Here is a 60,948-nt window from a genome sequence, read left to right as displayed (position 1 = left end):
GGTGGTTAAATAGTTCTGCCACCACACGAGCAGCCCCTGCTCCCCCAAACCAGGCTTCCTGGAGCTGGTCTGCTCGGACAAGATCAGCCAGATATCACAGAATTTCCCATTTACCCATAAATTACCATTCCCCTTTACCCATAAATGTTTCTTGTTGCAGCCCTGGAGTGGGATTTTGGAAAGCCCTGTCCCCTGTCCACAGGGAGGCTTTTCACCAAAGAACCACTACGTTGTTTGACTCTGTCTTTGCTGTGATAACAACAATCTTTGGACATTTTCCTTTTTCCTCGGTTCAAAGTCCTGTGAAAAGCCCTTTCCCAGCCAATCCCACGTTTCCAGTGGCTCTGGGCCCAGAGCAGCACTGAGAGAAACACCAACCTGCTCTGACAAACTGAGCAGTGTTTTAATGATGTCTGATAAGGGACTAAGACAAGAGGAGTCAGTAATCTCACCGGGAACCCTTTAGACAGGCGTTAATCCTGCTGTCACTGAGCCCCTCAGGAAAACCATTTCACTGACTTGATCTTCTTCAGCTGTTCCTCCACATAATTTATATCTAGCTAATTGCCACAGTAGTGGCTTCGGATGTGAAGCAGATGCTGCTGAGAAAAAAAGCATGTTGCGTCCTTAAGCAATAGCTCTAATCTCTTTAGTTAGAGGCAAGGCAAGGCTACTTGCAGTTGTTGGGAGGTTATCTCCCCCTTTTCTTCTCCAGCTCCGTGAAGCCAGCTACAGTCATTCATATTTTGACACATCAGCCAAAGTGTTCATTTGTAGCATTTCTTGTTTCTAAGAACAGACAATATTTCTCCAGCTGGCCTTCCATGAGCTCACAACTGTCCCTGCCACCAGTAAGGAGACTTATTTACAACTGTCCATAAAATTCCTCCAGGATCTTTATCTTTAGGGTATTAGAAAGATTCTCTACTAGCAAGGGGAGTGTGAGACAAAGAGAAACAAATGATGTGAAAACAAAACAGTGAGTAGAATAAGACTGTAGAATGAGCATCTACAGCAGTAATTTCTCTGGAGCAGAGGGAGGGAAGACACCTCCTCTTCTGTCCTCATATGACAGCTGACAGGCAAACCATCACACCTCCCAGCAGATAAGGGCCAGAAAAAGCAGGGTCTAGGAGAAGGATCACAGGAGAAACGGGCAGATACCAAAGAGGAAATCCAGCTACTCACTCAAAGACCCCACTGTGACAAGGGCCAGCTGCTGGGCTGTTTGCAGATGTAGCAAGAAGCCTGATGTGTTTTTAAAGAAAAGATTTCTAAGAAACCTCTTAAAAGTTTTCTAGTCAGGAGTTGGTGCTACCAAGACCCTGTCACCAAATTCACGTCCTGTATGCCACTGACCTTTCTGAAGCTCCTCCCGCATAAAGGCCAAAATGGCTCTGCACACATCTGGCCACAGACAGGTCATCCACAGGAGCTTTGTTTAGAATAACAAGAGGATGAAGAACAGGGAGAGAGGGATGTCAAGCTACACTCAAGGCAGCGTGGAGCAGAGAAAGGCACGGTGGAAACAAAGATAATTTTAATTGGAAAAAAAAAATACCTACTCTCCCCCCAAAACACAAAATGGTCTCTTCCCCTGCACGTGTCCACATTTCCTCCAACACAGACTTCAAGTGCAAGGGCCAATGCTCCCTTCTGCTCTCCCAAGCAGCTCTGCCCTCTTAGAGAAAAAAATAGAAGGAGTGACAGCCACTGCTCTAAGACCCCGTGACAGGACTGGTCCCTGTTTGGCACAATATTCAGGAGATTTTTCTCCCACAGTAATGGCATCTCAGCCAGACAGTTCTGTCCTTGCCCGTTCTGATCTTCGGTCAGCACGCCCTCCTCTTCCAGCAGAGTCTGGCCTGCTACATCATCTGTGATCCTCCAGCACGTGGGATGAAATAAAGTGCCTTCTTACAGGGCCTCAATGCAGCTGATGAGTCCAGTTAAATTAATTCCTCTGGAAGCAGAGCTCCCAGAACCACGTGTTCATATCGTTGCCTCCATGTGCAGAACCTTCAAGGCCTCTGAAATTTGAGAGCTGGTGTCGATCTGGCCATACATCCCCACCAGGAAAGCCCTGTGCAGTAACACTGCAGCGTGCTCTGTGAAAGGGAGAGACACCATGAGGACTGAGAGCTCCAACATACGGAAAGAGCAATCCAGCAGTGAACACCTGGATGAACGTTTGTAGCTGTGCAAGAAGTTCTCTCCTTCTGTAAGAACGGGGCATAATCCACCACCATCTAGCAGCCCTGTGGATACGTGATTAGGTGAGGGATCACAACTCAGAGAGGAAAATCCCAAGGGAACAAATCGTCTTCAAGGAAGCCTTCCTTGTCTCTTTGGCAAATCTCTGTGATGCTCAGACCAAAGCTATTACTGATATAGAGCACCCGCACGTTTGATGGACTGGTCTAAGCAATGCTGACTCCTAGCAGCTTCCCAGAGAGGCTGCTTTCAGAACAGGAGCTCAGCCTTGACCCCTGCAAGGCCACTACGCAAATACCAAAGAGGGCAGATGCCAACATACCTTGGCAAAGGAGGGTATACTCAGGCAGGTTCCTCAACGCTGTCTGCACCACCTCAAAGTCTCGGCTGCCAAGGCAGTACATGAAGGTAGGAAGGAAGTCTGCAGCAATGCTGGGAATAAAACACCACAACGTCAGCACAGTCCAGATCGCCATTAACAGGCACGGAACAGGCAGCCAGTGCCCATCAGTGACTCAGGGTAGCCAAGTCCCCGCGGTCCTCACCTGGGGTTGTTCTGAATGGAGCGCAAAGCTAGGCTGAAGGCCAGATTTCGGCAGGACTCCTCCGATGAGCTCATCAGCTTCTGTAGGTTTGTCTGAGAGCAGGTGCACAAGTAAGGATTACAAAGCCATCCAGGGATCAAAACTGTGCAGACTTGTGTTACTGCCCCTTCAGCATCCACCCAACCCTACGCACATCCAGCAGGCACTAGCTGAGACAGGAAATCCCTCTGTGTAATAGGGATCATCTTGTTTTGAATGCTTTAGAACACCCTCCTGTAAACTTATGGCACATGGGACAGCTGAAATTTACCTATATTTCAGTATTTGTATTTTTTTTTTTGAACAGAGCTGTTCTGCTCTCTTCTTGCCCCATTACTGGGAAGGGGACAGAAGATTACTTCTTCCTCTGATATACAGAAAAGCTAAAGTGGATGATGATGGACCCAGCATGCAACAGAGAGAAGACAGTAGGGAGGTAAATATTGTCTGCTGTCAGAAAGCCCAGCTGAAGTTGCAGCATTTTCGGAGAAATGTAACAACCTCCCAAAAAGCAGAGAAAGGACAGCACTTAGGCTGGCCATGCAACACAGACCGTGGTGAAAAGAATCTTCTATTTCTAGTGGCAGTTTGTGACACCATACTCACAGAAAAAAAGGAGAGAATTTCTGGCCTCCGCCTGGACATCTCATCAATGTCTGTCAGCACCTCCAAGATGTCTGGTGGAAGACACAGATTGAGAGGGGTGACTGAAATTTACTGATCCAGCAAAAGAGCTATAAACCCACGTCTCTAATCAGTCAATTTTTACTACCTGCACACACAGCTAGAGTAATAAAGGCAGCTCTTCAAAAAGGATGAGAACAACCTGCCCAAGGTGGGGCCACCAAGCACTGTCATGGCATGGGCAGGGGAAGGAGTGGTGTGGGGTGTGACGTTTCAATTCCAGAGCACCTTCTTCTGTAACTGAAAGGTCTTTACAGAAAGCCTCTTTCAAGAACAGTGCCCAGACAGGATTTCTTCCCCCTGTTTCTAGGAAAACTGTCACCCCAATACCACAACTTAAGTCTGATATGAACACCGGACACCTGTGATTTCAGAAGACCTTTGGAGATGAAGCGTGTTGTTCCCACATGCCAGGTTAACATGATTTTCTTTCATGAAGGTCATTTGAGAAGTTTGTTAGAAATCCCATTTCTAATCAGTTTGGTATTTTTATGGCATAAAAAAATGGTGCTCCTAACAGCACTCCAGAGCTGGGTCACCATCCGTGCTGGCTGAACACGAACCGTAGCGTGTCCTGAATTACTCATATCACCTCCCAGAGTAAGATCCCTGAAAAGCTCCAAAGCAGAGGCAGTCGCAGTACTGCCACGCTAAGTGACAACAGCATCATGGGAAGCCTCTGTCACAGAATCCCAGAAGGTTATGGACAAGTCCATCCAAAACAAAACCCCAGCTTAACTGCTGGAGACTTCCAAACAAGACAAACTGGAAACTGGCCTGCAGCTGTCATTTAAGTAACAGGGCTGGCAGCTGTCTGCACGTGCCTTACGTTCTTGTGCAGCTCTGCAGGTCCTCACTTACCCTCAACTGTTTGGCCTCGAGACAGCCTCTTCATATACGGGGCCATTTCAGTCGGTGTGAGAGGAGTGAAGAGAGACACGTTGACAAGGGGGAGAGAGCCAGCTGCTGCTTCCTCTGGGGCAGAGAGAGAATAGTCACTTCTACGTAGTTTTAACAGGGAGACAGGTCCAGTGTTCCCTACCAGCCATCAGCTGATCAGCAATACCTTAATAGATTTCCTGTCTCTCGGCCTCTAGCCCCACTGCACCTTCTGGTACCCCTCTGCTGATGCAAAGAAAGCAAACCTTCCTGACCTGTCTTAATACTGGATAGTTCTCCCATGCAAGTTGTAAAGAGAAGAGTGGAGAAGTCAAGGTAACTTTAGGGTCTCCTGACAGGCTGACCCTGACGTGAGGCTGAGGAAGGTAAAATCCACAGGGAAGAAACTCACTCTAAGAGCTATTCCACACCAGCAGCAATACCAGTGATGGGGAAAACAATCTATCACCCGTCCCAGATACTGGCTTCAAACCGTTGAGTATACAAGTGCTATTCTCCATTCTAAATACCTTTTCACTGGAAGTAAGGACTCGATGAATCCCTGTGGGTCCCTTCCAATTTGGAATATTCTGTGATTTTTATGAAAAGCATCTGCACTTCAAAACGTACTGCATTTTCACTAGCTGGAATAGCTTTCCAACACTCAGACTCACCATCCTTCTCTTCTTCAGAGCCCCTGTCCAAGATACCGCACCTACTAGGTAGACTCAGCCCAGCCAGGAGGGACTTCAACATTGCGAGGTCACTGTTGTCTGATGACAGGTCACTAGAGGAACAGGTGGCATGTTTAACTTTAAATAACAATAAGGGTGTGAAGACAACTAACAGCACACATATGTACACTGAAATAGGATAGAAACAAATTTCTTAGAAGCAGGAACAAGATTTCTCCTTTCAGCATAATAAATTCAAACTCATTTGTACCTACATCTGCAGGTGGGATCCTGCACCCACTGCTCAGGGTATAGACCCTCCTACTGGCTCTCTGGAAGTGACTGCAGGGCACCGCAGCGCCTTCCAGGGGCATTAAGGCATTATGTGAGTTGGAATTGTCACCTGACTTCCTTGGGCTTAGCTTTCACCTATAAAAAGGGAGACTGCTCATCTTAACAGACATTTAAGTGACCTGAGGATGAAAAAGTGCCACATTAACAGCTATTGTTACATCCTCTTGCTGTCTCCTGTCCAATTATCTCATGGCAGCCTGCCTGACCAAGCCCTCCACTGGGCTAACCGGAGTAAGGAAGCTTACTGGAGTGGATCGGAGTGCTTCTGCAAGAAGGAAACCGCTGCTTGAGCATTGCATGTGATGTACTTCTGGATAAACTGGACAAACTTGCTGATGAAAGCAGCCAGGTGCCGTGAGGATTTCCTGTAGTTCTGAGAAAGGGCAGGGAAGATGAGAGTTAACAACAAAACAGCAGTGATGCGCTGCCCCATGCTGCACCTCTGGGCTCCGAGGATTAGATCCCCGATCTCAGGCCTCCCCTTTAAGCTCCCCCCAGTACTTGATACACATTTTAGCTCTAAATCATGCAAAGGCTCTCCCTCTAGCGGCTGGCAGCCCACACACGGATGCAGAGCGGGGACTTTTCCTACCAACAGCAGCCGGATAAAGGACAGCAGACAGTCCCATAGTGCCGCCTGGTGCTCGTTCTGGAAGACCTGTGGCTGAAGCAGCTCCAGGATCCCCAGGATGTGGATGAAGAAGGTCAAGTGGTTCTGTTGCCTGAACTCCTGGAAATTGAGGTGAACACGGCCATGCAGCAGAGCTGCAATCATTGGCAAGTGCCTGAAACACCAAACAGAACAACACTCAGCTCTAGCCTCTTCCTAGATACAGTTACAGGTTGTTACACCTCAGTTCTTGTTAGCATCCCTCATCCTCTCCCAGAGTTCCGGGTTTAATCCCTGTATCCATGGAATCAGCAAGCACCATTTCCCATTTTTGCTGCTCTTCTCTTAACTTTCACACATGAATGCAGATTCTGTCACAACCATCACGATTACTCCAAACTCGCTCCCCTTCTAGGGCAACGGTGGATGCTTTTCAGTGAACCCAGCCACACAGAGGGTGAAAGGGGAGAGTGGTACCTAAGAAGTAGGATAGGATGAGCCACAGCTAGCTTCCTGCAGGCCATGTTGGCATCCCACACACGGCTTTCAGACGACTTGGAGTCACTGGTGTCTGCAAGGAGGTTAATGAATCTGTGAACCAGGGCATCAAGCTAGAAAGAAAAGTAGTGAGTGAACAGTTAAGTTGAAAGCAAAAGCAAGCCCCTGGCTCTTCAGCAGTGTTTCCCAAATACATTCCAACTACAGATGAGGTTAACAGAAATTATTTTCAGCTAGAACCTGTGAGCAGATGCAGCGTTCCAGCTGGCACAGGATCTGAAGTCCACAGTCCCTACAGACATCAAAGCAGGATCAGACGCCTGCACACTTGTGCTTTACAGAAGCCTTTGGCACACAAAAATTTATATAAGCAGAGCTTCACATATTTTATAGTCAGTCATTGCAAAATAAACTACACCTCAACTCCCTGCTCCTGAGAGTGCGGGCAGGGAAGGGGCAACTGAAGAGCAAGGTAAAGAAACCAAAATGACCCAGCCAGCATTTGACAGTCCTCTCCTTTTAGTCCGGGCATCACGGTAGCGTTCAATCTGGGTGCGCAACTGGAGAGGGGCTTTCCTGTGTCTCTAAATTTACCTTGCAAGTGCTGCTGTCTCTGGCTCCTTCACTGCTCAGAAGCACCTCAGGCATAGACACAAGTTGCTCAGGGAGTTGCAGGTACATCTGAAGCAGAAGGTCCTGGCAGCATTTTCCCACAGAGCTAAAGAAAAAATGGGAAATGTCACCCTCTGGTTACTGTTTTAGTTCAACCAAAAAACATTCCAGACCTATCAGATTCAGAACAACTTTCTTGCATTCGGCAAAAAGCTCGTGTAAGAGTGCAGCCACCACTAATCTGAATCAGTGTTTTTTTTTTCAGTCTGAATTAGTGTTTTTTCAGTCTGTGCTTCTTTTAACTACTTTCAAATCATGCACAGTCCACAGGGATCCACATACAATCTACACGGATCTACACCACTATGGTACTTCCAATGCTGGAAAAAAAAAAGTTACATCAAGCATTTTATCCTGTATTCCTGAAAGCAAAAGTGCCTGCAATTTCATTTAAGGTCACCTTCCTGGTTCCAGTAGCACTTAAAATGGCATCTTATTTCCCCCAAATCTCTGGGAGAATATTGTGTGTAAGCAGTTGTCATATGGGCTGTGGAACACTATTATTAACGAAGATATACTGGCAAGTTTCCTCATTACCTGGCTGCCTGTGCCCAAATAACTACAATTAGAGTAGACAGTGCCCTCCATTTGCAACCCCACCTGCTTCCCCACTGCTGGATGCAGCTGGTCAAATACTCTGTTACTTTTTTGATGCTCTCAAGGTCCCCATGAGAACAACTGAGCAACAGAGGCAGTCGAGACTGGATGAGTGTGCAGGAGGCCTCTTCTGTGTTCTGGTATCTGGTTTCTGCTTCAGCCAGGATCAACTCCACCATGCTGATCAACTCTGATGCCTTTAGGTGGAGCACAAATTCCTCACGGCGCTTCTATAATGCAAGACAACATTCACAATGAATCCCTAGATCCTTAGTCCCTTCTGGTTATGCCTTCCCCGCATAGAAAGGAGCATCTCTTACGAGCAGACTTAAGAACAGCCCTGTATCCAAAGTCTGAAAGCACGTATCCCAACCCCCCAAAGAAACCTCTTTACCCCTCTACTATTTCTGAACTCATTTACTTCCAACCCAGCGTGCATGATGGGACAGAAGCCATAACTGAATCATCAAACCAAAAAAAATTCCTCTGTGGAGAAGAGATGCAGTCCCCTACTCTCGGTGCACTGGGAATTATCCCACACCGTGTTTTAGCTTGCTCACAGCTGTAGCCTTGTGACTAGATCTTTAATGGATATTCTGGCAACTCTGCAGAAGCTGCAGAGGAGATGTCAAGCGGGCAAACTTATGTGTGTTCATATGAGCTTTTTGGACCCCAAATTGCCACTGCAATATTTAGCAGAGCAGAGCAGCTCAGCAACCAGCTGAGGTACAGGCAGCAAACTTGGCATGCTGCACCCCTATCACTTCAGCCACCTCTTGGCCATGGAAAGCCAGGCAATGTGAAAACATCACCTCTCACCCCCTCTGGAGATGAATCTTGGAAGAACTGAGCCACTACCTGAGGAGTTCTTTGGTCCCTTCCCTGCCAGATCCGAGGGATATGAATACAGGCCCACAAGAAATCCAAGGATGCAGTTGGGTCAAACCTGCCAGAAGACAAAAGAAGACAGATTTGCCATTAGAGTCAAAGCAGCCCTCAGGCAGCACACAAACACATGGTATCGTCTCTAAACATCACAAATACTGTGAAGAAAAACATCTGCAAATGTAAAAATAGGATCCATTAAGTCCCAAGAAGGGGTTTGGTTCTGTTCCCAGATTGTGACTAAATATTTCTTGAAGTAAGCACAGCACAGGGTATGCAGCTGAACTAATGGCATTCACTAAGAGTACGGTGGCTACAGAATCTTGCACCACAAAGCCAGAAGTCTGTCATAAACATAAACAACTGGTACAAGCAGACCAGTGACCATACTGCCCCAGAGTCCAGAACATCCTACCTGTTATCCTGGATTGCAGAAATTACTGAAATTGTTAGTGAGCAGGAAATCAGTAATAAAATAGTGACAAACAAATACTGCCAGCTTTAGACACACTGCTAGTTAAATCATGGCCTGACTTGCTACTTGCTACCAGTGTTAGTGTTTCCTGGTCTGTAAGTTTAACAAATTTAAACATGGTACTACACAACTGCTGTAGAGCTTCATTGTTTGAGAGCAACATACAGGAGCTGAGAGCTGGGGCTGCTCCAGAGATCAGAACTGGGGGCCTGATGCCAGGAAGGGGGATAGAGAAAGACTGGTAACAGAGTTTAGTACAAGCAAAAGATCCAGCAGAGCCTGCCCAGGTACAGAGACTCCCATCAGTTCGCTATCCAAGCCATCTTTCAAACCCCATGTTCATAAAGATTATCAACAAGGGCAATGCTAGATAGATTACCCAGCGATTAGCACTTCCTGTTTAAAACACAGCCAAATCTTTACCTGCTGTTTGATGGAAGGAGCACATAATATTTATATCAAGGTACACAAATCAGCATGACTGAAATCAGCATCCCTCTCACAAAGCCTTTTTTTGGCTAGGTGACATCTCTTGGCAGACGCACCGTGGAACGCAGCAGCTCTTGCTCTCAGCTTCTGTTTGCTCTCTCAGACATAACGTTTTAAGTTGGGCGATTTGCTTGGCCCAAAAAACAACTCACCTCTGCTCCCGGTTTCTACACAGCAGAAGTCTGATGCACTGGTGCAGAGTGGTCCAGCTGGACTGGTGAGTGAGGAGAGCCAGGAGATATGGACGGAAGGAAGGCACCTGGGACCCTGCCTGAAAGTACAAAACGAGGAAGATTTGTATAAAGAGATCATTACTGTGAGGTGGATGTAGGAGATACCTTGTATTTTACAGAAGGATGACAATACAAGCAAGCAGATAGCAGAGAAGACAACAGATGGATTTAGGATATGAACTGCAGTACTGTCTAAAAGACCATGACAGAATCCATGAAATTCAGTTTTAGTCTTAGCTTTGGCATAGCACTTCTGGACAGGCTATTTGTCTGCCCGCAAAAATACCAATGAAAACACAGCTGGTTGATCTATTATGGGACTACGTTGTATCTGCAAGGCTCTGAAGTTCTGAAAAGAACAGGCCTGAAGAAATATAAAGATCAGATGAAACATGCCTTGATCTGATGTACCAGAATCCCCCTCTTAGTAAGCATGTATGGCTTTGGAACTGACATAGCAATGTGGAAAAACACAGAACTCTCCCTTGCCCTGTCTCCAGGTGCAGGTCAACACCCCAGAAATGCGGTTTCAGCACAGCGGTCCCTCTGCCCAACAACTCTTACTTTGTTCCAGGAGAACAGTAGCTTCTGCTGGAGATCCGGGCAGCTGCTTATCACCTCTGGGTCCAACATCTCCAGCCAGTCATTGAGAAGGCCAGAGGAGGGCCCCAGCCAAGCGGCTTCAGTGCTGAGGAGAAAAAGCCAGTATCAGTGGTGATGCCATGAAACCAGGCCTATCGGTGAGTTCCCAACATTGCCTGGGCTCACCTGCAACTGTCCAGCTCCTTCTTCACTGGTGTCTCTTCTTTGTCCTGGAGCAACAAGGAGCTCACCACAGCAATTGGTTTCATGGCAGGAAATCTGGCAGTGGTCTCAACAGTAGCTGAGAAGAGGACCGTCAGGAGCTCCTCCAAGTATGGAGAGTGAGTTTCAATCAGACCTTGAAGGGCTAGCAGAGGCAGAAACGTGTCAGTAACTACAAGATGTGGTGAAAGCTATGGAACATCATAAGGGTATCACAAAGGCAATGAGTCCCGAATTTCCCAGAGCATGGCTCAGTAAGGAGGACAGAAGAAGTATCTTGGACAGTAGGCTTCTATTTCTGATGGGGTTACTGGAAACCAGCAGTTTGCTGAAAGACTTAATCCCAGACACAGGTCGCAGTTTATAAACCCACATACCAGTGCAGGGGAAGGAGGTGATACAAGACAGGACCAAGTTCAGACCAGTTTGCATTTTCTGATCCAGGAAGAAGGCAGCTTCCCACTGCCTACACACAAAGCGCTCCCTTGAAGGGCTGGAAGTCCAGCCTGCTGCAGCTGTGGGGAAGAAGAGAGGACAGACACACCTTTGCTGACGAGCTCCGGCTCCACGTTACACTTCTCTCCTGATTTCAGTGTCGCAATGATGGCACGTACTGTGGAGCTGATCAAGTCAGGGTCGCGACGGAAAGTCAGAGCTTCTGTGAGGTGCAAGAAGCCACCTCGAACTGCAAAGAAATTACAGCATTGGCATCACAGGGACAAAGCCACATCAGGCTTCTCTTCTAGAGATGCACCAGGTGGTTGCAGGGCACAACTAATCAAACACACACACCTACTATGCTCTACTATCATTTCACTCCTAGTGTAGCTCTGGACAGCTCTTCTGCATGTTACAGGGACACATGGCTTAAGAGAATACTCTATAACCACAAACCCATTTCCATGCATAAGCTCTTGGTCTCCTCTCTACAGATGGCAGATGACAGTAACTCTACAAGTCATGATGTGACCTTGTTTCACGAGCATTCTTGTGTGCTTATCTTCCAGGACAACAGCAAGCACAGAATTCCTGGCCTGAGCAATTGGAATTTCTCCCTGAGATCCACTCTGCTTGGTGAGATGCTAGTAGGTGTCTACTCCAAACCCCTGGAGCCATATTACTTGTTTGCATCCTCATGGAGTTTTATAGCACAGTACAAAACTGATTTTTCCCTCTTTTCACTACTCAGCATACCTCTATAAAAAGCAGCCCACCCGACTTTCTGCTCTGGGTGCAGTTTCATTTGTTTCCCTTTCTTGTCCCACTTGGTCCACTCTGAATCCCACAATCTACCCAATGCCAGTACCGTCACTGATCCTGTGCCTTGAGGAGTACTGCACAGCAAAGGCCTTCAGCTGAGCACGGAGAGGACCATCTTCCACTGCGGGGTTCTCCAACCACTGCAGCATCTGCATGAGGACTTTGAAGAAGAGCGAGGAGAAGGCAGTGTCTTGTGGCATGCAGCGCTAGGGAGAGCAGCAAAAGAGACCTGCTTATACACACTTCAAGCATACAGCAAAGATAGCAGGAGAGGCAGACAGTGGCATGTACTGCCAAGAATACACAGAGCACACCTCCTTTATTGGATCATAGCTCACAGCAGCCTCTAATGTACAAAGCAGAAACCTCTGTCACACCCAGACTACATCTCCAAGCATAACTAAGGGTAACTTCGTGCCTTCCTCTATCATGATAAAAAGAATGAGATATTTCATTGGATAACTCTCAGCCTGCTCCAAAGCTCTCTAAGGAATTACAGACTTCGACTCTCAAATTGTCTGCAAATGCCTTGGCTTGCAAGACGTGTCCATGCTGCAAAACAGCACAAATTAGAACTTCCAAAACCAACAGTGACCCACAGCTGCCAACCCACAGTGCCACGGAGTTACCAGATCGGTTAATGTACACCTAACCCTGCACATAAGCTCTCAGCACTGCTAGACTAACGAGGCCAGCCTGTATCCATGTGTCCATGAGACAGCTTGAGTCCCTCTACACCATGCTCCCCAGGCTGTATGTCCAGCACTACACGGGTAGAGGGTCTGTGCGCAGCAGAGTGGATGCACTGCAGATTTTCCTTTCCTCCTCACCCCTCTTTGTTCAATGATACAAAGATTCTCGTCCTATGCTGCTCACCTGATACTGGTACAGCTGGCGCATCAGCGGGCAGGAGATGAAGTGGTTACGATGCATCGCCATCACCAGCGCTCCGCTGTGCGGTGAGTTTATCAGCGCAGCTACTGCCTGGAGAAGTCGCGCGGTGATCCCGGTCACTTGTGTGTTCCCCTGGCGGATACGAGCCAGTTCCTGCCCCAGGGCCTGCTGCAACGCCAGGGCAAGCGGGCGCAGGTTTGAGTTCTGCCACCGTGGGTCTGGATTTAGTGGGAAAAGCTGGAAGGATACAGAGAAGAGCGCATTTATGAGAAAACAAATGAAAGGACTTGCTATACCATAAACATCCCTGAGGCAGAGGATTGATTTACCTTGTACAATCATACTGACTGCGGACTAACTAGAACCTTCAAAGAGCTTTTTCAATTTTTTAGTGCCTGGTACAGGAAAAGGCACAGCATCTATGCAACGCCAATATAACTGTCAACACTAACACTGCGGGGGGATCACCACACTGCCCAAACACAAGCAACCAACTTGGCCAATTAGCTCCCCGTAGGTTTGTCCTGAAATCAACAGAGAGAGTGAGGCTCTGCTAGCAGACATGCCAGGGTACAAAAGCTGTTTACATATAGCTTTGCTGCCAAGGCCCTGTGAGCATTTCACAAATCCTCCATGCACTGCAGAGAAAAAAGGCACTATACACAGAACAAACAATGTGCAGAGATGGCAACAAGCTAGTAAGCACTGACAGCATTAGGCATGATCAAAAGCCACATCATGTTCAAATTACAAGAAAAAAAATCCATCCAGTATCAACTCCACCAGGCTGTAATGGTGCAGCCTTATTTTATGCAGGGTTTTCTTACTTGCTGCCTGCAAACGCTGAAGGAGGAACAGGGCAAAAAGATGCAAGTATAAGGGATATGGTTTGTGCAAAGGTGCCACAGGGAAGCAGCTGAGGGACAATCAGCTTGAGGTTACACCAGTACCTGCAGAAAGATGCCTGCTAGGTCATCTTCTGGGCCCAGAACCCGAACCTGGCTTAAAGTTCGGATCCGGCTCTGGCCTTGATTGTTCTCAGGGCTAGATTTTGACCTCGCAGTCTCAGCACTGTCTGTAATAACAATAAAAGAAAAGAAAGAAAAATGCTGTTATGCTGCCTAACATCTGGAACCCTAGCACTGGATCACCTTCAGCTTTACTGTCTCTACTGAGGAATTCAGTAGCTTTCTTTCAAGGCCAAGCAAGACCTCCTTTTCTGTAACTGCTCAGAACAAATCATTATAGTAAACTCCAAGAATACCGGAATTTCTCCCCTTAACAGGAGTGAAAAACTCTAGGAAGGACTAGTGTCTAGCTGTAGTTTGCTAATGCATTTCATCACAACCACTTCTGGAACAGTTTTTCCTGGTCCAAACATCTTTCCTCTGCAACCATTGAGAGCAAGAAGACTGACATTCAGAAGTTTAGGCTATGCTGGGCAGTACCTCGGCGGGCTGGTAAGGAGGCTGTGAGCAGGGAGTGGAAAGTCTGGCCTCCTGTCGCTCCTCTTTCATGCTGAACCTCCACCAGGTGAGCCATGTAGTCTGAAAAAGGACAAAATACAAACGTGTTGTCTCACCCTCTTTAGTAAAGCAGTACAGAATTGGTTGCTGTTGGTGTAGCTACCAGACGAAGAGATTTTGCTGTTACTATGAACGTTGTAAACATGTCGCAAGTCAGCCCTATTTCTTTTACAAGTTAGCCTCCAGATTATCTCTCTACTCTTTATAATCCCATCCAGAAAAATCCTTCTCTACTTCAAGAAATACGGCCAAGAGCCATCTAGACAAGCGCCAGGGAGAAACAACAGGCTGCAAAAGCAGAGTTTGCAGAACTAGTTTGGATTTTTTCAAGGAAGTCACAGGATGTGACTGTAAGAAAAATTAAAATGAGTAATCCCATATGGAGCTCTTACTCTTGTCCATGATGTTCTGCTCCAATGTCTGTGGGTCATGAGATACCGCCTGATCCAGGTACTGCAGAAGTTTGCTCATGCTGGAAACTGGGATTCCGAAGGACTGAACGAAGAGAAGTAGCTGCTGCGGCTCCAGGTCCTGCAGAGCTGAAATGCACAAACACCAAAGTCCTCAGACCTCCAAATTGCTTATACAGGGTCATCTTTATTACCTGGTATTTGTACTTTTGGCTGGACCAAGTGGCACATTAATGACAGGGACGCAGAGAGCCTAAAGCCAGAAGTCTGACAGCTGCCTACTATGTTTTCACTGCTCTGCAAATCGTTACCTTCTTATTGCATCTTTCAGTTAATTCACTCACTGACTAATTTGATCTTCCATTTAATTTGATCAAAACCTCAGGAACCCAATCATCCATATTAAAAAATAACTTCCACCCTATCTGTTAATGGCTCCAGGCAGGAATTATTGAATAATTCAATCACTGGCTATAGAGAGCTGTCATTTAATTAGTAAGAAAGGGACAAAGCTCTGAACACCAAGAAGACAGACAGCACTGACAAGCTGTGCAAGGATACAAGTAACTACAGATATAGCTCACAGCCTTCAGCCGCTGCTCTCCACATTGCAAGCATGCTACGTCCTATGGAAGCAGTGCTTTGTCTTTGACTGTGTAGCTTAATTCAATCTGAACTGTTGTAACAGAGATGGCATCCAATTCACAGTCCTTTATTTCCTTTAAATACACAGAAAGCACAGTAGTCATACAGACTCTCCCATGCTTTAAAAGTAATAGACACTGCTTATAAGAGCCACCGAGATTCAGCACTTCGATCAGAGTGGGAGGACCTGCCTTCAACACTGCAGTAAGGAGCTCTGTTATAGGCACTAACCTCCTCCTTCAGCCTCAGCTTTCACCGAGTTCTGCTCTTAACGCAGTGGGGATTAACCTGAGGGGCGTGGTAGTTCAGCAAGGTTGTAGTCATTCTCAAACCCATGGTACATGGGCTACAAATCATGGCTGAGGATGGAATAAACATCAGGACAACCCCTAACAGAACCAGAACCAACTCATATTCTGTGTATCTGTTTGACAGCCCTAAAGGACACAGTGAAGAATCTACTGCACGCTCAGACTGCAACTGTCACAAAATCCAGAGACAATGCCTTTTAAATCCCAGCTCTCTGTCCAGCTGCAGGATCTGCAGTGGCTGATGGCCGCGCCAAAGGCATCCAAGTAGGACAGCTGGGCACACAGAGGGCTTGAGCAGGGAAGACTCTCCCTTTCCTACGGGAGGGTCTGAAAGGCCAAACATCCCACAGGCTCACCTGCATCCACAAGACGTGGGACCTCGGAGCGGATCATGCGCAGCTTTAGCCAGTCAGGAAGCAGCAAAGCCTCCTCTGAGGTGTCAACCAGAAAAGCAGTAGGAAGAGGCTTTTTCTCCGGGAACCATATATCCAATAACGTGTAAAAATCACCATCCCCTGTTTAAAGGCAGACACAAAAATCTCTTATGTTCAGAAGCACTTAAAACATTCTACGCTTCTCTGTACAAGTCAATGCACCAGAATACCTTCTTGCTCAAAGGCTAGAAACAACTTGGGAATAAATACTACCAAATGGAAACATGATCTATATATCTGAGTGCCCAGTTCTCACCCTACAACAACCCTCTGCATCCTTCTTGTTCAGCAGGGAGGGACACACCATCATTTTAATATTTCCTGCTGTCTGCGCAAGGCAGCAAATAAGCCTGCAAATGCTTCACTCCGTGTAGCACTATTCTGACATTCCTACTGCTACAAGCAAACGTTGCGAAGGAGAAGCCTGTGAGCAGAAGAATTAACACCAGCCTAATTTATTATACAGACAGAGGAAAGGCTCTCTGTCCAGTCCACAACCCCTTGAACACATCTGAGCATACTTCACTCACCTTGAGGTGGCCCTAGTGTCAGGAGAATAACCATGGCATGAACCACGAGGATGTGCATAGTGGCTGTTTCACCACTAGTCCAACGAAGGAACACCTGATCCTGGGACTCCGACTGGAAAAAAAAAAGCAGAAGAAAACCACATGAACAATGGTGGGGAAAGAACAGAAAGTGAGATCTGTGAGAAGCAGGTGAAAGGACAACATGAGAACAGACAGGTTTGGTTTGGTCAGACTTTGACCTAGCCCCAGCATCTCAAACAATGGAAAAAGAAGATACAAAAGGAAAAGAAAATGCTTTCTATGTGTACACACACAGTTGGCTCTGACACTATGCCAACTCAAAATTATTTTCAGATCAGGGATCCTTGAACTAGACATGGTTTCTACATACTCAGTAACCCACAATGGGCATCTCTTGTATTAAACTCATCCTTCCTTCTTCTACCCGCTTAAGAAAGGCAGAGAGGCACTCACCCAGCTGTACACCTCCTCGCCTTCCTTACTCTGGCGCATGCGTTTGATGTAGCGAGAGAAGATGGAGAGGAGAGCTACAAGCACCGCATCCGACTCAGCGCAGTATGAGAGCTTGGAGAAGAGGTGAGACATGATGGTAGAGCGCTCCACTATGAGCCGGGCCACATCCTGCAAAGGAAAAATTTCCATGGGAGCTTTACTAAGCAACATACACGGGTCCTCCTGCCTTATTCCGCCACATCTTCCGCATCCTCAGCCCATTTAACACTGGAGATCAACATGTAAGAGTCAAGAGCGAAACTGTCAAATCGGGAAGAACTCAAGTGCTTTGCATGCATCTTGTGATACCTCACAGCGTCCCCAGTTGTAGTACAGCTGCATTCTGATGCATCCCGTTGCAAAGGGAACATTTGCCAGTATTTATGAAGTAAAAAGAGGCATTCCTCTGAAGAAACAGTATTATTTAGCAATCTCCACACACTTAAACAGATCTATGCAGACAGAAAGAACCTGTGAGCCTCTAGATCCATACAACTGAATCTCAAAGACTGTTACAAAGGATGTTGGTCAGTGAACTTAAAAGCAATGAAAAGAGCACCCAAGAGTGAGAACGATGAATAATCATCGCATATGAGCCAAACATCCAAAATCACCAAAGCCTTAAAAAAAAGAATCAGAAATCCAATTTTGGTTACAGAAGAATGCATATCCCACCACTAAGGTTCCTGGCCTCCCACCCTCACCCGATGTACGTGACTGCAGGTTTAGCACCTGCTTACTTGAGAAACACTACCAGATGGTGGCATTGCCTTCAAACCACTACGCAGTCCTGCATTCCCCATGCCATCTGAGATGGGCTGCTGGACTGGAAGTTGTTACTGATTTTCTGTTTGAATGATATGAAACCAAAGACACAGGTTGCCTTCCAACACATACCCAGAAACACGACCACGCAGTTATCAAATTCACATGCTCCTAAAAACCTCATCCGGCTGGTACAGCAAGTCACATGCCTACCACTGCCATGGGCAAGGAGTTCAACATGTCAGGTATCCCTCCTAACCTCTCTGCCCCTGCACCCCGCCTTCTCACCAGAGCAAGGTCGTTGTGCTGTCCCTGCTCCTCCACTGGGGCGTGCTGGGAGAGGTACACCAGGTAAGCACTGATGGTCTGCGGATCTGTCTCCATGTGGATGGCCTAGAAGGACAATTCCATTCATTAGGGATCAAGAGGTAATGAAAGCAAGCACCAGCAAAACATTCTTCTGTATGCACATAAACATGTCAATACCACCACCACATGCAGTTTGCTCAGATTTGTTTTAGCACGAATAAAACAAAGAATAATTTGCCCCACAGCTGGCTACTTATCCCTTCCAGCAAAGGCCTACCTGTTGCAAGGCAAGAGCTGTTGTTGCTCTAACACTATCAAACAGTGGCAGCCTCGGGAGGTCTCTCAGCAGCCACTGATACCCCTGCAGCAGTTCAGAATCCCCAGAGTCTTCTTCCATGGGGTGATCTTTCTCCTCTCCATCACGCAGTCCCCCTTCTGACAGCACCAAGGACAGGCCCTGCAGAAATCAAAGCCCATGCATATGAAGCCACAGTTGGACCACTCGTTTCATACCAGTGAATAGAACAGAATCAAGCTTCAAGTGTCACGGAGTGATGCAAATGCAGCGCACACAGCCTACAACAGGTCTCACAACATATAACTTGTTTGCTTGACAGCTACTGTGCTTAAAAGTTTCAGTCCTCTGTAAGCACAATCTTTTGAACTCTGCAATTCTGCCTGCCTTGACTATGCTCTAGAGCTCCAGGCATTTACTGATTTACATTCCCCACTGGCCACAGCTGCTGCCAATTACTCCTCATACTACATGATGTGCTGAGTCTACACCTGAACTTCACAGGAAACATAGCAGAATCCAGATCTATCTTAAGAAAAGTACTACTTGGCTGTTGAACAGAGAAGGCTTCTGAGCAGCAGGAAGCAGAAGTGCATTTGATGGGCCTTGGAGACTGAGATGAGTTACTAGAGAAAATTGACATGAAAATTTCACTGCACAGCAGTCACAAGAATATAGGAATCTGCCCTTAGCTTCTGATAAACCCTAGTCAAGATATTTATTTTACTCACCTTCATGGCCAGGACCCGTGAGGCCACCTGGGAGGAACTCAGGCGTCGTAGGAAATAGTCAAGCACCTCACAGGTTGTCTGTTCATCTGCTTTGGGACCCAACAGCAAGTCTTGCAACCGTCCAAGCAACTGCCTTTGTTTCTGTTGTCTCTGTGGAACAAGAAGTTGGCCTTTCCAGTGAAACCAAATCCAGGATGCACAGAAATTAGGTAACAGAACTGATCTCCAAGAGACCACTCACCTGGCGTTTCTTGGCACGCTGCTCTTTACTCTCACCCTCCTCCTCTTCTTCACCTGACGTTGACTCATCAGCAGCATCATGAAGCAGGAATTCACAAAGGCACTGCACGGGCAGGACGTCCAAGGAGCCCTCACTGGACTGAACCAGATCTGCCAGCCACGGCATTGACTGTGACGAGGCCTAAGAAACAGAAGAATGGCAATGCAGTATCAGCAGAACACAGACGCAGCACACTGATCATTTAACCCTTGACCAGTAAACCACCTTTCCCTGTCTCACTCAGCTCCCTTCTGTCCCTCGCTCTGCTCAAGTTTTAGAGATGAGGGATCAGATCCTAACTTAGCCAACCCATCAGGAGAGCCCACCTGTCTTTGAATGATGTTGAGAAGAAAGTCAGGATGACGGCTGCGACAAAGAAGGTGGCCCAAGCGAAGCGACTGGTTCAGGCTTTTCACCTGCTCCAGAACATGCGGCGGAGGTCTGCGTGGGGGCCCCCTGTCAACAAGAAGTGAAACTTCTTGTGAAACAAGAAGTTATTCACAGACAAGGCACACTTTCACTCCGGTATTGATGAGGACTAATCAGGTCAGCAGTGTGTGACAGCCACGTGCAGGTTACAACAGAAGGACAAGGACTAAATGCAACACACATCCCACATGCAACCAACTTTTGGGGCTCTTCTTGCCCACACCAACCACCCTATCAGCAGTAGAATTTCTTGACTAGCATTAACTGGGTTTTCCTGAGAGCACCAGACTGCAGAAGGCTACTTACTGAGGATCCAGACTTGTCAGCTGGGATAGCAAGAGGCTGCTACTCTCTGTAATAGTTTGTTTTGTGGATGCAGCAGCCAGATGACCCTCAAATGCAAGAATCTCCTGTTTTTCTCTCTGGGAGATTTGAAGCTCGCGGTTAATCATCTCTGTGCGCGTCTCCTCATCCGTCAAGGTACATTGAGGATAGGAATAATTGCTGAGAAAACAAGTCCAAAACAGTTATCTTGTCCTATTCAGAATTTATGAAAGTCATAATGCCTCTATGGCCTCATTTCCATTAGGGAACACAGAAAATGCAAGGCAGCTTCCCAACAGAGCCAGGAAGACTGAGACCTTCTCAGTAAATCTCATAACAATCATGCTCTGAGTTTTATTCCCATGTTAATAATATTTCTGTTGGGGGAAGGATTCTTTCCCACTCAAACCATAGTGTTGCTGCCAGCCTGCTTATTTTACATGTCCCACTAGAAAGGAAGGAGCCAACCGGCACAAACCTCATTCAGAAATACAAGCTCGGTGCCCTTATTTGATTTATGGGGGGATTTAGACAATACTAACTTGGTCATGACCATTTCCATGAGCATCTTTAGAGAGGGGTACTCCTCCCACGCAGCCAGACCTGCAGCACAGAAGAGAAGGGTAGTAAGGAATACTGGAAACAAGTCAGGGTGTTATTGAGATCCTATCGCAATCCACGACAGGAAGACACACACTCACTTTGGAACATCTTGCCACACTCAGGGCATGGAAACTGTAATCCCAGCCACATGCTGGTCCAAACCACCCCACTGTGCATTTTTGCACACACAAGGAATATGCATTACAGCACAGTGAGCTAACAGCAGTTATCTTGCCATCCCAGCATATGACTTCAACACAGGCAACTACACTTCAGCCAGCACCTTCGCCAATTTTTGCAGCAGAACCAGAATCCTGAGAAACGTCCACACTCACCGATGTTCTCAGGATTGAACGCAGCCACTACAAGCAGGAGAGGCCAGGCTTTCCAGTACAGGGTAGAAATAGCTAGGTTTGGAGGCTGGTACCTGCAAGAGACATCAACAGATACACGTGGTTGGATTTGGTTACTGGAGGGCATCCCAAGCCGCCTCTTCTTAATCATGCACTGAATCAGCCACACCAGCTCAGTGGTTTTCAGGAAGGAAAAAAAGAAAAAGTCTCTCACGGGTGGGACAACAGAGTTCAGTTGAAAATTTCTAAAGCAGAAAGGTCAGAGTTCTTGCAGAGGAAATTCCATTCCATGACTCAGAACTTTCTTGCCCTGGAGAAATTTCCACCAGAACATGACTTTGAAAAGGTTTCCTGGTGATTTTGTTATTAAAAATTCTAATGGGAAAAAGCATCCTGAAGTCTGTGAGCTAGTGCTGTTAGTCACAAGGTGAAAGTGAGTTAGGTCACAACAAGGTGAAAGTGAGCTACGTCACACAGCGATTATCTACTTGACAAGCCTTACCCTGGGGGCAGCTGGATATTCTCTGGATGGTGATAAGTGCACAAATTTAAGACAGCATCGATCAGCTGGATTCTCTCTACCCTCAGGACTTCAACATCTGGAATAGGAGAAAAGACTAAACAAGTTATTGACTGGCCCACCTGGCAGAAAGTCCTTCAAGAAAAGTAACACTAACAGAAATTCAACTTGAAGCGACTATGCTGTTGTGGTCTTCCTCTCACGATATTCCAGAATTAGAAACAACAACAACAAACCACCACTACACAACTCATAAAAAGCAGCAATATTAAAAAAAAAAAAGACTCAATATCCTTATGACTCGTGTTTTCAGCTGAAATTTGATTTAAATTCTTCATAAGGACTTTTTTTTTTCCCCCACAATGAATCCAACCTGCTATCCACATCTTTTTCAAAACTCAAGTGCATTCCGTCAGGTAAGCAGTGAGTCTGCTCAGAACTTCTGGGGCTCAGAAGATAAAAATCCATTTCAACTTTGTTGCAAGTTTTCTAACTCACTGTATCTTAACTCGGAGTCTGCAAAGGCTCTCTGGAACAGGGTAGGAGCTGTCTCAGCCCTGGGTGGCGACAAGTGGACACACTGGAGTTACCATTGGAGCTTTATGCAGTCTTACCATCGGCTTGCACAGCTGCAGCCCGCTTCACCAAGTGGTCAGCAAGCTCCATGGCATCCGCAGGGCCAAGAGGGAGGTCCCGTGACAAACCGATCACGAGGATCCGCATCAGCGTGTCTTCAAGGATGGGCACCTCAGAGCAGAGGCGAAGGAAGAAGCTGCATGAGAAAACAGACATCAATCATGCTTCCCTTGACAGCAGCACGAACACTGCCAAAACCCTCCACAGACCCTACAGCTCATCTGAGCAGAAAATAACCCACAGCTTAGTTTACAAACTTTTCCCTGGTCTGCAGCTCCGAGTGCAGCTGCTGGAAACAAATTGTTTGCATTGCTTTGTACCTCTGCACTTCAGCCTGCTTGAGTCAGAGTTCCCTAGCGTTACAGCAGTACAAACCATACAGCGCAGGCCTGCCCTTCTTGCAGTTACAGCATTAAAATATAGAGCAGCTTGCCACACGGAATGAGAATCAAGAATAGGAACTGAGAGAGACTGAAAGAACATTCACCAATTTTAAGGCACTGTAGCAGAGGATGAAAAAATCAGGCACAGTTCCAAGCTTTTCCAACAAAGAGCTACATAAAGAGCACCAGAAAACACTAATTCCTTTGCCTCCAGCTACAGCTCTGGTCCATGTTCCCAGCCATGGGTGGAGCACGCACTCACTTGCGGTCACTCTCGGGGGGCCAGTTGTCCCATTTGTAGTACGTCTCTGGCTGTTCTGTGAAGAGCACCTTGTGGAGGCTGTCAAGATGAAGAGAACAGTAAACGTTACCTGTGTAAAGCTCAGGAACACATTCAGCAGTCCACTCTGCCCAAACTCCTAACGCTACCCATTCTACACATGCAAGAGCCTCCTTAGATAAACTAACCTAATAAAACTGACAGTGCTACTCATAGCCAAGAGGACTATGTGGTACAGACATTGGACTTTTATACTTTCCAGTGAACACACCTCATATGCTGTTAGTTCTGGCTTGACCTGCCTCAGTAATGCCTGAACCACACCCTAAGATACAACCTCATCTCCAGAGGCAGGCAGAGAAGACAATATTATCTATGGGGCCCTCAACTATACAGACTGAAAAAGGATGTCAGGCAGGACAACAAGGGGTCCACAGGAATCATTCCTGACCAGGTAACTGGAAACTCCCTATTGAGCCAAAAGGGTGAACCCAAATAATACAAATCAGAAGTTTTCCATTATCGTGTATTTCCAGTGAGAGGATGCATTTGCAGGCATTCTTGAGGGGGAGACAGTCCCAACCTGAACCCTTCTAAAACATTATTTCTGCTCCCTGTCTGTTAAGGGGAAGAGAGATCTAACCAAACCCTGGCACATGCATGGGTCTTCCTAACGTGTTGTAAACCACTGGAAAACAGACTGGATAAATCAGCAGATGCCCAAGCATCTTACCAGTGCACGTAGTCCTTCGGAGCCAGCTTGCTGATAGATGGAACGACTGTATGAAGCCACCAGACAGCATCGCGTTGGATAGCGGCGATTTGGTTCTGGAAAGAGCGCAGAACTTCCAGGTCTGAAAGACAGTCAGGTTACAAACCACTCACGTATCAGAGCCTCATACAGAGCAAAGCAGGAGAAAGCAGTCATTTCAAGACCAGACGGTAACCAGGACTCTGAGCATAAAGAGTCAGTAAACTGGGGAGAGAAATCAGACAGCCTTTAGCAAGCCAGCACTGACAGAACATACAGATGTGTCAAAGTGAAGCACAACAAAACCCTGAGACGTAGCACAAATGAATTAGGGTTGTGAGAAGACATCTGGGCAGTCACTTCAATGCCCCCCAAAGCTCTGCCCTCTCAGCAATAAGTCCTTGGTAATCCTTACAGCTGCTCCTTCAAACATGACCCCGTCTTGAGTCCCCTCTCCCCAGTCTCTCATCCATGTTTTCCACAGATAAAAAAAGTGCCTGTATCCTCACCCAGCCACACAGATGCCACATCTCCCAACTCTGTTAGACTCAGGATAATAGCAAGCCACCCCATACCTTTACTTCGAATGGAGACTTACAGCCCCCTTTCTAATCCTAGCTGCAATGCTCCCTCAGTTCCAACACTGCCAGGAGATATTTAACAAGCTACCCATCTTCAAATGGAATCTAGGCTGTCTGCTTACTTTTTTTCTCTCCTTTGTCCCAGGCAATTCCAGCCTCCTTCACCTGGGCTGTGATACCAAGCATCATGGAGACAGCTAGCAGATCAGTTATGTGGATGACAAACCGCTCCTAAAAAACAGGAGTGAGTCAAATCAAAGCTGCCTTCTGGAAAAGTGTTTTGTCATCAAAACGGGATGTAGAAGAGCTGCGGTGAATTGTAAGACACAAATACCGAGTTACTCAGATAACAAGAGGTGTGGGGAGGGATAAGATCTGCCAGAAAAAGAGATATAGAAGAGTCTGGTACACCACTGGTACCATCCAGCAGGCACATGGGTCAAACAAAGTGGTACCTTGAATTCCATTTCTGCGTACTGGGCCTCCTTTCGTTCCTGCATAAGGCCCAGGCAGAAGGCCTGGAAGTTGATTTCATGTTTTGTCTGTTTAATGATCTCTCGCAGCAGTGCCCGTGAAGCCCGCAGGTAATCATCCTTAGTAGTCAACAGGTCCTGGAACACCATTGCTAGGTACTGAGACCACACAGAAAAAGAAAGCTTTCAGTGCACTGTACAATATCTGCGACCACAGAATGAAACGACACACGGAAACAATGCTGGTAATATGCTCGTCCTTCAGACCCCAGGGAACTATAACACGTTTCTCATGAAGTTTTGTTACCACAGGGCTGGTCACACTGAATGTGGGAGTTAGAAAATGCCCATCACGTTTATTCCTAACAAGTGCAACAATGTAATTCCAAACCAATATGACGCAGATCCCACAGCTGTCTAAGGGAAGATTTTATTTGAGCCTCGGTTCAGCTAAAACTCTCAAGCAGGGGTCTGGCCCCACCAGCAGTCACACCAGACACTACACCTACCTTTGGAGCTTGCTCTGAGCTGTGCTGAAGAACAGTGTACAGGATCTGCATGTTGTTGGGATTTCTTGCATTTGAAAGCTCATTGAAAATCACAAACTTAATTGTCGTGCCCAGGTTATCCCTGTGTGCATTCAGCAGCTCTCTGCAAGGGAAGACCAGAGGTATCAGAGCCAAGATTTCATTTCAGCTAGGTCCATTGTTCTGATTTTTCTCTAAAGTATTTAACACAAAAAGTGAAGATGGTGGGGCAGCACCTACATTCGGCAATGCCAAAGGATTACTGAAAGACTTCCAGACCAATGAAATTCATTTGAACGTGACACAGAACACCCCACGGCCACACCTGGTATTTAAAAACACTTCTTAGAGACAGAACCCCGAGTACATCTTCCAGAGTGCTCTCTTCCCATGACAGACCCAGTCGCTCACTCACCTGACACACAGCATGTAGTGGTTCAGAAGGACTTTTGGCTTGAGACGAATTTTGATCAGGTTAGAGATCACTTCCATGTCCTCTGAGCTGTGGGTGTTGCAGTTCATGCAGACTGACATCAGCAAGTCCTGAGCTGGCTTGGTCAGCTGCAGAGGAAGAACAGAACTACTGCAGCCACCTGCCATCACAGACCAGAGATGGAACTGGACCTCCAGACCAGGCCCAGAAAAGGCACGGTTCATTCTCTATCCTTACCTTGGGATTCTGCAACCACATCTCCAGCCGCTGCACAGCCATCTGTCGCACCTCTTTGTAGCCACAGGTTGCTGTCAGCAGACGGAGGAGGTTCCTGGAGACGTTATCCATGGGCTGGCGCCGGTTGAGCTGGTCCCGCAGCATGTCCAGGACGTACTCCTCCACACTCTCTGCAAGGTCATCGTACCTGGGCCACACAAACTGCATTTTATTCACTTCTGCACAAACTAACCTGGTCACGCTGTGTCCACAGCATTCTTTCTTATTTGTGATAAAGGTTACAAAAAAAACAACCAAATAATCGCTCTCTATTCATTTCTCCTGATGTTCAACATTCTCTAGCAGGTCCCACGGGACAGCTATTGCAAAGCTATTGCTGCAGCACTGCGAGGGGGGTGAGCACAGACAGACCTGCCATATGGCTACACCAGGAGAAGAACGCACTTTACCTGGGCATGAGCTGGCCCTCCTGCTCCGGGCTCATTTTCTCCTCTGCAATCAGCAGCTCGCTCTGACTGTCTTCCTCCTCTGTCATGGAAGGGTGGGGGCTACTCCCTACAAGAGACCAGCGTGCTTTGTGAGACAACTTCTCTTTCCAGAGATCACTCACTCACACCCTTACGCATTCAGCTTCTTTCAAGGACCCACGTCAGCAACACCGAAGGAGGCCACAACTGGTCACCTTCTCACATCAAAACGCACTCAGGCACTTTATTCAAGTCATTTTAACTGCTTGCCCTCAAACATCTACTAGAAATGAAGTGACACTAAAGAAGGGAAAAGCAATGCTGGAAACTCAAAGCCTAGTCTCCAAGACTTGGCTCCTGTTTCCTAAACACATTCTTACCGGCGCTAAGATCCCCACTGCTACGGCCAACTTCTCCATGCAAGAGCATGCTCTTAGGAGGCATCTTGGTGTTAAAAGCTGTCTGGATGTTATCCACAAAGGTCTTGCAGTGAGGGCTGTCCACCCAGATGCGCTCCCCAAGGGAGTCCTCAATGTAAACCTAAAGGAAAAAAAAGCCACAGAGAACACAAACTGTGCTCAAGCCTTTCTGTACTAGTTTAATCGCAGGAATATTTGAGTTTCCCAAGTTATCATTTATTTTCAACATGCAGCTGTGAAGCAGGAAACTACCATAACCATGCATAGATGAAAAAACTATCACCAGATGACTGCAGGCATGTCACATGAGAGCAGAGCAACAAACCACCGCATCCTAAGCTCTACGGGCACTATCCCGTTCCATCAGGGAATCAGATTAAGCTCTAACAAAGATCTAACCGTAACTCCTACCTCCAAGATACAGAATCTTGCCCTTCAAAAACCTTTATCCTTGCAGATAAACTAGAGAGCACAAAGTCTCTGAGACACTTATGTTATCAAACGCCGTCAACGGCATCCCAGAAGAGAGCAGAGAAAGGCAAACAAGACCACAGCACTTCAACAGCCTGTGGAGGTTTTCCTTGGTAAAAACAAGGACTGGGTTTTTCTTCCCTTGTCCATACAGCATCAGCCCAGTCCCCATTTACTGCTTCCTCCATGCTGAGGGATAGATCATGGGACACCCCCTTGCTGCGCAGCGATAATAAATCCTCTTGCCCCCAACACAAGCCACTTCCCAACCCTGGCTGGTTTTACCCGTGTGCCCACCACTGCCTCAGCCCTGCAGGAGCACCCTGGGTTCAACAACCTTGACGAAGATCTCTGGCCAGTTCTCGTCCTCTTCGTAAGCTGCCATGAGAAGGTTGCAGGCCAGGACAGACACAAGGCTATTCCCTTTGGCTTTGAAATTGATGGAGGCATCTCTTCGGAGCAGGCTGCATAGTGCCTGGAAGATTATAAAAAAAAATACAATAAAATTAAGCCAACTACCAAGAAAGAAATACAAGTCTCAGTAATTCCCACAGAGCTGTGGTATTTACAAATACATGCTGATTACGTTCTGGCTGGAGGGCAGCTGCAACTATGCTCACAACTGGCAGGAATTTCAGAAACGTACTTCAGAAACACACAGAAAGGTTCCTCAGAGAGCCCAGGAGTCCCCACACGGCACAGCCCTCACCTCAATAACCCCTTCGGTGGCAAAGATGTTCGGTTTGATTTTTGCCAGGTACATGAGGCTGAGATACAGAGTGGTGTCGGGCTTGGCTCTGTTCATTTTCAGCTGCTTCACCGCTCCGCACAGCACCCCCTCGATGCGGTCATCATTACCTTCTGCCTCTGCTGCCTCGATTTCCTCCAGCAGCACCGTGGGGCCAACTGCAACAACCAACACAGGCGTGAGTTTGTTACCACTGGGCAAAATATCCTGCCCCAGGATGCCGCCAGCACCAGCCACGTGGAAAGCAAAGAAAGGATCTGCTTACCTTGGTCCCCTGCAATGGCTTTTCCCCTATCCACACCCTATTAAAAATCCCTTTTTGCGCCTGACAACACCCCCTCGATTACTTTTCGGTTGGTCCATGCTAAAATGCTCCTCTGCAAACATATCTAACGCCAGACAATGGGATGACACTTCAAGAAACAAGCAGTGGGATCCACAGTCTGCAGGAGACAGATGTGAGTAAAACACCACAACGCGGCCAATGATCTTCTCAGTGAGTTTTCCACGTAGTGCCATCAAACAGGGTGAGCACAACCCCACTTAGCGAGGGAGGAAGAGGAGACAAAACCATGACATTCGCCACACAACCGGAGGAGGAAACCCTCGAGGACAGTGCACGAACGGCACTGCGGGGGCTTGCAGAAAGGCTGTCGGGCAGCCGGGCTTACAGCCCTGCCCCGACCGCCGCGGGAGGGGAACGCGGGCCTTACCTTCGATGGGGATGACGGAGGGCTCCTTGATGGAGGGCGAGATGGCCCGCTTCTCCGCCACCGCCGCCTCCGCCAGGCGGCCCAGGGCGCTGAGGGGCGGCGTGGAGGCGAGCTTGGGGCGCTTGGCCAGCCCGCCCAGCCCGGGGGGCCCCGCCAGCGCCGCGGCCGCGTCCCGCTTGCGCTCGGAGGGCAGCCCGGCGGGGGCCGGCTTCAGCAGCGAGCCGGCGGCCTTGCCCTCGCCGCCCTGCCCCTTGGAGCCCAGCGCGATGAAGTCCCCGGGCGGCGGGTGCGCTGCAACGGGAGGCACGGCCGTCAGGTGAGGGCAGCGCCCGCAGCACCGCCGCAACACCCCCCCCACCCCCCCCAACACCACCGCCGCCATCCCGCGGCCCCCAGCGCTCACCGGAGGGCTTGGGCACGGCTCCCGGCCGCCGCACGGCCGCCGCCTTCGGCCGGTTCATGGCGCCGCCGCCGCCGCCGCCTCCCCCTCAGCACGGCCGCCGCTGCCTGACGCGGGCCCCGGGAGGAAGCGGGGGGAGCGCGGCGGAACCAGCGAGAGGAGGCGGCGCCTCCCGAGGGCACAGCGCCACACAGCGCCCCCTGGCGGCGGGAGGGTGCGGGGAGAGGGGGAGAGGGGGTGCGGGGGGACACGGGGGGGTTCGGGGGGCAGGAGAGGGGGGTTGGGGGTGGGGTGGAATGGGGGTGCTTGGGGGGATAGGGGGATGAGGGGCTGGGATTGGGGGGCGGGAAGGGGGCGTTATGGGGGCGTTATGGGGGGACATCATGGGGGGACACTATGGGGGGTGTTACGGGGGGACATCATGGGGAGACATGGGGGGACATTATGGGGGGATGCTGTGGGGGGTGTTATGGGGAGACATCACAGGGGGACATCATGAGGAGCGTTATGGGGGGCATTACGGGGACATCATGGGGACATCATGAGGGACATCATGTGGGGACATTATGGGGGAACATCATGGGGGGACATTATGGGGGGACATTATATGGCGGCATCATGGGGGCACACCATGGTGGGACGTTATTAGTGCTGGCAGCAGGGTCAGGGTGGCTGAGCTCTGTCCGTGGTCACCCCACACACACCCCCCGGCCCCACATCACAGCCCCACACCGATCTTTCCTCACTCCTTTATTGCAGACGGGGCCGCCAGCACCCAGCCCTCACCCCACACCGACATCATGGCGTGGGGGCACCCGACAGCCATCCCCCCCCATGTCCCCATCCCAGTGCCCCCCATCCCCATCTGCGGCAGCAGGTGACAGTCCCCAGCGCCTCCACATGGCGACATCCACATCCCATCCCGGCCTTGGGACCACGGCCACGGACGGGTGGTCTCGGCGGGGTGGGGGCAGCCCCGGCCCCCCGTCACAGCCACTGCAGGGAGAAGGCCTGGTCCAACCCCAGGCCCAGCCCGCTCACGGTGAGGACCTGCGGGACAAGAGGGGACGTCCTGGGATGGCAGCGGGCAGAGATCCTTCCCTCACCGCCCCAAAAACCCTCCCTGAGCAGCACCCTCAGCCCCCTGCCAGGGCTGGGGACCCCCCCTCCTGGATGGGGCACCCCAAACGGGGCCACACCTGGTTGTCCAGGTAGGAGAAGGGCTTCTCCTGGCCGTTCAGGAGGACCTTGTGGGGAGGCTCCCGCACCCCGTAGATGCTCAGGGTGCCGATGGTGGCGGAGGCGGCCTCGGTGCTGGTGTGGAGAACGCTGGAGGTGAGGACGTTCTGTGGGAGGGGACAATGTGAGCACAAGGTGGCCAAGGCTCCCCCCATGCCCCCTCCCCACCATGTCCCACCTCCGTGGCGTTGAACACCAGGTAGGAGTAGCTGCCCCGCTCGAAGGTGTCCAGGCTCTCGCCGTCATCCCAGAAGAGGTCCCCCCAGGCGGTGGCACCCGGGGACAGGGCCACGATGAGGCGCAGGGGGTTCCCTCGGCTGGCCTCGCTGGTGGGCCCGGGTTTCTGGGGTTCAAACACATGTGCACTGTAGGGTTGGGACAGCCCAGAACAGGGCGGGGAGGGCTGCGACCTGCACGGGGGACCAGGACTTGAGGCACTGGGGGGCACACGCCGTGCAGTAGGTATCTCCCCGGGGACAGTCCCCGGCCCAGGGAGGCGGCGGGTGGGAGCTCACCTGGGTGGGCAGGATGGAGCCCTCGCGGAGATGCAGGTTGAGGTGCTCCAGGGGGGCCGGCAGCTTCAGCATCTCCCCGCTGCTGTTCACAGAGGAGCCCTGGGCAGGTGGTGAAAGCCGAGTGGGGTCAGAGATACCATGGGGGGCTCAGGAAAAGGGCCAGGAAGCAGCCACTTTGATGCCAAGCCCCATGGCCAGCACCGACACCGCAGTGTTCTAACCCTTCTGCAGCCTCCCGGAGCCTCCCCTGTGGAGCGGGGACCACCCAAAACCCGACCGAGCACCGTGGCGGCACTCCTCACCGTGTAGAAGTCGTACCACACGCCTCGGGGGAAATAGCCCGTCACCGAGTCCACCCCGGGCTCCAGCACCGGCGTCACCAGCAGGCTGCGGCCCCACAGGAACTGCCTGTCCAGCCCGTACGTGGCCGTGTCCCGGGGAAACCTGCGGTGGGACGGAGACAACGTGCGCATCGGCTGCTATCCACCATCCAGGTGAATCCAGCATCTCACCAGCTCCGTCGGGGATGCTCTTACTCAAAGAACAAGGGCCGGGCGACGGTTTCCCCGTGCAGGTGGGCACGGTGGAAAAGCGTGTAGAGGAAGGGCAGGAGGGAGTAGCGGGTCAGCAGCACATCCTTCATAGCTGTCCTTGCCGCGGGGCTGAACGCCGTCGGGTCCTGGGCCTGGGGGAGATGTGGGGAATCAGCGACTGCCCCAGCCCCAGCCCTGCCAGGCATCCCCCTGCATCCCCCATCCCGTACTCCACATCCCAAATCCCGCATCCCGCCCGTGACCTTCTCATTCTGGGAGTTGTGGTTGCGGGAGAAGGGGTAGAAGGCCCCGAGCTGCATCCAGCGGGTGCACAGCTCCTCCGAGGTGCTGCCGGAGAAGCCGCAGATGTCGGCCCCCACCAGCGGGATCCCGAAGAGGCTGAAGCTCAGCATCCCTGCGGACACGTGGGCAAGGATGCTCAGCAACATGCAGGGAGTTTTGGGGTCTCTGCCACCTCCCAAACGCAGGATGGGGTGGTGCTGGGGGTCTGCATGTGCTGTGGGGAAGGACAGGGCTGTAAGTCGGTGCTACCCACCGGGGATGGAGTAATACATGTCCTTCCACTGGCTGCGGTTGTCACCCAGCCAGTGCCCCGAGTACCGGCCCTGGCTGGGGAAGGTGGAGCGGGAGATGACGAAGGGGCGCTTCCCCCGGATCTGGATCAAGGCACTGGAAGGCAATGTGGAAACCCAGGGCAGCAGGTGAGAGCAGCCCCCTTAACCCTCAGAGGTGGAGGGACAGCTCTGGGGGTACAAGCAGCATGGTCCCCCTCTCCCTGGGCTCAACACCAGGACCAGCCTCACCCACCCAGCCCTCCCCGCAGCCACGCACACTCCCCTGCCCTGCTGGGTTACTTCTGTGCCCGAGGCTGTGAGCAGCCAGAGTGTCTCCCTTCGGGTCGGGCACTCAAACCCCAGTCCTTTTCCTACACCGTGCCAGCCCCGAGCAGCAGGATTTCACCCCGTCCCGTCCCCAGGGTGCTCGGGTACCTCGCCGTCGCTTCGGCCTCCATCAGCCCGTAGAGGTTGTGCAGGTTGTAGTGCACCGAGGCGCTCTGCTTCGCCGAGGCGCACACCGTCTTGGCAGACAGGGAATCGCCCAGCACGGCTGCCGGGAGGGACAGTCACCGTTGGCACGTGGCGGGGGGTGTGGGGACACGCAGCCCCCCGTGCTGAACGAAGTGCCCTGCTGCTGGTGCAAACTGAGCGCCGAAAGCTCCCACGGCCAGTCCCATCCCCGGTATGGCCACAAGCATGCAGTGCTCAGGTACCAGCACACGAAAGCAGGGATGGACACGTTCGGGGGTTGAAACGGAGATGTGATGTCTCTTAAAAATGGTTTTCACTCGGTTTTCAGCAGCTTGAGAGCGCGCAGTACCTACCAGCACAGCCTGCATTTCAGCGCCCTCCTTACCCGGCATGTACGGGGGGCTGTCGAGCTCTCCCGGTGGGCAGCCCTCCTCAGACCCATCCATGAAGTTGGACGGCTCGTTCATGTCCTAAGCGAAGAAAATCACGGAGCAGTTTGCAGGGGGAGTTTTTAGGGATCAGCAGCACCCAGCACTGACACCCAGGGGGTCGGGGCTCCCTCCCACACCAGAAGCACTGGCGGCAGCACCGAGCCCCTTTGCCCACTGCGTACAAGGGTAGGCACGGCGGTGGGGCAGGCGTCCTCCCAGCACCCAGTGCTTGCAAAACACAATAAAGCCGCAAAACCTTTAAAAGATGGACAGACAAAGCTCCAGGACCGGGCACCATCCAACAGGGAGCCACCCGGGGTGAGGGGGCACTTACGATCCAGACGCCATCAAAGGGCACGTGGGCATGGAAGCGCCGCAGGTTCTCCAGCCACCACCGGTGCGTGTCCCCGTTGGAGAAGTCGGCGAAGGCCGTGTAGCCGGGCCAGACCTGCAGCGAAGGCGCAGAGCAGAGGGTTCAGCACGGGGGGAACACTGCGGGGAAGTGGTGCCAGGGGGCTGTGAGCACGCTGAAGGAGCAGGGACAATAAAAACAACGATAAAATCCAAGCTGAGTGCTTTGAGCGCTGGATGCTGTGTGTGCAGCATCCCCCTGGGCACCTCGGGGTGCTGGGACCCCCCCGTGGCTGGGCGAGGGATGGCTGCTGGAGCCCAGCATCTGTGGGCTGGGCTCGCTCTGCCTCCTCTTGCATGAGCCCTCGCACCAGCCAGCGGTGGGGAGGATCTGTGATTTCCCTGTGCTTTGCCTCACTCCAGGGATTACAGCGTGAACAGCTGGGCCATTTTTCCCCCTGTTTTTAGACTTCTAAAAGTTACAGGTGGTGAGGAAGGGCCAGGAGGAGCGAGTGGCTGGGAAGGAGGGGATAAACCAGGAAGGAACCGCTGCGGGTCCAGAGCAGATCTGGAGGCACAACCTTGCCTCACCCCAAAAACAGGAAGGGAGAGAAATCAGATGACCGGCCTCAGGCAGAACCACCGACTCCGTTGCACTCATATGACTTCCCCGGGTGCCTCTGCCAGGGCAGGAGCTGGCTCTGGAGGTTGGTGGAGATGCCACGAGGTGAAACGCAGAGAGCTGGGAGGGCTGAGAGCAGAGCCAGGCTCTGGCCATCAGCCACCTGGCTTTTCCTGCAGCAGGAGGGAAGAAATCCTGGCCCTGCTCCTGCAAACCCCCCGGGGCTGGGATTTGCCCCGGTTCCTTACCTGCCCGATCAGCGGCTGCCCTTGGGTGGTGTTTATGAACAAACCCCGTCTCAAACCTTCATCGAAAGGCCAGTAGGAGCCCCGTGGGCTGGTGCTGCTGATGCCAGGGTCCTGGGGATGCAGCAGAGGGTTAGTGTGTTTCCCAGCACGGCACGGACCCTTCCCCCTGCGATGCCAGCATGATTCAGAGGAGAAGACAACCAAGACAGGGTCAGCTGGAGCCCACACACGGTGGCTGTTTTGTCCAAGAGGAACAGAAACTTGCTTCAACACTTCCAGGCATGTTTTCTAACAAGTCACTTCTGCAAGTCCCAAGGACCCGTTACAGGGTTTTGGGGAGTTGGGGGATAAATATAAGTAATCATGTGCTTATGCAAGAAACTTCAGGTCACGGCAAGGCTGCAAAAAGGACTTCAGCCAGCCGGGGGAACCCAACCTTCCCCTCCCAGGGACAGTTTCCAGCCGAGGACCTCCAGAACCCACATCTCGTGTCCTGGCCGCGGGATGAGGGGACATCACAGCTGGGTCACGAGAGCCCAGCAGCACCAGAAGGGAAGCGGGGCTTCCCACATCAGGCAGCCACCAGCTGAGCAGCCTGACCCCAGCTCTGGTCACCGGTCCCTTTGCCCGCGGGGGACAAGGACCCCAGCACCCTTGGGCTCCCGCAGCAGGCAGGAGCACAGCGTGACAACCTGGCCCGTGTCTCAGCAGTCCCTGCCCTTACAGGGGATTTCCAATGGCAGTTTGCAGACACTGGTAAAAATCCCCAGCCCCGGCGCTGGCTAGCACCCTGCAGAGACCACCCGGGGCCACCAACTGTCCCTGTGTCCCTGCCCTGCAGCCTGGCCACAAGCCCACGAGCGAGACAAGCTGAGTACCAAGATCATAACGTAGTGCTGCCTGTGCTTGTGGAGATCGTCCACCAGCGAGGGGAGGGAGGCGAATTTCTGGGGATCGAAGGTGAAGTCCCGGTACTCATCCATGTAATCGATGTCGTTCCACTGCGCGTCCTGCGGGGAAACGGCTCAGAGGCACGTGGCAGCCCCCGGCCCCCATCCCTCCTCCCTCCGCGGGGCTGGGGGGTACCTGTGGGATCTGGAAGTTCCTCATGGCCCTCACGGTCTGCCAGGTCTCGTTGCTGGAGCCGTAGCCCCAGCGGCAGAGGTGGAAGCCGAGCGCCCAGAGGGGCGGCATAGCCGGGAGACCTGCAGGAGGAGACGTGGCGCATCCGAAAGCAACGGCAGCACCGCAGAGGGATGGGGAGGAAGGGGAGAGGGGGAACAGAGGTGGCCACTTGGTGTCCTGGGGGCTGGGGCTGGGCTGGGGTGATGGTGGGGAAGCAGGGGTGATGCAGGGATGGGGACGAGCGGGAGACCACGTCGCGGTGCGGACACTCACCTATCACCTCCTGGTACTGCTGGATGACCGTGTTGGGGTCAGGCCCCAGGAAGATGTAAAAATCCAGCACCCCCCCGATGGTCCTCCAGGTCAGGGCCGGAGCGGGCTGCAGGGCCACCTCTGTGCAGAGTGGGGACAAAACCACAGCAAGACGTGGGGAGCAGCCCCGGGACCCCAATCCCCACCGCGGGGCGAGGCAGCGCTGCTGCGACACTCAGCCTCTGGCAGAGGAGAGGAGAAATCCCTGCCTTGCCCTGATCGAACACTGAGCGGGTGTCAGGAGGCTTAAACCATCACGGACTGGGGAGATCACTGGTTTATACTGGGAGGAAGCTCTCTTTTCAAAACATGCTCTGTAAGCTGAAGCAGCTCCGTGCTTCTCCCCCAGCTCCCACCTAAAGAGTGAGCGCACGCATCCCTCGCATCCTCCCCCAAACCTCCTCGTAGGCGAATAATGAATCGAGAGCTACTCGTACGGGCGAGCACACAAGACCTAGGGCTTTTCACAGGGCTGAGCCCTCCAACCTCAGCCGCAGCATTTCCCTGTGCTCACTCTGGGAGGGAGCATCGCTGCAACGAAGCGCAGCTGGAGCCCTGGTGCGAGCAGCGCTGTCCCAGCTGGCTGCTGGAGGGGACGGGTGGCCACTGGTGCCAGCCCCGGCACGGCAGGACCCCCAGGGAGTTACCAGCAGGAGGATGCCGCAGGGCACAGCTGGCACGGCGGGCACAGCTGGGGACAGCGCGGGCAGCAGGCGGCATCCCCGTCCGTGCCGGGGTCAGCCCCGCTGCCGGCCTCGGGGCGAGGCTGTTTCGGGCAGACGAGGAACAGGCACGGAGCTGCACGCAAGGGACTTGCTTTTCCGACGGCAATTCAGCAGCTGGGCGTGTGGTTAAACTGCTCGTCAGTTGCTAAAGAGCCTCGCTTTAGCCAGGAAACAGATGGCTAAGCTCAATAACGGAGCCAGCAAACCGCATCTTGTCCCTTTTATGGCTTCCTCCTGCCCCGAGTTCCTGAAGCTGCCCCGGGCACCTACCCATGGCATTGCTATTGAGGAGGAAAACCCCGTGAGCATCGCCGCCCTCCTCCAGCAGCAGGTAGAAGGGGTGAGCGCCGTACAGGTTGAACGACTCCTGCAAGCAGAGGTTGCCCGGTGAGCAGGGGAGCCCGGAGCCACGACACGCAGGCTAACCAACGTCCCCAAGCCACTTCTGCTGCCCAGTGCCAGCCACCACCAGCCTGGCATCTGCCACCCACGGACGAGGACAGTTTTGGAGCTGGCAGCCACAGGAGAGCGCTCGGGGCCATCGGCACGTGCGTGCTTTGCAATCGCACCGAAATCCTCCCCGGCATCTCCCCGTGACCACCCCCTGTCCCCGCCGGCTCCAAGGCTCCCACCAGCAGCCCCCTGCCCCGGGGGTACCGTGGGGGAGACGTCGCGGGCCCAGAGGGTGAGGGTGCTCCAGTCCAGGCTGTGCAGCAGGGTGCTGCGGTGCTCCCCCAGCCCGTACAGGAACCTGGAGGGCAGCGCCGTGGAGATCTGCAGGAACTGGTCAGCGAAGATCAAGGGGGCCACGGTGGTGTTGAGCCTGCCAGGGTGACACAGAGGGGACATTAATCCTCTTGCCCATCAGGGACGCTCCCTTCCCTCTAGAAGCATCCCTGGGGAACCGAAGTGGCGTGCCCCATCCTACATCCATGCCCCAAATGTCTTTGGCAGGTGGCAAACTGGGGTGTGGGTGAAGGCGAGGCACAGCCTGCCCCCCCTCTGCCCCCCAGCACGGCACAGCCGTTCATTTGACACCAGCAGCTTCCACTGAGGCTATTATTAACCATCGAGGCAATGCGGCTGGGGGGTTCTCCGCCTGCTGCCTCTGATAAGCGGCTCCCAAGGAAAGGACAGACCACAGGGCCTAGCGGACAGGAGCGAGGAGGAAAGGACACGGTCCCCAGGGGCTGCTGGAGCTCACCAATGGGGCTCAGCATGGGCAAAGCCACGGAGGGGACTGGAGCAGCACGGCAAAGCCACCAGCGGTCCTTTTCCCCTAAATCCCTGAGCCCAGAGCTTGCTGGGGGTTCCCACAGCTTGGCCAACTCTCTACAGACACCCAAAACCAAGGCCAAACAGGCAAAGCTGCAGCCCTTTGGTGGCCCTTTCCCCGAGCCACCAAGTTCCTTACTAGTGGTGCTTCGAAGACCCACGTCCCATGGCTGTGCCTTACTTGAGACAGGATTTTGGGCTTCTGCATCGCCCTGGTGAGGATTTGGGGCACCGTGCAGCTTTGGGGAGAGGTGCTGATGCCACCCAGCCCTGCGTGGCCACGTTTCCATCCCAAGTGGCCAGGCTGTGTCCCCATGTGAGCACCACTGTCTGTGGCACGGCTGGAGGCGATGAGTAACCACCAGCTGGAGATGCCACGACACGTTTTTCCCTAAGGAAAACCCCCAGGGGGGCAGGCAGGAGCCCGCTGGGAGAGAGCAGGGCTTTCCCCGTGCCCAGCGTGCAGGAGGTGGCTCTTACAGCACCGTCCCCGTGTCTCGGCGCCGCAGCAGCAGCCCAAAGGGGTCCTTGGAGAAGTCCAGGCTGTAGATGGGGTTTTCTGCTCTCTTCTCTGCCCGGGGAACGTCCAGAGGAACCTCGTAGCGAGGGTTGGCTGCATCGGTTATCTGCGGGGGGGAGAGAAGATGCTCTGAAGACCAGCTTAGCAAGAGGACAAAGGGGTGGAGATGCTCTCTGAGGCCACGCATGGCCATGCCAGGAGCAAAGCAGCTGCTGGTCCCACTCTGAGCAGGGGGTGGCCACCTGCAGACATGGCACAGAGGGTGCAAGGGGACAGCAGCGTGGTCACGGGCCCTGGCAGGGAACCAGAGGCACGCTCACCTTGACGTGCAGCCGCGTGTCCGTCTCCAACTCCACATCCAGGCGCAGCACCTCGATGTCCCGGGGGTAGTAGGCCTTCTCCCTGCGCACCAGCAGCCCCACCATGCCCAGCGCCGTCTGGTTGAGGCTCTGCAGCGCGTAGCTGGGGAAGTCGGGGGGGTAGAAGCACCAGGGCACCCCCCTCTCGCCCCCCGCTGCCGGGGGGGTCTCGACGAAGCAGCACCCCCGGCCCTCGCAGAGCTCCTGGGTCACCACCACGCGCCGCTCCGGGTAGCAGTCGAAGCGGTGGCTCTCGGGGACCTGGTGGCACTGGGAGGGCGGCGCGGGGCCATGCCAGCCCCCGGACACTTGTCGCAGCACCCAGACGGTGACGGTGCTCAGCAGCACGGCGGTCAGCAGCAGCCCGCTGCTCACCCACCACGGGGCCAGCCTGCTGTGGCCGGTGGGTGTCGGGGCGTCCACATCCTCCTCCTCCTCCTCCTCATCCTCCTCCTGGCTCACCACCAGCTGCGGCACTGCTGTCCTCAGCTTCTGGTACAACTTCATCGTCCTGGGGCTACAGGGGAGAAGGACGGGGGCACGGGTGAAGGAACCAGCCAGGGGAAGCTTGCCAGGATGGGGTCTCTGCGCCCGATGCCCCCATTTCAGGCAGAGCATCCTGCAGCGGCTTAAATGGGCACTGCAAACTCACGGCACCAAGAACGGCTTTGCCCAGAGCTGCCCATGCCAGGCTGGTTCTGGCCCCACCAGAGCACAAGGAGACCCTGCCACAAGGCTCCCCTGGAGACCAAGCCCCACCAGACCGAACCCCACCTTGGCTGGTGTCACAGCATCCCCTCAAGGAGTTTTACCCAGGCCTGAATTTACGGGCTGCAGCGTTTCCAGAAGCTGCAAGCAAAACCAAGCCCCCTTCACCCATCGGAGCAGAGCCGTGGTGCTGGGAGCACTAAGGTGCAGAGCATCCTCTGCTCCGAGCCTCCTCTGTCCTGAGCCTCCTCTGCTCCAAGCATCCTCTCCTCTGAGCATCCCCTGCTCACGCCCAAAGCCCTGAGTCAGACGTTTTAGCCTGGGGAGGGCTGGACAAGGGCTGGCAGGGAATATGCTGTCAATCTTTGCCTCCCACTGATAAAAAATGATTTCACAAACCTCTCAGGCAAGCATTTTCCAGCCTGGAAGCGAAGGAGAACCCCCCCCCCCCCCCGCATGCTGCCTGCAGGGAGCAGTCCCAGCCCTATAAATACGGACACAACTTTTTTTTTTTCCCCTCCGCTTTCTGCCAAAGCGCTGGGACCCCCCTCACCTCCACCGTGCAATCTCAAAAGCTCAGCAGAAGGGATTTCGCTGGCAAGCAGCTCTCGTTCCCCATTAACCCTGCCCTGTCTCCAACACCAAAATAACTCAACCTGCCGGGCCCTGGCTGCGAGCCCCGCAGCGGCAGCGCCCACCCCGCAGCGCCCCAGCCTCGCGCGACGGGCGCTTTGTCCTCACCCCGGGGGTGACAGCGGGGCCAGGACCCTGCGATCACCCTCGCGCCCCGCATGCACCCCCAGGCCCCCCAGCACGCCACCGGCCCCCGCACCGCCCTCGCGCCAGGCCGCCCGCGATGCCACCGTGCGGCGGTGGTGTTTTGGGGACGAGGGGGGACACGGCCGGCCCTGCCAAAAGGCATGGAGGGTGGGGGGCCCCCAGCCCTGCCCGGGGAGGCAGCGCTCTGGCCGTGCCAGGAGCTTACGTACACGTGTCTCCTCTTGACATTGGGGCTGCGTGCGGGCAGGGCGGGCGGGCAGGGCTCCCAGCGCTGCGGTTCTGCCCGCTGCGCCGTAAAGCCCCGACAAGGCGCCCGGCGCCTACCGCTCACCTCTAGTAGCAGCGCCAGCACGCGCCTCGTGGCTGCCTCCTCGGCTGCTTTGTGCTCTTTTTATACATATTTATGTCCACACACCCGCACCCGACGCTGTTCTGAAGCCCCGTGGTGGAGGATATGGGAGACGAGCAGTTCTATCGGTGTCCCTGTATGGCCGCGGGGTCTCCAGACCCAGCACACGCCTCCAACCCCCCCGCCTCATCCTCAGGGTTTAGCCAAAGCAGAGGGTGGAAGGGACGCCTGCGCTGACTCTTGCATCGGGGAATCTCGGTGCCTGAGCTGTTCTGAGCACGCGGCGGGTGGGTTAGACCCACGGCTCCCCACAACCCCAAAGCAAGCCCCGCTTTCTGCCCTGGATTTCACCAAATTTCTGCCCGTTCTCCCACACTCATCTGGCTGCCGAGCACGTGGAGGTGCACGCTCCTGCCCAGGACTCCCCGCTCTCAGGGGACTGGGGAGCTGCTCGCTGTTTACTGCCGAAGGCCACCGCGGTCTAAAGGTCAGCAGCGAAGGCCGACAGACCTTTGGAGCAGAGCTGCTTTCTCCAGGGAACGAAAACCAAAAGGAGGAGCGGGCGCGGGCAGGCCAGTTGCCCCAGAAGCAGAACCTCGAGCAATCCCCCGTGGCGTAGGGGGCCAGCAAACCCCGTCCTGGCCAAGGGAGGGGGAAAAACCCCGGTCTGCTGGGAGGCGTCCCTGCCACGGCAGCGGGGTTGGGACTGGGTGGGCTTTGAGGTTCCGTCCTACCCAACCCATCCTGTGATCCCGTGACGCGCTCGAGCGAGGATGTTTGGGGCTGGGAGCACAAAGCGCCCCGTGACGGCGCCGGCTTTGCAATGAACTTGTGACAGCCTCGCACAAGAAAAATAAAAAGGGAGGTCAGGTTCGATGGAGGCCGCGGTTTTGGTCAGCCACCTGCCTTGATTCATCCCCTGGGCATTTGCACCTCCCCTGGATGCCACTGAAGGACGAGGCGTTGCTTGTGCCACCGGGATGATGCCGTGGCAGCAAGCTGGACTCACAAAAAGTGTGGGTTTGGTGCAGCTGAGGCCTGGCAACACCCTGCTGGCCTCCGGGGCGGCGAGTTGCGACAGCGGGGACCATCTCGGTGCCCCACGGAGGATGGGAGGCCCTGCCAGGAGCTGCCCAGCCGGGCACCAAAATAGCCTCTAATCATCCTCGCCAGCCTCATGACTCCCAGCACACGTCCCGGCGGCTCAGCAAAGCAGCACCGTGACCGCCCTGTGACCGGGCCCACGCGCTGCAAACCCCATGGCCTTCACCGCGCCGTGCCCCTCCATGGGGTGGGAGCCTCCGGGGGGGGGAACCTCCACCGGGGGGGGGGGGGCCTTCACGAGGGGGGTGGGAAGCTCCACTGGATGGGGAAACTTCCATGGGGGGGGGGGGAGTTCTATGGGGGGAGACCTCCACTGGGGGAGACCTCCACAGGGGAGGAGCCTCCACTTGGGGGGAGACCTCTGCTTGGGGGGGAGAACCTCCACTGGGGGAAGCTTCTACCTGGGGGGAGACCTCCACTTGGGGGGAGAACCTCCACCGGGGGAGACCTCCACAGGGGAGGAGCCTCCACTTGGGGGGCAGCCTCCACAAGGGGGGAGAGGCCTCCACTTGGGGGGAGCCTCCACTGGGAGGGGAGCCTCCACCGGGGAGGAGAACCTCCACCGGGGAGGAGAACCTCCACTGTGGGGAGCCTCCACTAGGGGGGGGAGACCTCCACCGGGGAGACCCTCCACGGGGGCAGAGACCCCCACTCGGAAGCAGCCTCCACCGGCGGGGACACCTCCACTGGGGGGGGAAATTCCACCGGGGGCCGGCCTCCCCCGAGTCCAGCCTCCCCCGGGGCGCGGCGCCCCGTGACCCCGCCCCCTCGTCGTGACCCCGCCCCCTCGTCGTGACCCCGCCCCCTCGCCGTGACCCCGCCCCCTCGTCGTAGCCCCGCCCCCTCCGCCCTCCCCCCTCCCGCCGCCCTTCGCCATGAATGAACCCGCGTGGGCGTGGCCGGCGGGGCGCTGACGTCACGGGGCGGGCGGTGATTGACGCGCGGCGGTGACGCGGCCGGGCCGGAAGCGGCGGCGCCTTCTGATTGGTCCGGGCGGGGCGCGGCGGGGCGCGGGGCGGGGGGGGGGGGGGGGAGGGGGCGGCCCCGCGCTTGTTGTTGTCCGCGGGACTGGCTCGGAGCGAGCCCCAGCAGCGCCCCCGCCGCCGCCCCCCCCCCCCCGCTCCGGCCGCCCCGGGAGCGCGCGCGCGCTCCCGCCGGCACTGCAGGTGAGCACCCGCGGCGGGCACGGCGGGGTCGGCACCAGGCCGGGGGGGGGGGGGGGGGTTAAAAGGGCGGGGGGGCGCCGCTAGGGGGGGTTACGGGGGGGTTACGGGGTGTGTGTGGGGGGGGTCGGACACCCCGGCTCGGCTCGGCTCGGCTCGGCTCGGCGCTGCCCCCCGGTGCCCGTAGCGCGGTGTCCGGGTGGGGTCGCGCCCGCCGCGGCGGCTGGGCTCGAAGTGCTGAGTCACCACCGCGCCGGGCACGTGGGGCCGCCGCCCCGCGCCCAGCAGGGCCGGCAGCACGTGGAGGGGGGGCGCCGGGGGGGGGCTCCGGCAACCGGGGGGGAACGGGGCGGGGGGGGGGGCTCCGGGAAGCTGGGGGGTGCCGCGACCCCGCCGCCGTTCGCGGCTGTTGCCGTTGCCACCCGCCCCGCCCAGCCCCGCCGCCCCCCCCCCTTTCTTACCCCCCCCCATTTTTTTTGGACCCCCCCCCGGGCCGGTTCCGCTGCGTGGCCCGATGGAAAAGTTGCCTGAAGTTGTGGGGGGGGGCACGGTGATGCGCGGCTCCGCTTTGGGGTTTTCAGCACCCCGCCTTCATGTCCAGGTCTATCCTGTGGCCCCCCCCCCGGGGCAGCCGGTGCCTGGATTTTTAACGGTGTTTAAAATACACCCTATTAAAGCTGGTGCGGTGCTGGGGGTCCAAAGCCAGGAGGCTTTGTGGGGCCGGGGGTTTTCCTATCGGTGGGGTCGGGGGGGGGCTCCGAGTGCCCCACGCGTGGCTCCTTAACGGGTGGGTGCAGCCGTGGGCAGGGGCTGCCAGGACCCCCTGGCTGCGGGCACGGCCGCCACGTGGGCGCGGGTCGGTGGGGAGTTTTGGTGCTGGTATTTTGGGGTTTGCTCCGAAACGGGGGTGGGGAAAGCCCGTCCGTGGCGGTGGCGGGGACGGGGAAGAAAAGTGGCGTGAGACGGAGAAACGGCCGGGAGGGGAACTGAGACCTCTGGACTCGCCAAGTGCCCGATGAGGGCCTCCTTCCTCCTCCTCCTGCTGCTGTTGCTGCTGCTCCTGGCGGGGCTGCTCGCCTCCCTCGTGGGCTGTTTCACCGGCCGTGCCGAAAGCAGGCCACGAGGTCTGAAATTAGGAACGAGCCCCCGTTGGGCAGCGCGCCGCCGCGGGAAGCGGCGAGGCCTCCATTTTCGCTTTCACCTGCCTGCCCCCGGCGTCGGGGGGGCTGCGAAGAGGAGGTGAGCCCGGAGGCGTCAGGACAGGAGCCGAGAGCCGTCGGGACGGCTGCGGGACGGGAGCCACGCGTGCCATCGCTGCCTTCCAAGCCCTGGCCATCGAGACGCTTGACCCTGCGCCCCAGCCCGGTGCTGCCGTGCTTTAGCAGCGAGTTAATTTACCTTGGGCTTTGCTCGCTGCTGCGAGCGGTGCGTGCTCGGCGCCTCTTGCCCTCTCCTTCCGTGTACACACTGGCGCAGAGCAGCCTTCCCCGCGCAGTCACTTCCGAGGCGTGATGGATGCCGCCGCTGTCCAATGGCGCCGCGCAGGGCCGGGCGGCAGGAGAGTTAACTCCGCTGGTACCTGACGGAGGTGCTGGACGCCGTTAATTAATTGTAATTAATGCTGGCCGTGAGGTTGGGGCGTGGCGGCTGTCCTTAGCAGGACACGCTGCCGGCCTCTTGGCTCACCAGGGCTCTGTGCCGGAGCCGCGGTGCGTCGCGTGTCCCTGGCTATATTAGGGCACGCTCGTGCCCTGCTTCAGAAGTGTTCCTAAACCAGCCAGCGGTTTGCTGCCTTTTATTTTGCGCTTTCCCCTCGAGGACAGGGCGCTTTGTCACGTTTCACCTCGTTCCTGCGCCCACCTGGGCAATCTGGGGACGTATGGGCGCGACGCGCTCCTGATTCCATCAGCCTCGAGCGGTGACTGATGGCCGGAGCGCGCTGCGGGGCCGGGCGCTGAAAACCTTGAGCTGGGGAGCCAGGAGAGGACAGCTGGGAGTGCTGGCCCCGCGGCACTTGGGGTTTGTGGGATAAGCTCGCTCGCTGACGGTTTCTGTAAACATCCAGCTGTGAAACACTTGAGCAGCGCTAGCACTTTCAATTATCAGGAAGTTTCAGGCTCAGCACCCTGTCGAGATGAGCAGGCAGTTTCCACTTCTGTCTGAGCTATTGTTTCAGGCTATCTTCAAACTCGGGCAGAGCCTTCCAAGCATGAAGCAAGCGCAAAGCCACGCGGCGCCGCGACCATAAACACAAGGACCGGGGGGAAGAGAGGCAGCACCGCGAAGCTCCCGGGCGGGGGGGATGGATCCCGTAGCAAATCCCCTCGCTTTGCATGGCAGCAGGACCCCAAATAGCCACGCCACTGCGTTGCTGTGTCACAGCCGGTGAAGATGTCCAAACTGACGTCTGGCCACATGCGTGGGATCTGATCAGATCCTGTGTGAGTGAGCCGAGCCGTTTGCTGCTCGGTGCCTCGGCTCCTCTGCGTAGGAGAGGGGTGTCTTTGGGCTCACGGTGCTGGGACGTGATTCGGGTGCAGCTCTGTCACCACCTTTGTGAGCGCACGGTGGGAGGAGCACCCTGCGCTGTGGCTTGTGAGGACCGGCAGTGTCTTCTGCGTACCTGTCCCCTTCGGACACCTTGTGTCCCCCGAGGTCCTGGGTTCCAGCTGTGACAGGCGTACCCTCCTGGTACCCTCCTGGTACCCTCGTGGTGCTCCGCTCCCTCACCACAGGCTCTCTGCAGCATCCGACGAAGTTGTTTACCAACGCAGCGCAGCCCGTCTGATCTCTGTCCAGGCTTCCCCAGAGAGCGCCCCAGAGAGCCGTGTCCTGGCAGCTCTCGCGTTTGCTCCAAAGGTTCCCGAATCTCCCCTTTGCTGCTGGATGCTGGTTCCGATCCATAAGGGAAATGGAAAGCTGGCCAGCTGGGCGAGGGCTGCGCGGAGAACAGTAAACAGTGACTCACCCCTCCTGGTGTCTTCTCCCTGCTCGTGTCAAATATATTGCCTCGCTTGCGCTCCCGGATTCACGCCGGCAGCCCGGTCCTCCCCTCTCCTGTTCCGAATGAATGACAGCCGTCAGTCTGCCTCGCGGGCTGCGTGAAGGTTGTCAGAGCAGGGGAAGGGCTTTCTGAAATGACGGGCGAGGGATGGTGCTCGGCGTGCCGTGCTGCAGCCCGTCACAGACCCGTGGCGGGGGCGCGGAGATGAAGATCGAAGCATCTGTGGTTGCCTTCGCCTGTTGGATCCGGCGGTGTCCTTGGGAAGCGCATCCCTCCGGCTAGCCTCCTGAAGCTGGGAGTGATTTGGGGATAAACGGGGGAGATTTGGGTAACTTGCTACAGCAGATGCCCGGGAATTAAATCCCTGAGTTTGGGAATGAGCAGAGAATTCCCCTCGGTGCTCAACTGAGGCTCGCCGGCGGAGATCCCCGCCGCTGCTTGAACGTTTCGCCGTTTTTCTGCCCTCTGGAAGTAGGTGCTGGCCTGGCTGGAGGTGAGGGTCGCGTGTTTTCAGTTTGCTGTACTTGTGTGAGGATGGAAGCTGAGCACCAGCGGGGCTGTCTGCCAGGCGCTCGTGTTCTGGCCGGGGCTGTCTTTCGGCGCAGAAAGAGTTTGAAAACTCGAGTTCATCCGCAGTTGTCGGGTGTCGGCGGAGCCTTTGTAGTAAATCCTTAACGCGGAACACGCTCTGAAAGCCCCGTAGCGTGGAAAGTCTGAAATCGCGTTCTGGCGTCTCTTCTTTCTCTTAATTACCAACCTCTCGTGGAAGGCTCTGCCTCGCCTCGGCACGGCCGGGCTGTCTCCGACACCCAGAGCCGGGGGTCACCGGGAGCTCCAGGCTGCGACCCTCAGCCTCGAGGTGCCAGGAGTGGGTTTTGGGGAAGGTTTTGGGGAGGGCGCTGCCAGCGGCACAGGAGCCCTCTGTGAGGGGGAGAGAGGGCGTTGGCGAGGCTGCCGGTGGGTAACTTCATTGCGGAATTACCAGGGCTTTTTGTGCAACACCCAGTCAAAACACTCGCTTTAGATACGAGCGTGGAGCCGAGCTGTAAAAGCCTTTGCCTGTACGGCTGCTGTCTTACTACTCGCTGTTTTATTTATGTAGCGTCCTAAGTGTGTCACGCTGCTTACAGAATAAAGATGTAATGCGCTCCTCGTTCCAAAAAGCCGAGCTCCTAATTTTAGACGTGATGCAGCAAATGCAATTAAGGAAAGAAGGGCAGCAGCAGGGTGCAGACTGGAAGGGCTGGAGTAATCAAATCGCGGGTGGGGTCCCCGCAGACCCCAGAGCAGTGCATTTGGGGGATGCCATGGGTTCGGCATGTTTGCGGGACGATTTACTATTCCGTCCTGGGGTTTTTGCCTCTCACTTTGGGAATGCCCTGTCACTGGGAGCCGAGTAACCCAAAGTGGTGCCGAGGGGCAGGATTTGGCCGGTGGGGGGTCTGTGGTTCAGGTGACGTGCCCGTGCCACTGGTGGGGATCGCAAGTGGTGCTGTGTGGGCATCGAGAGCGTGGGCGGGGTGATGGGGAGCTCGTGTGCTCCTCCTGGAGCTGTTTGGGCACGTCCGCATCCTTGTCCCCATCCCGTGTGCCACCAGCGGCCGCGACATGGCCCAGCCACGTAACAGGACTGACCGCAGCCCGACCAGAGCACTTGGGTGTGCGGCGCGGCCGGAGGAAGGCGTGGGGTCGGGAGATGCTGCACAGGGTGACAGGTGACCGGGGGGGGCCGTCACCACGCCGAGCCGCCTCGCACCCGTGCGCTGACCCCCGCCGGAGGCGATCTCAACCCTCGCCGCATGTTTTCCGCGCTCTTTTACGTTTCTTTCCGTCCCCGCGCGGCCAAGCGGCCTGTTCAGTTTTTCCATCGGCTGGCGCAGAAGGCGCTTTGAAGACACGTTGGGTGAGGATCAAAAGGCTTTTTGTGCAACCGGTGGGTGTCACCGCCCTGCCGTGTCGCGTTCCCCCCCCCCCACCTCCTTCTCGCCTTTCCTTTTCCGGCCGCCCCGCGCCGTGCGTTGCGTTGCGTCGCGTTGGGTGCCGCCAACGGGGCCGGCATCGCGCCCCTTTCCTTGTAGGGCTGGGGGGGGGTGGCGAGGGAAGAAGAAGGAGGGGGGGGGATGCCGAGGGGAGGAAGAGTTCCTGATGCTGTGGGAATGCGAGCTCTCCAAGTCTGTAAACAGCTGGTGACTCACTGCATAGCTATGGCACCAACTGCCTGCGCGGCCGCGGCTCCCCGCGTGCGCAGGGAGGGGGCTGCCGGCCGCTTCCTTTACGCACTGGCAGCGCTCCGCTCCCCCCAGCTCGCCGGGACCGTTGGGCCGAGGCGAGGAGCTTTTCCTTCCTCCTTCGTGCTAGCGCGCGCGCCTCCGGCCTGGAGGTAGGGGTGGGCGGCCGAGGGGAAGCGATGAGGAGGAGGAGGAGGACGGCGAAGGCAAGAGCCGGCCCTCGCGCCCAACGCAGCTCGGGGAAGTTGGCTTGGGGGGGGGAACCCCGGGCTCATGGCGAGTAAGGGGCAGCGGGAGCCGTGCCCGGGGTGGGGTGGGTGCTGGAGGAGAGCAGGGCAGGGCTGCGGGATGCTCTGGCAGAAGCAGCACCAGTTGCTCGGAGCGGTCCATTCATCACCCAGCGTCTCGGCCTCGTCCCTCCTCCGGCGGGCGTGCGGAGCCGCGCTGCCTCGGGCTGGAAAATAGAGGAGGCGCCTGAACGCGCACCCTGATGTCTGGGATAGTATCTCGGCACTTGCGGGAGTATTATTATTATTATTATTATTATTTATTTTTTTTTCAACCCTCCACCCCCAGCTCTTCGTCTCGCTTTGTACGTCAGCCGTGTGACAGTGAGGTGTCTCGCCTGACAAAGCGCAGGTGACAGCAGCACGGGCAGCACCCACGCGGCTCCCTCGTGTCCCCGCAGCCCACCTTTGCACCCCCGGGTCCCTCCACCCGCTGTTTGCAGATATGAATGAGTTTGTTTACTCGCCGACGACCTCGTGATGTCTTTGCACAGACATGACCTGAAGTCGTTATCGCTTTTGGGCTTCTCGGTTTCCATGGCGACTGTCTCGGGGTTGGCTACTTTCCCAAGGTCACCATGGCAACTATCGGAAGGGAATCATGCTTGGGATGCTTCGGCTGGATTTTTCATGAATGATTAGGATGTGTGACACGACGCAGACGTGGAAACGGGGAGGGTTTGGGCTGGGCCGGGTCCGGGGAGTTGGGGGGGGGCGGGAGGAGAAGGGGAGCGGGGCTGCCGCCAGACGGGCGCGGTGCCGCCGGCTGCGCAGCCCCTCGGAGCCGGTGGCGTGGCGGGGGGGACCGGCGCGCCGCGGGAGCCCTCCCCGCCGGGGGAGCGACAGGCGGAGGCTGTGATGGTGGCACGGCTGCGCTCGCCTCGCCAAGGGTAAGGTCCCCGCGGCTGCTGCCGAAACCCGAGGTTTCGGGTGGCTCGTCGCCGAAAGGCTGGGGGGGGGGGGGTGTATTTAAGCCCCCCCGGGGAGGTGGGAGCGAAGGGTGCCGCCGGGGGACCTGCCAGCGCCTTGCCAGACATCGCCGGGGGGTCAGCGCGCGGCGGCGAGCATCGTCAGGTCTCGGTGTGCTGGGAGAGGCAAAGTCCTGCCTTGCTTTGTCATTACTGGGGGGGGGGGGCTTTTGTTCCTGGCGTTTGGGTTTTCCAGTAGCGTCGCCTTTGGGTGGGGACGGCGCTGGAAGCAGGTGACGAACCAGGCAGCCTATTTCTGGGCTGCTGATTCAATGTCAAGCCGTGTTAATAATCGTCAAAAGGAGGGTGAAGGGAGTTGTTGTCTTGTGGCTTTGCAGAGCCTTTTATGAGCGGAGGTGACTCTCCGGCCGGTCCCTAAGGGGGTGTCCAGAGCGTTTGGGTTGCCTCTGGAGGGAGACGAGCAGGGGAAGGGGCCCGGGTGGCCGCGCTTGGTGATCCCCCAGCAAAGAGGTGGCAGTGCATGGCCGCTCGCATCGCATCGCTGTTGTTTACAGGCGGGTGGGTGTCCTTCCCTCGCTCCCTGCCTCGTCACGGTGTGCTTAAAAGCAAAAGCTGAGGTCTTCAGCATCAGGAAGCAATGAGCTTGTCCGTACAAATGTCTCTTCCTCACGTCTGTACAGGGCAGGTGGATCTCTGAACCCTTCCCAGGGTTTTAAGCGATGGTGCAGTGTTTTTCAGGGGTGGCTTGGACTGGGGTTTCGGGCCGTGTATTGGGTGTCTTTTCCCTTAACCTGCCTTCATGTCTGAGATTGGCGTAACCTGAAAACCTTGTTTTGTGTTTTGTTTTTTTTCCAGTTGCAATTTCTGAGCAGTTTTGTCCAGAAGACTGTGCTCAGGTTATGACGACTAATCCCAAACCGAACAAGGCGTTAAAGGTAGGGGAGGCCGAGCGGGTGCCGCTGGGTGGCAGGGGAGGCCGTGGCAGAGCCGTGCTCCGTGCTGCACCCATCGCACGTGGCTCATCTTTTCTTCTGAGAGACTCTTACAAATGGGTGCTGATATAATTTCCCATTATCTATGGGAAAGATCTCCAAGAGAGATAGGGTAGAAGAATGCTAGTTGTATCTAGAAATATGGCTGAAGTCTCTGGGGTTGCGGGCTCGAGCATCCCAGTTGCCATCCAGGAGACCTTGGGGTAGGGCAGGTGCTGGCAGCACCCTGACAGCAGCGCTCCCAGGCCTGGCAATGCAGTACTTCTGCTCTCAGGGGTGAGGTGCAGTGGGGAAAGGCAGCTTCCACCTGTTCCCGTGCAGATCCACAAGGCAGTAAATGCCTCGGGTATACCTGCTGCGCGGTGGACCAGGCGTGCGTGGTTCATGCTCTGGTGCAGCTTTTCTGGTGTCCTGGCTCTTTGTTCCAGGTGTCTGTAGTGTCAGAAGAGCCAGAAGAATGATGTCTTGGAGGTTCTGGGCGTAGCTGTGGCAGCAGACCTGCTCGAGAGTGAGGCACACACCCTCGGTGTCTCTCTGGTGCAGGAAAACCCGATCAGGCCGTGCTCCTTGAAGCCACACAGGGCTGGTTTTGGTCAGTGCTCCGACGAGCAGCCTTTGATGAAAAGCCACAGCGTGCCAAATTAAACCCTGCGCACAAGTGGCTGTTCTGCTCGGAGCCTGCCGCACGGGTGTCCCAGCGTGATGTGGTGGAGGGTGTCATCGTCAGGGCTCGGCCCCGAGTCCTGGCCGAGGACGAATTCAGTCTCCTTTTATTTCCTTGAGCTCCCCGCGGTGCCTCGGGGCGTGCTGCTGGCAGGGGGCAGCCCCTCCGCCGCCCGCGGGGCCGCTGCTACCCCTGTGCTGTTGGTGTTTGCAGGTAAAGGAGGAGTCGGGAGAGAATGCCCCCGTGCTGAGCGACGATGAGCTCGTGTCAATGTCCGTACGGGAGCTGAACCAGCACCTGAGGGGTCTCACCAAGGAGGAGGTCATCCGGCTGAAGCAGCGGAGGCGCACGCTGAAGAACCGGGGCTACGCTGCCAGCTGCCGCATCAAGCGCGTGACTCAGAAAGAGGAGCTCGAGAGGCAGCGGGTTGAGTTGCAGCAAGAGGTGGAGAAGCTGGCCAGAGAGAACAGCAGCATGAAGCTCGAGCTGGACGCCTTGCGCTCCAAGTACGAAGCACTCCAGACCTTTGCTCGTACTGTGGCGCGAGGGCCTATTACCCCGGCCAAAGTTGCCACCACCAGTGTCATCACCATTGTGAAATCCGCCGAAATCTCATCCAGTTCTGTGCCGTTCTCAGCAGCGTCCTAGTGCCCTCGGGGGGGGGAACTAGCAGCCTTGCGGAGGGAGGGGAGAAGGCTCTTATGCATTGTTCCGGAGTCCTTGGTCACGTCAAGAATTGGCATCTTAACGATTCTCTTCCAAAAGCGTAAAAAAAAAAAAGAAGAAAAGGAAAACAAAACAAAAAAAACAAACCCCAAACCTATAAAGGGAACTTAACTGGCTGCTTCTCTCTGGACTCGGTGGCTCCACCAACCCCTCGTGTCCAGGACTGAGCTCTGTATGCAGTACAAGTTGCTTCCTCCTTCCCCCTGCCTCCCCCGGCCCCCTCCCCGCCGTGGGCAGCTTTCCAGCTGGGAGAAGATACCCGAGGAGCCTCCGGAGTCTTCGTGAACGATGCTCAAGAGCCAGGAAACAGATGGACCGTAGAAATCGTCACGTGAGATGAATGTATGGAAAAGAGTTTCCTTTAGTGGCATCCTGCTCCCTGTCAGAAGGGTCTCCCCTACCCTCCCCGCTTCCATCTGCTGTCGCGAGGGCAGGGAAATAGGCATTTCGGTTTGGGCTTCATCCTGCCAAGAGTGGATGGGAGTGGGAGGATGATGGAGACTAATGCTTGGGTGTGACCTCACACATTAGGAACAACCTTTTGTTTTCAATCCATGCTGTTAAAATATGGAAAAATATATATTTTACATATTTTAATACGCCCCACTACCTGTGTGGCCTATAAAAAATATTACATTGCAGCCTCCTTTATTCCAAGCCCAAGTTTCCTAATAGCTCCTTCCCTAAGGTGTGCCTGTGAATTGGGTATATTTATGCAGTGTATTTCTTCCAAATGATCCGCGGTTTTGAAATAGCGGCTTTTTTTTCGTTTTATTTTCATGGATTCCCCGAAGCTTAGGGGAAGGAGGCACAGTAAATGCTGTGAAGAGCTGTGTGATGGGGAGGAGAGGGGAGACGAGGAGGAACGATGCTGGAAGTATTACCAGGTGGAGGCTGCGAGACGGCGGGGCGGTTCTGCTGGGCTCAGCGCTCTGAGAAGGGGTTTGCGTGGAGTATTTGGGACGTTTTTAAAGCACTGAAGTGTAACCAGAGGGACACGGGCAGAAGGAGAGACGTTAGAGCCTCCTCTTTGGTGGAAGTGGTGGGTAGGCAGCGATGGTCCCAGCTGCAGAGCTGGGCTCTTTGATGGCCATAGGAGGGCTGTGGGGAGGTCAGACGGGAGCCGTGCGAGGCTTTTCCTCTCTGTCTCGTGTCAGTCAGGATCCAAAGAGTACAGCCTACAACCCTCAGTGTTCAGACAACCTGTGTGAATGTGACCCTGAAACTTGACGCTTCCTCTCGGGAATCTGTGAATTGCCCCGGGAGACGCACGGAGGGCAGGACGAAGATGGTCGCGCGTAGGGGAAGGAAGAGTTGGGACCGAGAAGTCGTGCGTGTGGCTCTGAGCAGTGGTTGGGGAGAGGGATTTCTGGCTCGGCAGTGGGCAGGAAGCCGAGAGGAGGGATTCTGCTGTCGCGCAGCAGCGCCGAAAGGACGAGTGTTTCCAGGTCACTGTAAAAAAATAGCTATGTTGGTGTTTGTGCGTTTCGTTGTCTTTTTTATTTTCTTTTTGAAGTAGGAAAGAAAAGGGACTGTGAGTTTGGCAGGGCAGAGACTTGTGGAACGGACGATGCCTGTTGTCACGCAGGTGAGAAGTGAGGTTTCTGAAGGTGAAGCTGAGGGGAAGAGCTATGGGGATTTGGGCTCCGGAGTAGAAGCCAGAGATCACGGAGAGTTGACCGGTGTTTTGGACTGAAGGAGAAGTGATGGAGTGCCATGTAAAGGGGGCAGGAGGCTGGCATCCACCACCCAGTACGACTTGTTGTTCGGGGCTCTGTCTTGTCTTGAATGGCAGTAAGTTTGCAGAGTTTCAGCCCTCTTTGTCTTTGGAAGAAGTCATTAGCTTGCTTTTCCTTTTTTATTTTTTCACCTTGTCATTGGAGTCTCTGCATTTCCCAAGGGGGCCCTCTGTGAAATAGGTTAATGAAAAGAGAAGCCTCAGCCTCGGTTCTCGTTCAGTCCTCAACACCTACCTTCGTGACCTTACTGAGCCAGGAAGGGTGCGAGCGAAATGCTTCCTGCAGGCTTGTCGCCCCCGCCGGATCCGCGTGTCACGGAGGGGAGCAGGGAGTTTCCTACAAGTGGCTTTCCAACCCGTGGAGTTTGGATGACACTTGGCGTTACCTCATTTCTCCTCCACTCCCTCCCTATCTCCTAACAGGCAGATCGATGTCCTGTGTATCAGTACCAGTTATTGACTCCCACAGCAGAAGCTGAGGAAGAGAAAGATGTTACTGTCATTTCCTGGTCCTCTCATGTTCTCCAGCTCGCAAACGTTGGAAACTTTCCCAGACCTTTACAGGTGCCTCCGAAAACAGGCAAAATGGAGACTCCTGGCACTGTTGGGGCTTTAAATGAAAACTTTAACGAAAAAGGCCAGTTGACTTGAAAATGCCCAAATGCTTCCAGTCTTTAAAACAGCTCCAGAGCTCCATAACATTCCTGGCTAGATAGGAACACCCTCTGGCTGCCCTTGACCCCCTGTCGGTGAAAGCAGACCAGTCGCACGGAGGGGGACGGAGGTTGAACTTTGTTCCTTGGGGAGGGTCTTCTTGCTGTTGGAATGAGTTGAGAAACATATCTTTTATGTGGCACTTCCCTTGCGGCCAAGTATTTCTTTTTTCCAGTTCTTGGAAGGGTGCCAAAGGCTTGTCCAAGCGATTGCTAGTTTAGTGCTGGTAGGCACTTAAATCTCTGGTCACTCGATAAAGAACAAGAGGCCTGGGTGTTGTTAAAGCTGTTGATACCATAGCCATGGTAGGTAATCCATATTGGATATCCATAAGGACCACGTGGAAATATTTAAAGAGAGAGAAATATATATATAAATATATAATTATATACATTTTATCGTACAGATTTTTCGTAAAAAAAAAAAATAATTTTTTTTCCAAGTTTGATACTGTAAATCTTTATTAAAAGAAATTGCCAGTCCAGGGCTCCCTGGGTGGTGACCTGGAGGGGAATGAAATGTCCTGGCTAAACTTCCACAGGGGGATCAGAATTGCAAGGTAACGTGGAGGGAGGAATGACCCGAAAGCTGTTGACCACGTTGGAGACCCAGCTCCTCCACCCTCCGTCCCGGAGGGCCCTCCAGCTTGGGGTTGTCACATTGCATTCCTCTGGGGTTTGGTTTGTTTCTGTTTGATTTTTTTTTTCTTTTTTTTTTTTTTTTCCTCTCCGTCCTGCACTTGCAAGCCTGACACCCAGGGCAAGCGTGGTGCGGGGAGCTGGCTGCCGCTGCAGAGTCCCCAGGGCGCTCCCCCGCCGCAGTACCTCTCGCTCATCTCTCGCTGCAGTAGTTGGGGTGCCGGGGCTCCCTTCTCTGCCCCTCTTCGCTTGCCAAGGAGCGGTGGGCTCTGAGTTTGAGTGCTGGGAGTGCTCTCCCGGGCCTGGCCTTCCTTGCCCCTCCGCAACGTGGGCACAGCGGGATGCTGGAACGGCCTGCAGCATCCACACAGGTACCGGGAGGGAGTCCCTGGTCTCATAGGCACCTTTGCTGGTCTCTCCATTGGCAGTGGGGAAATCTTTTCCCTCCAGGGCACCTCCAGACCCTCGAAGCAAGTCAGCATCTCAGCTCTTGCCCACCCCTACCGCCTGCAGGAGCCCTGGGTGCCACCACAGCTGTGGGGAGGGACAGGTGCTGGTGGGCGAGGGCGCGATGCCATGGACGCGTGGCACGGTCGGGCTTCTACACGGCTCAGACCCCGGGGAGGAGGAGAAGGTGGCATTTTGGTTCTTCTTTTTTTTTTTTTTTCTCTCTCGAATCATTTAAACTTCATTGTCATGATTGTTTTTATTTAAAAAAAAAGAAAAAAAGAAAACAAAGAAAAACAAAACGAAAACGAAAAACTTTTGTAACGTGGATTTGTTTTCCTTCGTCTGTATTTCAGTCTGCTGGGGTGTTTCCGTAGATGGTGGATACTTGCTTTCATTTTTTTAATGATAGAAGTCTTCTGTTTTAAGTTGTTTTTTATCACCAGCTCATTCTATCCTCTGTGGTTACTCAGTAATTTCATTTCAATATTTATTTTTGTGCTGCTTTTTTATTATAAAATAAATTATTGATATACCAAGCAATGTGGATTCCTGTTTGTAAGGCGAGTAGCCCTGTGTATGTGTCCATTACTTTCTCTTGACAGCCACAACGTAATTTATTGCTGTAAATTTAGCTGCAGTGACTGGTTTTTTTGTACCTTTCCAATAAAGCATTTTCTGGTTTCAGACTTGCCCTGGTGTATGGTCAGCGTTTTGGAGCTTGCATTGATTTTCAGGGACGTGTTTCCCTCGGCTGTCGCCCGAGCAGCGTGCAGCTGGATGCAGTGCTGCGGGTGAGCTCTGTATTTTCGGGAGGAAGCCTCTTGTGAGTGTCAGAGCCAGTCGGGTACGTGTGGAGCCACCAGCTCGCCCAGGTCCCAGCCACGACGTGTGAGACGTGGTTCCTGTCCGTGAGCATCGGGGGCGTTTTGTGGTGGTGGCTTCGCAGAGCATTTGGGGACTGACCGTGACCAGGCCGGTCACGGTGCTGGGGGCACGCTGCGGGGCTTGGCGGGGAGAGCTCGGAAGGTGAGACAGGTCCTGGGGTGGGGAGAGCTGCTCCCCGCCCTCTGGGGTTGTGAAAGAGCCCTGCGGTGCTTCCTATGCAACTGCTTGTGGAGAAACAGCTTTAACCCCTTAAATCAATACTTTGTTTTTCCCTGTTGGTTCCTCTGGGATTTAAAGCAGTGAGTGGTGCCTCTGACAGAGAGCTCCTGGGAGCCACGTTAGCTTTGGTCCCCTGCTACAAGTCCCAGTTTTTAGGGATGGCTGAAGGGGGGAAACATGGGGTCTGTGCTGGGCCAAGGCAGCGTGTTGGAGGCGGGTGGGTGCCTCGGCCAAGGACAGAGCGAGCGGTAGGGTTATTTGTTGGCAAACAGCAGCAGGACTGAGGAGGCTGTGCATGCCAGCAGCTAAGGGACAGCCATCAGGTGCCAGAGGTGGGCCAGGCTCGGCCGAGCAGGGACATGGGGGAGGCCTGGGGGTGGTCGTGGTCACTGGTGAGCGGTTGGAGGAGGCCTCCATCGTCTGCTTCAGCTCCTGTCGGCAGGGAAGGCAGTGGGGAGCTGGGGGTGGCAGTGAGGAAGGTGGGACGTTGTGTCTGTCAGGGATGGAGGATCGGGAGCTGAGGTGGAAGAGGGTGTCGGGACTCAGCCAGGTGGAAGTTCAGGGGTGAAAGGAGACCCGGCCCTCACCGTGCTTAGGGCAGGAGGAAGGAAGGCCTAGAGCCGGGGGAAGTCTCGGTACGTGGGGCTGGCACCGCATGCGTCCCGCTGGCAGGTCTTGTGACCTGCTGCCTGCGGAGGTCTGGGGCCTCGCTGGTGGGTGCCACCGCCCCAGAAAAGAAATGCTTCTGCCTTGCAGTGCACGGTCTGAGGGCAGCATGGTCAGCCCCTGCTCTTGTGGGTGCTGAGGGCAGGATGGGCCCCGAGAGGACCGGGTACCCCAGCCCAGCCGTGTCCGTGGAAAACAGCCGTGCTGACCACCAGAGCCTGCTGCTGGCAGGGCCCAGCTTTGCCTCCAGCTTTCTCCACGCTCCTGTTGTAGAGGAAGAGGAGGCATCCTGCCAGAGGAGCACAGCAGCATGGCTGCTAGACAACTCAGGCCACCTAAGGCGCCTTGGGTATTTCGGCTCTATGCGGATGCATTTCGTCATTGCAGGGGTTTGAGGGCAGGGGCAGAGCCCAGGGGGAGCCGTGAGCCTCTCTCCCCTCTCGGAGAGGCTCTGGAGGAGCAGGAGGCCGAGCCTGCTGAGGAAGCCGCGTTGCCTGCTGCTGCACAGCACGGCCACCAGCTGGGGTCCAGCCCAGCACGGCTCCTTCGGGTTGGCATCGCGCTGCTGACTCGGATGAGTCACAGCTGGTTTTTTATTATTTTTTTTTTCTCTCCGTGTTTTGCTTGCAAGAAAGACCTGTTTTACATATAATACAGTAATCAGGGCTTGACATAAATAGACAATTGTTACCGTCTGCAGTGGGAATTGCACCTGCTGGCAAAAGCAATGAATGCAGCCCATTACGTGCTGGAGTCGATCATTTGTGCAATGAAGTACAACTACGCTCCTTGCTGTGTTCTTGTGCGAGTCTGTATCTCAGCGGCTGCGAGCCCGCTGGCAGATGCCCCACCGTCACCTCTGCAGTCTGTCCTCGCCCCGGGAGGTGAAGCAGCCTCTGTTCCTGCAGCTGCAGCAGGCTCCATCCCGGAGGGGCAGCGCAGACCAAGATGTTTGCTGAGAGACGGTCCTGCTTTGGTGACGGCTACGCGGCAGAGCCAGGCAGCCTTGTCGACGCTGCTTTTCATAGGCAGTGGGGTCCTGCTCCGGCACCTGGACGTGCCAAGCACGTGGCCCTTGTTTACAGACCTGGTGACACCAAACGTGGCAGCGGTCTCACCGGCTGGGCAGGTACGAGCAGCGGAGCTCCAGAGCAGAGGACTTGCAAGACTGGCTCAGCCATAGGCTGCTCGTGTTGACTCCAGGCTTCCAGCACGATAAGATTTTCTCTGATAATAATATATAGATTTTGTGCTGTTGCTGCCGAAGTCTGGGCTTGGCTCAGCGGATGAGGACTCGGCAGCTCTGAACTGCTGCATCTGCAGCTTAGGAGAGGCTTGGAAGAGGTGCAGTGCAAGCAGGGGGGCACACACCGCTTGTGGAGTGAAAAAAATGAGCACAATCCCTGCGGGAATGCCAGAGTGTGGAGGATGCTGCGTGTGCAGGTATTTCTGCTGGGCCAGCACCGAGGGGCAGGGAGGATGCGGAGCTTGAGAGCATCAGCATTAGAGCAGGAATGAGCAGAGTGTGGGCTTTGCTCGCTGACCTAAGTGAAAACACTTGTTCAATCCATGGTAGAAATTGCTGTTTATTAGAAAAAAATCATAAATAAAATAATTTCATCTTGCAATTTACATTTTGCAGCTCAGGAGCAGGTGGAAAAAAAAAACAAAAAACCAACAACAAAACACTAGGAGCTCTAAAACGGCTATAAGCCTTACCCAGAGGTTTGTTTGCCATGCAAATCGAAAGCTCCAGATTTGTCCCTGTCCTTCCACTACTCAGCTCCCACCCCAAACAACAGCCCAACTAAGTTCCCAGGGACCATCTGATGAACAGCAAGGGAATAGAAATTGGAAAAAATAAAATCAGAGAGGAAGTTTAGCAGAAGGAGGCACGCTCTCCATCATGGATACAGAGAAAATCTTCCCTGTGAGCACTCCTGCCCCGAGTGCATCCCTGCCACCGCCACCCTGGCTGGGCTCAGCCCTGCGTGCCTCTCTGCAGCTTGACAAGGGTGCAATGAGTTTGTCAGATCTGGGAAATGGCTCACGGAGCCCTCGCCCTGCTGAGCTCCCCGGGTCCCCCGGCATCCAGTGTCTGGTCCAGCCTGGCCGCAGCACTTGTTTCCTGCAAGCAGGGGTAGGGATATGGAATAGAGCGGTTAGGAGGAACAGACAGTTCCCGGTCAGTGCATTCCTACCACCACCAGTCACAGTCTGGTTCCCTAATAATGCCTCTGATAAGGAAGCTGGAATCCCTTTTAACTTCTGATCCCCTTAGAGATAAGTTGGTTTAGACATAAACAAGTGCCTCTGTCACCAGCAGCTCTCAGAAACGCAGCTGCGAGACCTCGTGGTGAAGTCCGAGTGAGGTCCCACTGCTGCTCCCGGGGGACTTGCTCAGGCAGCTGCATCCCCATCTGGAGGGAGAGGAGGATGAGTTACTTTTCCTCCCCTGTAAAGGTCTCCTGCGTGACTCCATAGGCTTTTTTGGGGGGGAGGAGAGAGGAAAACATGTAAAAATAAGGCATGATGTCTTTCAAACATTACCGGGTTTTGAGGTGAAGTGAAGTCACCTTCCTGCTCTGCTTTTCTCCACGGGGCCCTTGAGATCATTTTTTACCCAAATCAGGCAAAACTAGAGCAGAACCGTGCTGAGAAAAGCATTTCTCTCAGGCCTGGGCGCTGCTTGCAGGTGGGAGGAGGGTGAGGGCAGCCAGTCCGTCCAATGGCACAGGCGGGGTGCCCGGCTCGCTGGGGACCCCAGCCAGGGTACGGGCACGGGGCTGGCACCCAAACCCTGGCAGCAAAGCACTGAGCTTAGCACATGGCTGCTCGGCCACAGAGCAAAGAGCCCGGTCCCTAACACCAGCAGAGACGGGACGGCAGGAGCTGGCACTGTTTGATTTAACCTTTCCCTGGGTTATTGCATCTTCCCTTCAAGGGACTGCCCTTTGAGTAGAGTTCCTGGCTTCCCTCTCCTCCTCTCAGCACCCCGATCAGACCAGGTTGTCTCAGCCTCCAGACGGTCCCCCTTCCATGGGTTTAAGCCTCTGCGGTGTCACTGTCCCCTCTGACTTCTCCTACAGCTCGTCGTCCGACAGGATCAGAACTCTCTTCTCGATGTTTTTGCTCTTTCTGCCGCTCGCTCCCTCCGCCTTGGAGGCCACGTGCCCGTTCTCGCCCGGCGCTTTGTGCTCTGCCTCGTGCATGGACTGCTGGGTGTACTGCTGGTACGTGGGCGAGAAGTTGTGGATGGCGTCCTGCACGATGTCCTGGGGGCTCATGGTCTCCTTCAGCCCGCTCGAGATGCTCTGCATCGGGGCGAGGTTTGCTGAAAAACAGGGAGAGCAGGAGGGTGATGGGACAGCAGATGAGCAACAGCCCGAGTGCTCTGAGGCTGCAGTGACGCTTTTCCTTAGATGAAAGAAGGAAGAGGAGAGGAAGAGCTACCTGTTGTGTTTTCTTTCTTCTCCCTGTACACCTGGCAGGTAAACGCGTAGCGCAGGGCAATGGAAGCAAAGAGCATCTCAATGCAGATGATGAAGTTCTGGTAGCCAGCAGCCACTGTCCCAGCTCCCACCTCCTTCCCGTCTATGATCTGAACTTCGGGGATCACCCCGCATTTCTCCAGGATTGCCAGCAGCGTCCCTGCGCAGGGGAAGGGAGAGGGATCAGCTCTGGTCCCGCACCCCTGGGCTGCGTGGTGCTGCGAGAGGAGGAGGGTGGGGGACCCACCTTGCCAGAAGGAGAGGAAGATGACGGCCTTGATGGTGATGAACTTGAGGACCGGCTCGAACGGGCGCAGCAGGTCCATGGTGGCGAAGTAGAAGAGGAAGAGGGCGTAAAGCGCCAGGCTGACGGAGAAGTTGTAGATGATGGTGATGTAGAGGTAGCCGCTTCGGACACTGCGGGGAGAGAGCAGGCTGCTGCAGCGAGCGCAGCCAGAGGCACAGGGGGAAGAAGGGGAGCAGGGGGTGGGAGGTGCTTTGCCATGGAGGGCAGCCCAGCTGGGGAAGGAGAATGGGAAGTGGGGGAGCAGGGGCTGCTGACGCTTTCTCTTGTGTGACTGTATGATGGCCCCTGAGCGTTTCATC

The 60,948-nt window shown here is 54.6% G+C and overlaps 4 protein-coding genes across 20 annotated transcripts in view; 1 reads left to right on the top strand and 3 right to left on the bottom strand.

Annotated features, from left to right (window-relative positions):
• Positions 1-1,523: 1,523 nt before the first annotated feature.
• Positions 1,524-29,452, bottom strand: INTS1 (integrator complex subunit 1). Of its 2 annotated transcripts, XM_083800115.1 has the most exons (47): positions 29,307-29,452; positions 28,904-29,194; positions 28,152-28,348; positions 27,780-27,917; positions 26,933-27,092; positions 26,535-26,640; positions 26,086-26,272; positions 25,831-25,976; positions 25,398-25,539; positions 24,871-25,047; positions 24,538-24,646; positions 23,817-23,937; positions 23,066-23,143; positions 22,399-22,556; positions 21,767-21,863; positions 21,247-21,338; positions 20,851-20,911; positions 20,291-20,488; positions 19,882-20,011; positions 19,517-19,696; positions 19,276-19,425; positions 18,527-18,706; positions 18,229-18,333; positions 17,137-17,304; positions 16,663-16,774; positions 16,055-16,213; positions 14,725-14,871; positions 14,255-14,353; positions 13,757-13,881; positions 12,789-13,043; positions 11,959-12,118; positions 11,197-11,337; positions 10,617-10,797; positions 10,413-10,536; positions 9,768-9,886; positions 8,625-8,712; positions 7,770-7,996; positions 7,092-7,215; positions 6,477-6,610; positions 5,982-6,174; positions 5,635-5,762; positions 5,036-5,148; positions 4,344-4,457; positions 3,405-3,475; positions 2,760-2,851; positions 2,537-2,646; positions 1,524-2,108 (listed from the first exon to the last, which is right to left on the bottom strand). In XM_083800115.1, the coding sequence occupies exons 1-47, from the start codon at positions 29,362-29,364 to the stop codon at positions 1,993-1,995; spliced, it is 6,561 nt and encodes a 2,186-aa protein (XP_083656241.1). In that variant the 5' UTR covers positions 29,365-29,452; the 3' UTR covers positions 1,524-1,992. The 2 variants fall into 2 exon arrangements, with proteins under 2 accessions (XP_083656241.1, XP_083656242.1); XM_083800116.1 differs by lacking the exons at positions 1,524-2,108; positions 2,537-2,646; positions 2,760-2,851; ... (2 more) ...; positions 5,036-5,148; positions 5,635-5,762 and having other exon boundaries at positions 6,036-6,174; positions 6,477-6,570.
• Positions 29,453-30,040: 588 nt separating this feature from the next.
• Positions 30,041-44,242, bottom strand: LOC310881955 (lysosomal alpha-glucosidase-like). 7 transcript variants are annotated; one of them, XM_083799938.1, is made up of 20 exons: positions 44,110-44,242; positions 38,569-39,124; positions 38,209-38,354; positions 37,111-37,276; positions 36,724-36,820; positions 35,690-35,809; positions 35,378-35,496; positions 35,170-35,301; positions 34,292-34,402; positions 33,405-33,518; positions 33,025-33,109; positions 32,601-32,718; positions 32,147-32,280; positions 31,854-32,005; positions 31,594-31,742; positions 31,360-31,501; positions 31,058-31,156; positions 30,721-30,885; positions 30,503-30,649; positions 30,041-30,353 (listed from the first exon to the last, which is right to left on the bottom strand). In XM_083799938.1, exons 2-20 carry the CDS (start codon positions 39,112-39,114, stop codon positions 30,291-30,293), a joined length of 2,805 nt encoding a protein of 934 aa, XP_083656064.1. In that variant the 5' UTR covers positions 39,115-39,124; positions 44,110-44,242; the 3' UTR covers positions 30,041-30,290. The 7 variants fall into 7 exon arrangements, with proteins under 7 accessions (XP_083656064.1, XP_083656063.1, XP_083656066.1 ...); XM_083799937.1 differs by lacking the exon at positions 44,110-44,242 and adding an exon at positions 40,955-41,686; XM_083799940.1 differs by lacking the exon at positions 44,110-44,242 and adding an exon at positions 40,427-40,858.
• Positions 42,544-55,770, top strand: MAFK (MAF bZIP transcription factor K). 6 transcript variants are annotated; one of them, XM_083799952.1, is made up of 3 exons: positions 42,544-42,714; positions 50,015-50,094; positions 51,029-55,770. In XM_083799952.1, exons 2-3 carry the CDS (start codon positions 50,059-50,061, stop codon positions 51,461-51,463), a joined length of 471 nt encoding a protein of 156 aa, XP_083656078.1. In that variant the 5' UTR covers positions 42,544-42,714; positions 50,015-50,058; the 3' UTR covers positions 51,464-55,770. The 6 variants fall into 6 exon arrangements, with proteins under 6 accessions (XP_083656078.1, XP_083656082.1, XP_083656083.1 ...); XM_083799956.1 differs by lacking the exon at positions 42,544-42,714 and adding an exon at positions 46,076-46,208; XM_083799957.1 differs by lacking the exon at positions 42,544-42,714 and adding an exon at positions 47,848-48,041.
• A 2,649-nt stretch (positions 55,771-58,419) lies between these two features.
• Positions 58,420-60,948, bottom strand: part of TMEM184A (transmembrane protein 184A) — an 8,601-nt gene continuing 6,072 nt past the window's right edge. For all 5 annotated transcript variants that reach the window (XM_083799945.1, XM_083799948.1, XM_083799944.1 and 2 more), the window contains exons 7-9: positions 60,590-60,759; positions 60,305-60,502; positions 58,420-60,185 (exon numbers count right to left, since the gene is read on the bottom strand). In XM_083799945.1, coding sequence (XP_083656071.1) covers positions 59,935-60,185; positions 60,305-60,502; positions 60,590-60,759 — 619 coding nt within the window. In that variant the 3' untranslated portion in view covers positions 58,420-59,934. The remainder of the gene's footprint in view (positions 60,186-60,304; positions 60,503-60,589; positions 60,760-60,948) is intronic.

Source organism: Anser anser, assembly GCF_964211835.1.
Source record: "Anser anser genome assembly, chromosome: 15".
Classification (NCBI taxonomy): domain Eukaryota; kingdom Metazoa; phylum Chordata; class Aves; order Anseriformes; family Anatidae; genus Anser; species Anser anser.
The sequence above is the reverse complement of the archived record's forward strand: the minus strand, read 5'-3'. Positions and strand labels throughout refer to the sequence as shown.

Coding starts and splice junctions, on each gene's coding strand:
- LOC310881955 (XM_083799937.1), bottom strand. CDS start 41,187: ATGGGTTGGGTAGGACGGAACCTCAAAGCCCACCCAGTCCCAACCCCG. Junction 35,497..35,689: donor GCAGTACCAGGAGGTGATAG/GTGAGTGTCCGC, acceptor CTCCTCCTGCAG/GTCTCCCGGCTATGCCGCCC. Junction 31,502..31,593: donor GCCCGGCCCTTGTTCTTTGA/GTAAGAGCATCC, acceptor GTCCCACCGCAG/GTTTCCCCGGGACACGGCCA.
- INTS1 (XM_083800115.1), bottom strand. CDS start 29,364: ATGAACCGGCCGAAGGCGGCGGCCGTGCGGCGGCCGGGAGCCGTGCCC. Junction 25,048..25,397: donor GCTCAGAGCAAGCTCCAAAG/GTAGGTGTAGTG, acceptor GTGTGGTCTCAG/TACCTAGCAATGGTGTTCCA. Junction 20,012..20,290: donor CTGACAAGTCTGGATCCTCA/GTAAGTAGCCTT, acceptor TCTTGTTGACAG/GGGGCCCCCACGCAGACCTC.
- MAFK (XM_083799952.1), top strand. CDS start 50,059: ATGACGACTAATCCCAAACCGAACAAGGCGTTAAAG. Junction 50,095..51,028: donor AACCGAACAAGGCGTTAAAG/GTAGGGGAGGCC, acceptor TGGTGTTTGCAG/GTAAAGGAGGAGTCGGGAGA.